The sequence below is a fragment of the Vigna unguiculata genome, chromosome 11 (genome assembly GCF_004118075.2).
Source record: "Vigna unguiculata cultivar IT97K-499-35 chromosome 11, ASM411807v1, whole genome shotgun sequence".
Lineage (NCBI taxonomy): Eukaryota > Viridiplantae > Streptophyta > Magnoliopsida > Fabales > Fabaceae > Vigna > Vigna unguiculata.
Window position 1 is genome coordinate 3,508,842 of NC_040289.1, and position 67,886 is coordinate 3,576,727.

Below are 67,886 nucleotides of genomic sequence, written 5' to 3' on the forward strand. Positions count from 1 at the left end.
AACAGTGATGGAAAAGTTACCTTTGATGAATTCAAAGCTGCCATGCAGATAGATAGCTCTCTTCAAGACCTTCTTCTCTCTTCTCTAAGACCACAATCTTAGTTCTTCAATTTTCCATTAATATATATATGCTACTGTTATCAACCATGCACTGCTATTTTTCTCCTTTTTTTCTTTTCCTTGATACAGTAGCAAAAAACACTATTCCAGGACTATATAGTGATGTTGTATCATCTAATTTTTGCTTAGACAGTTAATTAACTATCAACAATTCTGCTTTCTTATGTTATATATATCAGTCTCAAAGTTATGATCCCAAATTCAATAAGTTAATCAAGAAAACTATCATAAAATAATTATTCGGAGCAGGTAGTGAATTAGATTGAAATTTTTAGGAATTTTAACCTGTTTTATTTAATTGTAAAATTAATGAGTCAAAAGCATATGGAGAGGTGATCTGTACGAATTTTTAAAAAATTAAAATTAAAATAAAAAATAATTTAAAAGATTATTTTTTTTATATTATATTATTTTAAGAATACAAATATGTAGTATTATTATTATTATTTAAATTATTAACATTATAAATTACATTGTAATTATTCAATATAATAGAATAATTTAACTTGTAAATATAATAATTATTTTAATTTATCTAATTAAAAAATATTATTATATTTTAAATTATAATAGTTAGAAAAATATATAAATATAATTAAATATTTTAAGTAAAAAATGATTTGTTATTTACCATTTAAAAGATTTTACTTCATTTAAAAAAAATAAGAAGTAAGATTTACTCAATAATATTTCGGTTAAGAAAATATTAAAAAGATTTTTTAGAGATAATGAAATAGTTTAATGATTTGTATAGTTAAAGTAATATTCTAAAGATAATATGTATAATATATAGGACTGGGCAAAATAAACATAACTGCACTAAACTATGGATTATCTATACTATATTGTATTAAAAAAACTAAACTATTTCTAACAAAAACTGCATTGTATTGTTTGAAAGTTCAGTTAAAAAAAATTAAACCATTGTATTTGCAGTACAGTTAACTGTTTGAACCTCTTGTACTGTATTAAATTTAAGTTTGGAGTTGTCCAATTTTTGTATACTGTGTAAGTTATTATAGTAGTATAAAATGTTATATTATAAGCGTCCCATCACAATGAACAAAAGTAGGTAGAGTAATATTAATTTACGACAACTTACGCTACATATTTTTTCTATTCAAATCATTCAAGGTTTCAGTTTTTTAACTCAAATATAAAATTTACGGCAAATTTTGTTTAATACTTGAGATATTTTTACTGAGAATTAGAAATTATTTTGTTATAAAATATTAAAATCAATTTTAAAGGATAATTTTTTAATAGATATTTTTCACATATACAAATATCAAAATACCTATTAAGGAATACAAAAATTTATCGGTATTTAATTTTTGAAATATTTTTTTATGCAAGAATATTTATAATAACAATAAATATTTTTAATTTATGTTTAATAGTTTTATTTGTGATAAATTTGCTTATTACCTGGTAAATAGTATCTTTCAGAAATGTTAAAATTCAATTTTAAAATAAATGTAAAAGATAAAGTGGATAATATAAACTTGGTTAAAATATTCCCTTCGTCCATGTTTTTGTTGAAAAATCTCAAATAGATCCTAAGATTTTTTTTAGTCTCAATTAGGTCCATATTTTTGAAAATGTGTAACAATTAGGCCCATTCTGTTAGTATAGAGTTAACGGTGTTAAGGATATGTCACGTGTCAGCTTCTCATTTTTTTGAATTTTTATTTTTTTTTTAATTTTTTTTTAATTTTTTTTTAATTTTTTTAATTTTTTTTTGAAAATTATTCATGCCACGTGTCACATTAATATTGTGCCACGTGTCAAGTCAGTAAGGTGACACGTGTCAAGTCGTTGTTTGAATCTCAATTTGGTCCATATATTTGTTATTTTAATTATATTTTAGTCCATTTTTTTTTTAATTTTCAATTTCATCATTTCCAAATTGAGATCAAATTTAACTTTTATATAAATTTTATAATGATATTTTTATTAAAATTTTTAATAATATTAAGTTTATTTTATATTTTGTTTTAAAATTTTAAAATATTTATTTTAACTTGTTACAAAATTGTTTTAAATAATTTATATACAAATGTTAGAGTTGGTTTAAAATTAACAATTTTATAAATTTAAATATAAAATTTTTAAACAATTTTGTAAAAAGTTAAAATAAATATATTGAAAAAAATTTTAAAAAATGGACTGAAATGTAATAAAAATAACAAATATATGGACCAAATTGAGATTCAGACAATGATTTGACACGTGTCACCTTACTGACTTGACACGTGGCACAATACTGACGTGACACGTGACATGAATAATTTTCAAAAAAAAATTCAAAAAATTTTTAAAAAACATTTTTAAAAAAAATTCAAAAAAATTCAAAAAAATGTGGAGCTGACACGTGGCACATCTTTAACACCGTTAACTCTATACTAATGGAATGTGCCTAATTGTTACACATTTTAAAAAATATGGATCTAATTGAGACTAAAAAAAATCTTAGGACCTATTTGAGATTTTTCAACACAAACCTGGACCAAATAAGTATTTTAACCTATAAACTTTTAAGAAAATAAAATGCAGAAATAAATAAATAGAAGAGAGGTTTGAAATAATCAAGAAATAAAATAGAGGTTTAAAATAGATAAAGTGAATATTATAGTGCAGTTCAATGCAATTCAGTTTATTAGATAGAAAAACAGTTCAGTTCAGTTCGTCTGAACTGTTTTTCAGTTCAGTGCAGTTCATGCAAATTATTTTTGTAGTTCAGTGCAGTTTTTGGTAGTGCAATGCAGTTTGGTATATTTTGCCCAGCTCTAATAATATATTATGCTAATATAAATATGGTTTAATTACTCGGATGGTACCCACTTTGGTACATGTGTGTCAATCTGGTATCCGCTTTTAAAAAAGTGTCAATTACATCCCAACTTTTGAAAAAGTGCTTCAATTAGGTCTCTTTCAGACGGAGTTGACTAACCAACAAGCCACGTGTCAGTCTGTGGTTTTTTTAATTTTTTTTTAATTTTTTAAATTTTTTTTGAAAAAAATAATAAAAATGCCATGTGTCAGGTCCTTGTGTGTGACACATTGCATTGTCAGTGCCACATGACATTACTATCAGATGTCATTATGTTGATTTTGATTTAGTCTCCCATATGTCTTTTTGTTTCAATTTAGTACCTACTTATGTGTATATGATTCAATCTTGACCTAATTTTTTTTAATAATTAAAATTCATTTTTTATAAAATTAAAAGTAATTAAGTATAAATTTTTTATAAAAATTAAGTATTTGATATTTATATTAAAATTTAGAGGTAAAAGTCATTTTACTAAGTCATTTTTAATAAAAAAAAATTAGTATAACATTCATCAAATAGAAATTTTGGTTTAAAATTAGTAAAAGACAATATTGTTCTATTTTGGAAAAAGAATAATAATTAACAAAACATGAGTACTTGATAAAAAAATAATTAATAAAGTAATATGTTAAAAAGTCATTTTTAATAAAAAAAAATATTAGTAAAACATTTTATACAAATAATAAATTTAGTCTAAAAAATATTAGTAAAACAATATAAATATTAGTACTTAATTTTGCAAAAATATTTATACTTAATTATTTTTAATCTTAAAAAAATGGATTACAAAAATATTTTTCTTTTCAAAAAAATTGGGACAAAATTGAATCAGATACACATAAGTGGCTACCAAATTGAAATGAAAAGACATATATAGGAACTAAATTGAAATCAACACAATGGCACCTGACAGTGACACTGACACGTGGCATTAATGCCACGTGTCACACACAAGGATTTGACACGTGGCATTTTTAATTTATTTTCAAAAAGTTAAAAAAAATTAAAAAAAATATAAAAAAAAACACAGACTGACATGTGGCACGTTGACTAACAACATTAGTCAACTCCGTCTGAAAGGGATTGAAGCACTTTTTCAAGAGTTGGGATGCAATTGACACATTTTTAAAAGCGAGTACCAGATTGACACACCTGTACCAAAGTGGGTATCATCCGAGTAATTAAACCTATAAATATATATTATAAAGTTTTTGATTACTTATTTAGGTGAGATATCAGGTGAGAATTGTTATTAAAATCTTAATCAAGTTATCATATTACTTCGTGTCTTAAATCTTGTAGAAGATAAAAATGGTTTCCTAGGTTGATCGTTATTCATAAGTAAAGTAAATTGGGTGAGAGTTGTAGCATTCAAATAATTTAGTATTCAACTCTAGAAGTTTCAAGTGATTTTGAGGGTGAAATGTGATGATTTTTTTAAAGGGGGGACGAGAGTTAGTTTAAGATTAAAAAGGGATAGATTAAACTTTCTAGTATGTAGGTGAGAAGAGCTAATTGTTTTAGATTTCTTATCTATTTTAATTGTTTCAACATGTTTAAACTTGTTTTTTATATCTTATTTGTAAATTTGTGAATATATAACGAATTTTGGTTGTGTACTGATGTTGTGTGAGGAATCCTATATGGGTAGGAGATGATGGAAGACATGTTTGCGTATGTGGTGACTCAACGAAATGTAGATAAGAGTAACTTTACTTAGTTGTACTGAAAATGAACTTTGCCTTGGTTGCTCTCGAAGAGAGTGGTGGGAAGTGGAGTAGTTGCTGGTAAGTTATGTGCAAGAGCTACGACGTAGTTTCTTGACGTTTAGATCACTAGTGATTATACTATTGACATGACAATATTTATTTTTTAATTAATTTTTGTTTTCTCACACTTTTTACTAATTTAAACAATTATATTTTTCATGTTTTCTTTTTAATTTTTCACTCTTCCCTCGATCCAAATAAAACATTAATTTTCTAATATATGAATTGGAAAATACGATTAAGTTTGATATTCTATATCTTCCGTTTTCTTGGTTATCTTTTTTGAATGTTAAAAACCACAAAAGATATGTAGATAAAAGAATATGAAGAAAACATATAATATGATTAAATGTAAAATTTATATTTGTTCTTAAAGGATTTGATCGAGATATTTATGAGATGGTGCATGAGGATCTCAAGAGCCGAGTTATTACTTCTTTATAAGAAAGCTTCCAGTTTTGAAGAAGAAAAAAAGAAGATTCATTCACAAAAGACTCCCAAGTCAATATGAATTTAAATTATTTGTATAATACATGAGTAATAATGAATGAAATTTTTATAAGAATTTTATGTCAAGATTCACTTTAGTCTCCTCTCCCTCTATGGTAAGATAACCGTCTTTCTTGCGTGGTTGAAAAATGATGAATTTCTAAAATGAAATGCTCAAATTTAGTATATATTAATATTAATTAATGTAATTAATTAATGTAATTAATATTTAAGAAGAAAGTAAATAACACTTAACTAGGGAACACACAGATATTATCACGCTTATGTGTTCGCATTTTTTTAATTTTTATATAAATTTAAGTTAAGATGAATAAGAAATATATAACTAATTGTTAAAATAATTTTTAAATGTAAAATTTGGAAAATAAAATATGTACACAAAAGAAGTTTTGAACATAACGGTTAAAGACAAAAGATGTTTTAAAATAACGGTTAAGAGTAAACTTTTTATAAAATAATTAATTTTAAAAATAATAATTAAGAGTAAAACAAGAATATCAAAATATGGATACAAAAGAGCATATCTCCTCACATATTGTTAGAGATAAAAGAAAATCACTATAGAACAATTTATTCTTTCCTTATATTTTTTTAAGGTTAAATATGAGTTTGGTCCTTCAACATCTAATGAAAATTGAAATTAGTTTCTCTTAAAATTCTTGAACTAGTCTCTCATAAGTAGAGATGAGTGGATTTAATCACTTAAACCAAATTTTTTTAAATTTATTTGTTTTAGATGCGTTTCTCAGCTAATATTATAACGAACATGTGTAAGATGGTGTAAACAAACTAACATATTATAATGAAATGTGTTTGAACGTCAAATAAACTTAATAAAATCTGGTTAAAATAATTAAATTTACATATTTACACAGTTAAGAGACTAAATAAATTGATTCAAAGTTTTTAAGAAGAATTAATTCTAATCTTCACTATGAAAATGGAAGTACATCAAACATATTTAATCTTTTTACGCTGTGAGAAATTATTTATTATTTATATGTTTTTTGAATTTTTAATAGTTTAATAGATTCGTGGCAAGCTTCACTCAGTCTACCGTGAAAACTGCGAAACGTCGTGAGAAGGAATAAAAAGACTGAAGAAGCTGTGTCTGCGAAAACGCTGTGAAAAGAAAAAACGCAAAAGTTATCATCGTCATCGTCTTCTTCCCATACAAACCCCATTTTCACTCCAATTCCTCACACAAATCGAATCTCTTCACACTTTCTTTCTCTCTCACTTCCTTTCTCCCTTTTCCTAAATTTAGGGTTTGCCAAATTCCAATGGCGGAGGTCATGAATGTGCCTCCAGAATCCCTCGACAAATCCCCTTCCTCCGACGCTCCCCCTCCTCCGCCGCCGCCTGCACCTCCGACTGAGCCCTCCCCTGTCGCGGACGACCTCCCTCCCCCGCCCCCGCCGCCGCATTACCAGCCCCGGCGAAGAGACCGCAGAGACGACAGGGATTTCGATCGCCCTCCCAACCGACGTGGCGATTACTATGACCGCAACGCGTCGCCGCCGCGAGACAGAGACCGGGACAGGGACAGGGATTTCAAGCGCCGACGTAGCCCGAGCCCTCCCCACCGCGACCAGCGGTATTCTCCGGCATCGCGGCGTTCGCCTCCGCCGTACAAGCGGTCGCGTCGGGGGAGTCCTCGCGGCGGCTATGGACCTGATGATAGGTAGATTTTGTCCTGTTTGCGTGATTGTGAGAATTGAATTTCATTTGATTGACTTGCTTTAGCTACTTGTTGTGCCTTTAGAATTCCACATCTCCAGGAAACTCTAGGAAATGAAGTCAATCGTTCCTTTGTTAACTGCTATTTGGTGCAAAAATAACTTTTTGTGAAAAGTGTTACGAACCAATTTTTAACTAAGGACGGTGATAGCTGTATGATTGTCGTGAATATGGTTTTGAAGTGTGGTTGCAAAGATTCCAATAACCTTGATGTTTGGCTGAAATTGAGGTCGTCAAATGTTTCTTGAAACCTTGAATGTGAGAAAAGGGTATTTAAGAGAGAAATGTTTCTGAGAGAGCGAAATTTATATTTTCATGTATTTTACAAAACTGTTTTGCGCCGTTTTAATATGTTTCCTTCATGATGTTGCAATTTTTTTTCTTCTAATAGGCTGTGGACTGTATTTTTAAGGTAAAAAGATCTTCATAAGCTGATGTTTTTTTTAATGTTGTCTTAGTATCATTGGAATTTTTTGTATGAATGATATAATGGAAATTATTGTTATTGAGATAGAAGTATTGTTGTATCTTCTAATAATGCTAGCGAAGTTGACGGTATACTATCTGTGTCATAATTTCTTGTATGTCAACTGTTGAATAATATAATTTACACTATTCTTACGTGACTAGTTGAGAATGAATGGTTACGCATGAAGGGATTTAGTGTTGCATATGGTTTCTTGGCATACTTTCTTTCTCTGAGAAGTGTAAGACGTGGTAGGATATTGTTCTGTACTTCTCATGTTATGATGAAAATCTTTGTGATAACATGCTCGAAATGTTTTTGTGTTTCTTTGCTAACTTTACTTCTGCTTCATCCAATATGTTGCCCTGCATCTTTTTTGTGTCCTTTTTCTTTAACCACATCTTCTGATTGTGGCAGACATGGGTATAATTATTATGGTGCTTATGAACGGGGATTGGGTGGAAGAGGTGGTTATGCAGATGAGAAGTCCTATGGTAGGTTTGGACCACGTTCTGGTGGGGGGTATCAGAATGGGATTTCTGGTATGTCAGTGACTTCTCTTAAGTACAAGCATTTTTTTTATATCCCGTAAATCCCTTTTTATCTATTATTAGATTTCATGATTTCTTTATTGCATGTTATTTCCTATGGTGTTTGATGAATTGGCTTTTATGTTTTTGATCTTGTGTATTTCTTTTGATTTTTGCAGATGTAGAATCCAATCGTGGTTATGGAGACATGCCAAGCCAAAGGTCAGCTTTGTAATTTTTTCTGTTACCCAAATCTAGTTAATAGATATTTTTTGCCATTGGTGTGCTATTAAGGGGTTAACGAATGCTGGGGAACATGTTATCTTCATATTTGAAAGGGTGGCTGCATTTGAAACTATTTGACAAGGCCAAGATGAGATATCCCTGTTGAGATTATGGACCCTCTGCAATAGATTTGGTGTTACATATGTAAATGATGAAAAATAGAATAAAAACAAGGTGGCATTTTTCTAGTGGCAAAAACATACTGGAAATGATAATATGAAATAAACCAAACATCCCCTTTTATTTTGTGTCATTTTTAGTTACAACAGTTTCACTGTGGAATTCTTCATCTCTTTTTGGTTTAGCCTTGTCGTAGTAGGTATCTTAAGATTTTCTACTGCATCTCTCCATGGTTATATTAGCCTATGGCCTGAAACAGTGCATACTTCTGCATTGAAATTTGATAAAGCCACTTATAAGTTATAACCATCTTTTCTTGACAGTTTGCGCATCTCAATCAGTTGATATCCAATTTAAGTACTACTTTTCTGAACCTGCCCTGTAAATTAGTTGATATCCAATTTAAGCACTGATTTTCTTGACCGGCCCTGTAAATTAACAAAACTAAATTATTAACAGTTTGCACAGAAGTTTTCATAGCTCCTTTTACTTATAATTTGACGTTACCTACCAAGTCAAACTGAAGATCTGTACTATATGCAGCTATTGACATTGCATGCTCTTAGTCACATTGAAAAGTAGTATTTTATTTCCTTGGATAAAAGACTTTCTCATTATACCCTCTTTGAGCATGCTGCATCCAGTTTACCAGAGCCTTGTTATTGTTGTTAGAGGGTACTGAGAATCAGCTCTCTCCTTGATGATTAATATCTTTGTAGATATAGTTGGCTTTTGGTATAGCAACCGTAATTTTAAATTGCCTTCACAAATTGCGCTACTTATAGCTTCAGGTGACGGATCTTAGTTAGCATTCTTGTTGTCATCAGATAATGGTGCGTGAACTGTTGCTTCAGCTGTACAAATTGAGAATTATTGTCCATATTCCTTAATTTGCTGCCTTCTCGGTCCTTATTTAGAGTACTCAGCACATTAGCCTTGTCTTACATTATTTTTATGATCTGTTTTTTTAACTGTTTTTTCTTTCCACTTATTGGAGAGTTGTTTCCTGTGCTCATTACTGAACATCCACTTGTGTAGCATTTCTATACCCGAGTCTCTTCAACTTTGAGCTTTCTTAAATAGATAATATAACACACGATTATGCCATTGGTTGTTTAATGTCTGTATTGTCTTTATTTCACTCTGACAATAGAGTTTTTGGACAAAAATATGTTAACATTAAGATATTTGTGAGTCATGTCAGGGAGGGGCTGATGTCCTATAAGCAGTTCATTCAGGAGCTTGAGGATGATATACTACCTGCTGAAGCAGAGCGTAGGTAAGTTCTGGAGAATAATATCTTTTTGTATCATGTTTAAGTGTTCAAGTAATCAGCTTTTTTGGTGATGCTTGTTGACTAATGGCTTTTTGACTTTGATTTTCTAGGTATCAAGAATACAAGTCAGAGTATATTTCAACCCAAAAACGAGCTTATTTTAATGCTCATAAGGACGAGGAGTGGTATATTTGTTCTTCCTCCTTAAAATTTTACTTCAATCTTTGAAATGTTTACTGTGGAAAGCACAAGTGACCATATTTTCTGTTCAAGTGATATAATGTTCTTACCATTGATTTTTTACTTCAGGTTGAAGGATAAATATCATCCAACAAATTTGCTTACTGTCATTGAAAGGTGAGTTTCTTTATCAAACTTCTGTCTAATTAGGCATTGTATATATTGTAATATTAATATTTGGTGGGCCATTTGTTTTGTTTTTTTCATCTTGGGATGGTTGCTAGACTAGGCCGGTGGATTAATTATTTTTATCAAGACGTTTAAATTGGAATGAAAATTGTCTGGTTCATGATCTTATAGGAGGAATGAAAATGCTCGACAGCTAGCAAAGGAATTTTTGCTTGATTTACAGAGTGGAGCATTAGAACTGTATGTCCTTGTCCTCTCTCTTTTTCTTGGTCTCATATATGTCTGTCTTTCTCTCTTCCTTCCCACTTCATGCTTTCACTATTCGTATCAGTATCAATCAGTGATAGTTAATTTGTATCTTGTTCAATGCAGAAATCCTGGTTTGGAGGCCTCTGTATCCAACAAATCAGGGCAAGCTAGTGAGCCAAATTCAGAGGAGGAAGCAGACACTGGAGGCAAACGAAGAAGGCATGGAAGGGGACCTAATAAAGAAAATGATTTCTCAGCTGCTCCAAAGGCTCACCCAATCAGTTCTGAACCAAGAAGGATACAGGCAGATGTTCAACAGGCTCAGGTCCTTGTCCGTAAGCTTGATGCTGAAAAAGGGATTGAAGATAATATTTTGTGCAGCAGCAGCGATCACAATAAAAATGATGACAAGGCACACAGTGGATCTGTGGGCCCCATAGTAATTATTCGAGGCCTAACATCTGTTAAGGGTTTAGAAGGTGTCGAGCTTCTGGATACACTTATAACTTACCTTTGGCGGATCCATGGTGTAGATTATTATGGCATGATTGAGACTAATGAGGCCAAGGGCTTTAGGCATGTGAGACCAGAAGGGACGGGGCATGAAGAAACAGGTAAATCAGGGTCTGATTGGGAGAAGAAGCTTGATTTATTTTGGCAAGGAAGGCTGAATGGTTTGGATCCCTTGGAAATAATGACTGCTAAGGAGAAGATAGATGCTGCAGCAATGGAAGTATTGGATCCATATGTTAGAAAAATTAGGGATGAAAAGTATGGATGGAAGTATGGATGTGGAGCTAAGGGCTGCACAAAGCTTTTTCATGCTGCGGAATTTGTGCACAAACATCTGAAGCTCAAACACCCAGAGCTTGTTCTGGAGCAGACTACCAAAGTACGAGAGGATCTCTACTTTCAAAATTACATGAAGTAAGTAATAAAAATGGCTTCTTTTGTCCAGGATTACTTTTCGAGTTTTAGTGAAATATCACTTATAGTGGCCTTTTGTTGCAGTGATCCAGATGCTCCTGGCGGGACACCCATAATGCAGCAATCTCAGGTATACTGCTGATTTTGTTTATAACATAATCATATATCTAGAAAAAGGACTTGAAGAAAATTTGCATGATTTTAAAATATTTATGGTTGGGTTGTGAGCATCATAGACAATCACGTCTGATTGTGGGTTGCCAACGCGGAGCAACCCCTGCAGCCCTATGGCAATCGTTGCATAGCACCTGGCTCTCAGTATTGTGGTGCCATTCATGGAATATTGCAGTGGCTTGCAGGCTTCGCCGTCCCTCCATTTTTGCCTTTGCTGATAAGGCTCTGCTAGACTGCTTCCTTGGCCATCTCCAGACTGGCTCTTTCTTTCCATTTCTGATCGCTCACTTCCATCTGTCATCATCTTCCATAGAGACATTTCACTTCATAGATAGGGGTAGCGCTGATGACGGGCCTCAATTTGAGTCCAATAGTCTCTTTTTAAGTGTAAAACATAACATGTAATATATATATAATTGTATCGAAATATCTAAACTATTTAAAAGATAATATATAATAATATAATAAACTAAATAATATTAATAACATGATTTATCAATAACTTAATGTTAAGAAAAATATATAATAAGTTAAAAATAATTTTAAAATATATAATAATGATTAATAGATAATAGTATTAAAAAATATAGAAACCATTTAGAGCGTAATATCTAATATAATAATCTAAATTGTCATAGTATGTTATATAGTTGTAATAATATTGAAATATATATTAAAGAGAAGGCAGAAAAGCGGTCATCTTACTAATGGTATCCTGCTTGTCTTTTCCCCACTTCTATCTACTATTGACTACTGTAGTTGAGGGAACCTTTTGGCATTTAGGTTCTTGTAGTCATTTATGCCTGATTGGCAAGCATTGTGGATAAATTCTGCACAGCATGTCAAATAGTTAAGTTTTCAAAATTTCCTATAATATATTATGCATGCTTGAGTGTAAATAATACAGTGATTCAAACTTTAGGATTTATGAGTTAGGGGGTTGAGTTTCAGATTCTCATGTTTCTTTAATTTTTCTTTTCAAATTTTAGAAGGACAGGCCCTTAAAGCGAAGATTAGCTATTGAGGGTCGATTGAGAGATGATCGTGGTAATAGACGAGACCATGATCGGAATGACAGAATGAATGGAGATAGGCCTGATAATTCCCCATCCAGTGAAAGACAGTCACTTGAGATGGGAAACCGTGATGAAGCAATGTATGCAGGGCCAGCCGTACCTCCATTTGCCTCAGATATACCTCCTCCACCAGTGTTGATGCCTGTTCCTGGTGCTGGGTAGGTTTCTGTTTCTCATTTTCTTTCCACTTTACCATCTATAAGCCTTGGTTAGTGATGGATTGATTAAATAATTTATAACCCACAGGCCTTTGGGACCGTTCGTTCCTGCTCCCCCAGAAGTTGCAATGCAGATGTTAAGAGATCAAGGAGGACCAACATCATATGATGCCTCTGGAAGAAAGATGCGGGGTGGCCCTCATTTGGGTGGTGCAGCACCAATTATTGCTGTTCCTCCAAACTTTCGACCAGATCCTCGGCGGATGCGAAGGTTAATGTTCTGCCTAAACCCTTGTTTAGATATTGTAGTATGGTATTTCATTTATTTGATCTTTCATCTGGGACTTCTCTCAAATAGCATTAGTTTTTATATATACATAGTATCACTTACGTGCTCATCTGATTAGTTCATGATTTGATATTTTACTTTTGTTTGTGAAAAATATATTCGTTTTCTAGAGAAAAATTATTTTTCTTCTTTAATTATATTTACTAAGATTTTTAAAATGTATCCGGTAAACTAGCGACATTTTGAAACATATCCAGTAAACAGGAAACATTTTTTTTTTTATTTATGATCAATTCTTTTTTGTTTGTCAGTTATTAACCTTTTATGATTACTTGTTTTTTTCTGGAACAGTTATCAAGATCTGGATGCCCCCGAGGACGAGGTCACTGTTATCGACTATCGGAGTTTGTAGGCGATTTTTGGTGGACACTGATACACATTTTACTGAGGCTCTGTCTTTGATGATTCGTTGGAGAAATTTGTGTTACGAGGGATAGACTTTGACTTGTACTACATTTTACATTTTAGATTTTGATATGTATATTTCTTAAACTAAATTTCCTTCTAATATAATTTTTTGGGTTGACAATTTTCTTTTAATGCAGAATTGATTTTGTTTAAAATCTATTTTCAAGTGAAAATAATCTATAACGAACCAAAAAAAAAATACGATTTATCATTCTTACTTATTTTTGGATGAGGTAAAATTAGGAATGACAATGAGTCAAGTTGGTCAAAAATTTCAATGTTCAATCTGCTAATTTGACAAGCTGTTAGGAATTGGATTTTTAGTGATTCAATTTATATTCATTTTAGATTCAAATAATTGGATTGGATTTTTTATTCAAATATATTTTCTTTAGCAAAAGTAATTTGGATTTTTTAAAATTCAGATCCAATATTTGGATCAAGATTTAAATTTAATTCAAATATTTGGATTAAGGTTAAAATTCAGAATCCATTTTTTATAAAAGAAATTTAAATTGAATTTTTTAAAATTTATGTCATTAAGGCCAACATGACTCAATTCATATAGGTCGTTGGGCATGACCTGTCTGAGTCGTCAGGCCAACCCATCCTAGTCTATCTATGTCTTCGGGTTTGCTAACCCATCCTAGTCCATTTATGTCTTCGGGTTTGCTGTGCCTGTTAGGGTAATCGGGCCTGTCAGGCCTGTTAGGGTAATCGGGCCTGTCAGGCTTGTTTGGGTCATCGGATCCGCCTAGCTCATTCCGTTCTTCGGGCTCGCTTGACCCATTCGGTTCTTTGTGCCCACCTGGCCAGTTCGGGTGTTTGGGCTTGCTTGACCCATTTGGGTCTTCGGGCCCGCCTGACCTATTTTGGTCATCGAGTCTGCTTAACTCGTTCGGGTCTTCAGGTTCGTCTGACCCATTCGGGTCTTCGGGCCCGCTTGACCCATTTGATTATTCGAGCCTGCCTGACCTATTCGGGTCTTCAGGCCCGCCTGGCCCGTTTGAGTCTTTGAGCCTGCTTAACGTGTTTGGATCTTCGAACCTACCTGACACGTTCGAGTCTTCAGGTCCGTTTGGCCCGTTTGGGTCTTCGGGCCCACCTGTTCGTCGGGTCATCAGGTCCGTCTGGCCCGTTCTGGTCATCGGGCTCACCCGAATTTTTCGGATCGTTGGGCCCGATCAACTTGTCCGGTTTGTCGGGCCCACCTAGCCCATTCATATCTTTAGGCCCGCCCAACCTCTTATGGTTGTCGGGCCTGCCCAATCCATATAGGTCGTCGAGCAAGGCCTGTCCGAGTCTGAATTTAGCCTAGTTCATCTCAACCTTTAGCCTAACCCAACTAAAAATTTAAATTGAAAATTTGGATTGGAGTTTTTGGATTATCCATATTTGAAAATCTTGATTTATAAAATGGATATCCAATTCATAAAATATATAAAATATAGATTAGATTGAAATCCATATCCATTAAATGGATTGAATTTTTGATAAAATGGATTTTAAATGGATTGGTTTAGAGCAAAAGTAGATTGAATTAAAAAAATTAGATTTTTTGCCCACCCTTACAAGCAGCAAATCAAATCTTGCAACTCTTACTCTAAAAGAAATGACATGTTGAGTTGTCATGCTTTAGGTTAATGTTGTGTTGTTTGCAACCCCTACTTTAAAAGAAAGGACATGTTGAGTTGTCTTGCTTTAGGTTAATGTTGTGTTCTCTTATCCCATTTTGCACAAACATAGTCATGAACGAGAGAACAAAGCCAAAACATGAGTCATGTACTAAAAGACAAAGGCAAAACGAGAAATCACCATCATCACGCACAATCATGACCATGCACCACTAGCACTCCTCCACCCATAAGCGCACACTCTTCCTCCTACGAGCACACATTCTTCCTCACCTCGTCATTAGCGTTAGAGTCAGACGTGATCGCCAGTGTTGATGCATCTTTTCAAGGTGCATCATTGGCCAAGAGATCCATTGGTGTTATCATCGATCTTCTCTACTACATTGTTCAACCTTCTTCCTCTTTTAATGTTTTTTTCTTTTTGTGGGTCTTTGAGGTGAAGGAGAAAACATGATCAGGTGATGGTTGTTGGGATTTTGAGGATTGAAGATTTTGGTTGAGATGAATGATTTTAGTGAACTATGAATTTTTTTTGTTTTTGGTTTATGATTTTATTGGAGATGATTATGAATTGGGTTTCTGGTTGTAGTTAATCTTTAACATTGATTCTTTTTTTCTTTTACATCTATCATTTTTTCAGGTCCAGAAAACATATTAATTCTTTCACTCAAGAAGCATGTGTTAAAAAAAAGGGAGCGGTCTGGCCAACCTGCCAACCTAGCAGTCCGCCCAGTGTGGGTTGGTTTCAAATTTTTAACCCCTTTTCAAAAGTTGGGTTGACCCAACTCAGCTTGATTTTAACGGGTTAGAAATGGGTCGTTTAACGGATCAGATTTATCCATTTTGAGACCTCTGGGTAAAATTAGTTTGCTTGACAAGATTCACATATATATTTTTATTAAATTAAGATGAGTCGATCATCCACTTGAAACTCATATCACTATTATTGAGATTTCAATTTACGCATTGAAAATAGTTTACAGTAAAAAACACACGTGTGTATGTGTTATGATACTCTAGATTAACCAGTTTTATATGAACTAACCATATATTTAAAATAACTCATCTTTCCTATCTAAAAATGTCTATGTCAATCTTTATAGTGATATAAAAGCAAAGTCGTTGCATTTCAATTCTAATTGTGAATTGAAAATTAAAAAACAAAAATAATTATAAAAAAATGAAGAATTCAAAGAATAATGATTTCAAAATTAAGGTAAGAGAAGAACAAAATCATAATAAATTCTTGTTAAACTTTTTGACTGTTATTACGTTCTTTGTTTTTTTTTTCTCATAATGTTTTCTTTAAATCCCAGTATCATTCTTTTATACTTCTTGGTAAGTTGTAATATGATTAGAATTATAAGTAACATCCTTCATAACATATGAGCACTACGCAGGCCCAAACATCCATTTTGCTATCCGTTGTCTTCTCTGCCTAATGTTGTTGGGTAATAAGTGCATAATGTTCATTATAATGTTCATTGGAATGTTTATGGATTTATTATCATATCGATGAATTAATTTCAAAACATAGGTCTTTTCAATAGCATTAATTTTATCGAAGCTTCATGTTCATATCTCTTCTCAAATAAATGGTGTTATTCGAAAATGTATATCTAACATATTAGTAGAATGTATGAGGCACATTCTGACACATGTTAATGTTATTCGATGGATAAGTAAAGGTTTCATGACTTGATGCTCACCAACCTATCTCGCTCTGAAACTACTTTTACGTTTTTAGGCTTAAGAAAAATAGACTTAAGTCGTTTCAACCCAATTTACTGTCACGTATTCTCTCAAAATTACAAAATTTTAAACGATTGTTATTGATAAAAAAAATTGAATTAATAAATATAATTTTATATATTAATATTGTTTTACATTTAAGATTTATCTTACGTGTAGCTCCATATATTTTCATATATACAGTATTAAGATTAATGTATTATATCAAGTTGATCTTGTTATGTCTTAAATATTGTCGTCGGGTTTTAACCATAACAGGTTTGAGTTCATAAAATTGATCAAAGAAAAAAAGGTCAAATAAAGATGAAGAAGATAATCCTATTTCAATTAGGGACACTTATTCCTGCACCCCTATTTTCTCTTCCTACACACCCTATAAAATTTCATATTACAATTTTACCCTTAATAAATAGTAAAAACCCTAACCTTGTGTTCTTGCACCTCCCTCCCCCATCGTGCACCTCCATTTGTTTCTTCCTACACCGAGTTCTTGTTGCATCGCACCTCCCCCTAGACCTTGCTTGAGCCTGGTTTTCGTGGAAGAAAGAACCTGCATGCAAGAGCGTGCACCTCCTTCAAAGTTCGTGGAAGAAAGAACCGCAGTCAAATCTCAAAGACATTACTAGATTCGGAAACATCTTCTACAATGGCTTTTCAAAAGTTATTAAGCAATTATTTTTCAAAAAACCCATTACAAAAAATGTTTTTTGACCTCATAATACCTTCTGGATTTGAAATTCCATAATTGATTTTTTATTGTGTATTTTGTGCTCTTTAATTTGAAAAATATTCATTACATGCAGATATACAATGAGGACCAGAGGTGGTGTGCAAGCCAAGATGGTGCAAGACAAAACCAATTGCTTCGGTGTGTAGAAGAATTTATGATGAAGTTGGAGGTTCTATTGCACCAAATGTAGATCTTGTAGTTGCAACTATAGGGGTTGCTGAGGAGTAAGAAGAATTTCTTGGAGAATCGTTTGATGCTTCTTTGCTAGTGAATTATTTTGATATAGATAGCGACGCAATGAAGGGATTATCCGGATATAAAGATTTTTGAATATCGTTTCAACTCATGAGATTTGAGGGTGATACGTATGAAAATACATTTTTACTCTCGTTAAATAACCCTTTCTTTCAATCAAGACTGTGAGACAGAGAGAGTGGTGGTATAGCGACACAAACATTTTTCATCTCCTTATTATGGGGTAGTTTTGTTCATTTGTGCCTTTGAAGTTTGTTGTTGTTGTGCCAATTTTGGCTGAGTTGTTAGGAGTAGAACAGTGAAATACCACCTTAGAACTGAGGCATTGTTGTGGGTCAAATGTTAGACTTAGTTAGTTGAGAGAGGTATATTAGGAGTTATGTGTCCAACAACTTTGGAAGTTTGCAGCACAAGCCTTCTTGTTGCATCTTGTGGGGTATACTATATTTGCAAACAAGAGTGACTTTTATCAATGTCTCTTACCTATAGTTGCTCATGGATCTGAAGTCTTATGGCAAATATTCATAGGGAGTCACCACATTTACACATATGAATGAATAGTTAGGTGATGCATGCTTTGCCCAAAGCAATTAGCTAGTTATGCAATACTTTTCCAAGTAAATGGTATATAATTTGAATATAAATTTAATTTTTTTCTTTCTAAATACATGATATAATAAATTGTCTTTAAATTGTTATAGGGTTGGATATATGAGCATTCCCTAGAATGGGAAGGAGGGAGGTTATATAGTCACATGACAAGGTTATGCCTTGGGCTACATGGGCAAAAAGAAGTTGATAAGCTTAAGGAAATACAGTGTTTATAACATTTATCAAAGTGATGTCTTTATCACTAACAATGACTTTAGGTTATGCCTTAGTCTTTCAATAGCCTGAAGAAGTTGATAAGCTTAGGTTATGCCTTAGTCTTTCAATAGCCTGAAGAAGTTATTATTTCGTTCACTTTATAACAAGATGAAAGCTATAGAGAAATTCAACTAGTGTCACACCAATTCTCAAGCAACAACAACCTATGTTTCTTGGTTTTGTAGGTGTTTTCCATAAAAAACTGATGCTAAATACATTCAACAATTTAATTGCATCAGGATGTGACAAAAAAGTGTTGCTTACCACATGTGAAGACTATATATATCTTCTCTAGTGAATGTATTTATCATGCTCTAACAACATCATTATATGTGGTATTTGAATTTTGGACCTCCTATAGATCTTTTTAAACATATCTTGTATTATACAATTGTTTTATTATTGTGACATTGTCTTCATTGTTTTCTTCCAATGTAAGTAATATGTTTGTCGACTTCACTACACTTAGTTATGTCAACAACCATAGAATGATCATGCGATTTTAATCTATCAGCAAAAGGGTGACCAACTAAACTCTTTGACAAATGATGGTTATAAGGGCCACATATTACCTTCAATTGCCTCCCTTCTCCATTGCCAATTGGTTTACCTCATAATAGTATCCACCAACCATTTCATCTACACTTATAAACATTTCAAACACTTCCACACATAATCTCTAATCAACTTCATATGATACACTAGTCAAATAATAAGATCCCACTCTAAGATGAAAAATCCAACATCTGATAAAAAATAAAAAGAAACTTTTTATCAATAAACTTGTTGGAGTGTGCAGCCTACATAATTAGTTGTTTTCTGCATAATTGCACTACATATTGATACAAAACATGTATTTCAAATTGAGCAATCTGAAATTCACTTCCATATCTGGTGACACATTTCGTATTGGACATTCTAAAATGTAAAAATATTTTTTGGAATGTCTACTAAGGAGAATGTATCATTGAATCTAGAAGTTTATTGCAAATTGTTCAGTTGGGGAAACATTTTGGTATTCTGAAATACACTTTTGAATTTAGAAACACATTCTGAATTACACAATTTTGAACATAAAAATGATTTTTAGATTGAGCAATCTAGACCATACTTTTAGGTTTGGGGGCACATTCAGGATTAGACATTCTGAAAAATATGTTCATGTTCCAAAATATCCAATTCAGAATGTCTCACCGAATCCACAAGTGTATTCTGAATTGCTCAACCAAAATAAATTCATTTCAGTCATACTTTTTCTTCAATCCACAACCATGCACATTACAAAAAATCTTACCCTTTATTCAATCCACACCCATAGACATCGAAAAAACAACTAAACACACAATAATGATATTAAAAACAAAAAATAGTAAATATACTTCATGAAAACAAAAGGTTTAAGCTTTTCTTCAAAACAATAAAAAACAAAAGGCTTAAGCTTTTCTTCAAAACAATGAAAAAAGAAGAAGTAGAAAATAAAAGTAGAAGAAGACCGTGAAGGAGGAGAAAGAAAACTCAAGGTACTGACTTTAATCAACTATTAAAACGTACTAATCCAGAGGACATCATCTTCATCACAAAAAGCCTCAAAAAAATTAAACATTTCATGAAAAAAAGAAGAAGGAACACATACGAATTAAAAGAAAAATAAATAACACCATAAAAAACAACAGAGAAATCTGAACATGGCTTTCAATAAATACTAACCACTACTACAACATGTTTAACAGAAAAAAATTACAAAAACATAACCTTTTATGAAGAAGAAGGACCAGAAAAGAAGTAAAAAAAATAACACAATGAAGAACAACAAACAAATCTCAACAACAAACCACAAATACACGAAAAAAAGAAAAGAAAAAAAGACCACCAACAAAAACATCATCATGCTCACTCATTCTTTTTGTTCAAAAATACCTTCTAAAAATGAAAACTTGAACCTTTTCTTCAACCCACAGTAATAGATGTATCGAGTATAAAAAAATAAATACAACAACACCATCAACAACAACAAAACATGTTAAAGATTTTGTTAAAAAATACCTTCTAAAAATAAAAACATCAACGTTTTCTTTAAGACGAAAAACATTGCAAAAATTAAATCTTTCACGAAGTAAAAAAAAAAAATAACAGAGTAAGAAGAAGAAAGAAAAAAGATCCTTGAAGAAAAAAGAATAAAATTAAGAAACAGAAGAAAAAATTATCTACACCAACCAAAACTTCTGTCAACCTTCAACAATAACAAACAGAATAAAAAAAAAACTTAAGTTGGTATGAGGAAGAAGAAAGAAGAAGGATTGAAGAAGAAGAAGGAATACGGAAGAAGAAAAAATAAATAAATTACCTCGACAAAGTTGATTGCCTTGGAGAAGAAGATCCCATCGATTGTCTTGGAAAAATTAAATCTTTCACAAAGTAAAAAAAATAACAGAGTAAGAAGAAGAAAGAAAAAAGATCCTCGAAGAAAAAAGAATAAATTAAGAAATAGAAGAAAAAATTACCTACAAACCAAAATTTCTGTCGACCTTTACCAACAATAAATAGAAAAAAAAAACTTAAGTTGGTATGAGGAAGAAGGAAGAAGAAGGATTGAAGAAGAAGAAGGAAAACGAAAGAAGAAAAAAATAAATTACCTTGACGAAGTTGATTGCCTGGGAAAAGAATATCCTACCGTCAACATTCAACAACAACAAACCAAAAATAAAAAAAAAACGAAAACCTAACTTGGTATGAAGAAGAAGGAAGAAGGATTGAAGAAGAAGAAGAAAATAAAAACGGAAGAAGAAAATAAAAGCTAACCTCGAGAAAGCTGATTGTCTTGGAGAAGAAGGATGTTGCTGTCAGACAACGTCAATCAGCATTTAAAAAAGACTTTCGAACTGTAAAAACACAACAACATCAAAAAGACAAAAATACCCTCAATTTTAAACACGTGTCAATAAATTAAAATGTCTATTTCAGTAATTTACCTATACTACGAATTTCTTAGATATATAGTAGACTATCTTACTTGACCTTTTTTTATATTACTCATAATAGGCTTTTACTTACCATTGAACTAATTACGACCCAAACATGTCTTAATGTTGTTTATTTAGTTGATTTATGTTGTGTCTTTACTAAGTCACATTTAAATTGTTTAATTGTATTGAATTGCCAAACTTGTCTAATTGATTGGACATCCCCAGCATGGATGACTAAACTACCCGATTGACATCAAATTGATCAAATACCTTTTAATATTTGACTGAAAAGGTCATACTATATAATTTAGGGTTAAATATGTTTTTGGTCCCTTAACTTTCAGTAAATTTTGGAATTAGTCCATTTCGAAACTTTTGACCAATTTAGTCCTTGATCTTTCAAAATAGGTGAATTTAGTCATTTTAATCAAATTTTGGTAGGTTTATTTGAGGTTTCGTATGCATTTCAGGATATTATTTAAGTTGTTTATACTGTTTGACACATTTTTGCTTTAATATTAAGTTAAATACTATTATGAAATGCGCTTGAAATATCAAAGAAACTTAACAAAATTTGATTAAAATGACTAAATCCACATATTTCGAAAGATGAATGACTAAATTGGTCAAAAATTTTAAAATGGACTAATTCCAAAATTCACTAAAAGTTAAGAAAGAAAAAACATATTTAACCCTATAATTTATTTAACTTTCTTGATATATAAAATACATTATCTTCATGTCTATTTATAATTTACATATGTCAAAATTTTAATAATTAGTTTATTCTTTTCTTTTCTATAGTTATTATGTATAGTTTACAAAATATATTGTGCTCAATACATAAAATATAACAAAGAAATGGTAAGATGTACAATTCATGCTAATAATTTTATACCTTTTTCTTTATCAAAATTCAATGATATTATTCTTAAAAAATAACATGTACTATTAAAAACACAATCTATTTTATATTCCCATGATTTAATTTAAATTACATAAAAATCAATATTTAAAAATAATAATATTATTTTAAAAGAAATATATTATTTTGTAAATTATAAATTCCTAAACACTGATCACTAATATTTTACATTTTATTTCTTACTATTTACGGATCTATATAAAATCATAAGCAATTACTAATTACTCCTAATAATAAGCAATGATGACAGTAACAAAACTTATTCCTACAGTTAACATGTATTAATAATAATAAATAAATACATAAATAATCCAAGTCAGCTCTGATCTTAGTGTCGACTTCTTATTGGTTCATCGTCAAAGCCACGGATCACAATCACAACCGTACTTTTTAATAAATCAACGACTCAGATTTAACCTATCAGCAACCTAAATTTCAACTTTCCCGCTACATTCTCGTGCTCTCTACAAACCTTATAAATTCTGGCCCAAATTCTCCAAAATTTCGCATTCCCTCTCTCACACACTTTTCAGAGCAATTCAATTCTCAGTGAATCAAACTCTTTTTCTCTCTCTGCCATGGCACGAACCAAACAAACAGCTCGCAAATCCACCGGAGGTAAGGCTCCGAGAAAGCAACTGGCCACAAAAGCTGCCAGGAAGTCTGCTCCGGCAACCGGTGGTGTGAAGAAGCCTCATCGTTTCCGGCCAGGTACAGTGGCGCTGAGGGAGATCAGAAAGTATCAGAAGAGTACGGAGCTTCTGATCCGAAAACTTCCTTTCCAGCGTCTTGTTCGTGAGATCGCACAGGATTTCAAGACCGATCTTCGGTTCCAGAGCAGCGCTGTGTCCGCTTTGCAAGAAGCAGCTGAGGCTTATTTGGTTGGACTCTTCGAAGACACTAATCTCTGTGCCATTCACGCTAAGCGCGTCACCATTATGCCAAAGGATATTCAGCTTGCACGCAGAATCAGAGGCGAAAGGGCTTGATTGATATTGAATCTTTGTGACCACTATGGTATTGATTAATTGCGCATCTACTCTAACAGTTATATAAGATTGTTACTTGTCTTTGAGCTCTGAGAGATTCTGAGACATTTGTTCAGTGTAGTTATCATAGTTCGAGCTGTGAATGGAAGAAAGAGTGAATGAATTTGGTTTTAGTTTTCTTAAATTTTATTTTATTAATTTTAATTGAGTTTTAAATAACTTCATCATTTTATATTCTTATTTTATTTTCATGATTTTAGGTTAGTAATTATTATTTTTTATTAACAATTATATATATATATATATATTTTATTTCTAATATCTTAAAATAATAATATATTCATTCATTTTGGCATTGAATATAACCAAAATTAAATTGTAACCTTCCAAATATGGAGGATGTAATCGATTTCACAATATCATTTCTAGGTTGAGAATAGAAAATGATGTAGAAGGAAAACTTAATAATTTAGAATGCAAGTCTTGTCTGAAATTATGTTATGTTATATTCAAATATATCAATAAGAAATTTAAAATGTATAAATGTGTTTTGTAACCGTTTATTAATTCCAATTAATTTAATGTTATCTATTGTCTGCAATGATAATTTTAATTATGCTATATAACTCAGCATTGATAATACCAAATAAATTCAAAATCATTATAAGAATTTTTAATTTAATAAAAATAAAATGTGTGAATGTCAAATAAAAGGTATAAAATGCTAAAAATAGTACTTTGTTTTCATAAAGTTAACCAAAATCTAGATGTCCTTAGAGAAAAAGGGAACAAAATGTCTTATTTATGTAGATAAACTATCATAAAATATGTGTAAATTAGTAAAGAAGACAAGTGAAGTGTGTTTTCATTACTAAGTTTAAAACTTTAAATAGACAAACTTTTTGAAGACAAACAAAAATGGGATGTTAAGATTTAATGCAAAACAAATGATTTGACACCATTATATGTTTTAAAGATAGATATACACAGGATTGAACCATCAAACAATCTTCAATTATCACACGGTTTATAACATTCGATGATATAGGAATTACCAAGAAAATCCTTACAAATTCTCCATATTGGTTCAACACAATTATTTTGAGCAAGAATCATCACACACCTATGAAAGATCTTTCGATTTCCAAACACCTAGCATCTTTGGCATATCTTTAGCTCCACTATAAACTAAAAATCTTCTAGTTGATCCTTCAAATAATAAAGAATCCATTTAAGAACTTATTAACAAGGTTGTCTAGGCTCACAACATCCATAGAGTTCCATTCTTCCACCATTTTGGAATATTTTTATTATTTAACTTATAGTGAGAAGCAAGAGGTGTGGACACAAATTTCAATTTTATCATTCCAAACTCTCAAGGATTTTTTTTGAAATAAGCCTCTTTAGACACGTAGTAAAGCTTTAAATCTCATTGATTAATCATTTCAATTCCTAAAAAGACAGTGATATTTTGACTCTTAGAAATTGACTCCCATTTTGTACTTCTTGATATGGCTTAGTATTACACATTGATTCTTTCAAAAGAAAATATAGTGATACATTAATAATACTCGACACTAAGCTACATCAGAGAATACAAAATGGGTATCAAATTGTAAGAGTCAACATATAATTTTTACTCCTAAAATCTTCCTAAAAGCTCGAATATTCTTCATATTAAATTCTCAAATTCCTTATTTGGCTTAGCTTTTACTTTCTTAAGATCAGACTTACTATTGCTAGTTATTAGAATGTCATTAACATACAACAAGAAAACTACAAAATGACATAATTTTGAAGTAGATATCGTTGCACATGATTGTTGCACTATAATGTGTTAACCAAAATGAAATATTATTTTTCATTATAATCATTACTACGTTTAACTTTTATAGGAAAAAAGAATTAGTAATTAAGAGTTTGATTTAATTAAAGTGGCAATTATGCCAAACTCCTTTGGTTATACATATATCCAAACATGCCTATCTCATTGAAAAATGATTTTTTGACTATTAAATTTTGACAACTTTCTCTTACAACTTTATATGATATTTTTTAAGTGGTTTTTTATTTTTTTCATTTTCTCATTCTCAATATTTCAAAACCATTTAGAAAATGTCATCTCATGTTGTAAGAAAAAGTGTCAAAATTTAGTAATTAAAATATGGTTAAAATACCTTTTTGGTTCAAATTTTTGTCAACTTTTTTCAAATAGGTCCCTATTTTCGGGGAGTGCTCAAATAGGTCATATTTTGTGTCAATTTGATTCAATTAGGTCCTAATTGTATAGCACCGTTTAAATTGATAACGTTTCACTGTACAATTGGCTTTTCTTTGCTACGTGTTCCATTACTAATCCTACGTGGCAGTGTTTTCTTTATAATCAGATGGTTAATTAGAGACTTAAACATATTACATTTTAAATTAAATGCAAAGAAGGAAAATAATAAAAAAAAGTAAAAGGTTTAAAAAGTGTTAGGGTTTATAAAAAGTCGATGAAGCCATGTTCTTTCTCGTGTGTGACCTTGCTCATGCTTGGAACGTTTAAGCTTTAATGCAGCTTTGTCTCGGACCCAATCTTCTTCTTCATATTGTAATAACTGCATGCAGTGTAGTGTTCCCGCTTCTCGCACCCAAGGTTTAAGACTTATTTGTGATTGTGGAGAAGCTGCAGTTCTCAGGACAACAAGAGCTCCGAGAAATGTGAGTAGAAAGTTCTGGGGTTGTGCTAACTACAAGGTAAGATTGATTTAATTGCTATTCTTTTGGGTATGTCAAATTTGATGAATCTTTTATTTATTTTTTGTTCATCAACAACACTAGAGTGAATCTGGTGGTGTTTGCTGCAATTTTTTCAAATGGTGGTATGAAGACGATGAAGAAAAAGATGCTATTATCGTCAACCAAAACATGAAGATAGAAGATCTCGAGAATGTAGTTAGGGCTCTGAAGAAATGGTTTAATGTATTAGCAATAGTGGTTTGTATTGTTGGGTTGATAAACGTGGTGATGTTGGCCCTAATGCTGAAAAATTGACAGAAAAGGGTTGTAATTGTGAAGCCAATGATGTATGAACCTTTCCAAAATTATGAATAAATTAAGTAATTTATGTTCAATCAGGTTCTTACTTTTGTTATTTATGTTCAATTAGGTCCCAAAATTTAAAAATGATGTTTAATTAGGTTCTATACTGGATAAATTTTTCCTATTTAATAATGTTCCCAATAGACCAGATGACATTGTAATTCAAATCAAACAAAATCCTGATCACATTGATAAATAACAAAATCCTGATAATTCAAATTAAACAAAATCCTGATAATTCAAATTAAAGTTGTTCTCCTTCACCATAATCCTGATTTATCCTACTTACAAAATGAAATAGTCTGTGATCCAAATGATCCAAAAATGGCTAATCAATCGCACAAAATAACAGCCATGAAAGTACAAAATTAAACACCAAATTACATGTACATTAAAAGCTATCTTAAACTGGGTTTTCATACTGAACAATTGGTGGTTCTTGAGATGGTTGGGTTGGTTGTGGAGGAGCAGAAGTTGGTTCTTGAGATGTCTGGGTTGCTTGTGGAGGAGCATCAGTTGGTTGTGAGGACTGTACTTGTGCAGGCACTTGTGGGCAATGTTTTCTATTGTGCCCCAGTTCACGACAAACTCTGCATCTTTTTCTATGGCCACCTTTTCGTAATTGCGTGTCATCTTTCCTCAACTCCCATTGTTCCAACCTTCTCTTTTTCTTGGGTCTCCCAGGCATAATCCTTTTATGTGGAGGCATGACATCTGGAAATCAGTGGTGGGCCACATGTTTTGTCCATTGATACGGAAGGTAATGGAGTTGTCCATCTCTTCATAACTTGATTTCCTGAAACATAAAGGGATATAATCTTCTTCATTGAAGTTCAAGAACCTGATGGCAGCACGAGATGCCAGTTATCATCCACTTTCTGCAGCTGCAATCTTGGGTGTCTAGGTTGACAACATACTTGTCACCTACCACTGAAAGGTGTGCAACTTCAAATACTTTCCCCCTTGCACAACTACATCAGAATTCATATACACAGATCAGGTTTTACATCAACACTGAAATGGTTATACATCAGCAGCACATAAATAAGTCATACCTTGGGATTTAATATCTAGTTTTTTGGATTCTTCTTGTAGGCTGTTATTTATTTTAGGACAGATCTGCCCCTCCATTTTTTCCACCTTCTGTCTTTTAGATTGCCACCTCTTCATCATGTATAGTCGTATGTCTTCCAACATTGAGATAACATGTTTGCTCCTAGCATCAACAAGGACACTATTAAATGCCTCTATCATGTTGTTTACAATTGTGTCAGTGGCAGCATTCCTGGTGAATCTTGATCTGGACCAAAATCTGTGTATTCACAAACATTAATTATGATAAGTCAGTTTTTATATAAAACAGTATAAAAAAATGAGATATGAATACAAACCTAGGTGGTATAGCAATGAGGTACTTGAAAGCATCCTCATTCTCCTTTTTTATATCTCTTATTGCCCTTTCCCATGCCACAGGGTGTGTCACAATCGTTGCCTTCCACATTAAGTTCTTCAACTTCTGACCAGCAAAGCGTTTTCTGAAATTGGAGTACAGATGCCTCATACAAAATCGTTGCTCTGCACCAGGTAATAACTCCTGAATCGCAGGCAACATACCCTGTTTACAAAGCAAAAATATGAAGAAAAATGAATACAACAGATGCCTAAAAAATGTTGAATATGAAGAAAAATAATACAATGAACAGAACATGCAGACCTTTTGTTGATCGGACATAAATGTACATGCCACACATACTTCAGTTCTGCCTAGATCATCCACTAGGATTTTCAGAAACCATTTCCAAGTCTCTTTGTTCTTTACCTCCACAATGGCATATGCTAGAGGGAGCATCTGGTCGTTAGCATCCCTCGCCACTGCAGTTAGCAACTCGCCCCCATATTTCCCTTTCAGGAAGCAACCATCTAACCCAATAAAGGGGCGACAAACCACAAAAGCATCTTTGCATGCTTTAAAACATGTGTAAAACCTACCAAATATTGATTCACCTTGCATTTCATCCACTTTCACTTTCAGTGTGCTACCAGGATTGCATCTCAAAATTTCATATGCATAGTCATGTATTCTTCGAAATTGTTCTTTGAATGACCCTTCCACTTGGTATGAAGCTAAGGACTTTGCCCTACGAGCCATAGCCACTAAAATACTTGTATTCCACTTCCTCAACCCCTTCTCTCGCACATCCTTAATCTTGAATTTAGGATTTTCAATTAAAGACTTTTCTACCTTCTTACTAAGCCATTTTGCGCTCATAATCTTAAGTTTGAACTCCCTAGAACAAATATGCCTATCAACCACTTTTCTTAATTGCCATGTCTTGCGTAAAGGAATATATGCAGCATATGCAGACCATTCACATTTTCCTTGTGCCCCCATACATTTCACTCTCACTCTTTGTTTATCATTTTTAACCCACCTTATATTTCTACCAGAATGAACGACATAAGTTATTATGGCTTGTTGCAAATGTTCCTTATCTATGAAATTTGTGCCCACATCCCACTTATAGTCAGCCATGGAATTTGGCATGACAAATGTCCCAAAAGGACCACAACTACCCCCTTCATCACTTGAACTGTCATCAACACAACCTTCATCATCACTTTCGTTAAGGCTAATCAGCTCATCTGATTGCCATTCATCTCCTGTTGTCTCTCTATCCGAAATTTGATAACTACAATCTTCCTCACTGTCGCTATATTCCTCTTCCTCACTTTCTCTTTTTCAGTATGCTCCACTTGGTCAGACTCTTGCTCATTATGCACCTGACATTGCACCTCCACACCTTCAAACAAATTGTGATCACCATTGTCCAAACTGATCTGGACATCAACAAGTCCCTCAACCTCATCTTGAACTCCTTCCTCACCCCTCACATCAGTTTCCTTAACTTGAGGCAAATGATTCCTCAAGTGAGATTGCACCTCACATTCACTTAAACCATCACCCCCCATCTGCACTTCAACCTCAACCTCAAGAACCTGCTCATTAACCTCTTCCACAACTTGGACATGAACCTCCTCATTAACCTCCTCTTGAACCTCCTACCGAACCTCCTCATTAAGCTTCTCATTAACCTTGTCCACATCATCATTTTCCATAACTTCTACTTCAGAAATACCATGCACAATAAACATGTGAATTTGGCCATAGTGCTTGGCAACAAGCATCATGTTTATTGCACCTTTGTCATCAACCAACATATACATGACATTCTTAATTGCATACCATAATTCCTTAACATTAACATAGCCCATTTCCCTTATTTCCCCTGTCACCTCAAAATAACTACACCTGTCTGGGTCACAGGCCCAAACAGTGGTTTCCCCACCTATGCAATTAACATGACCATGTTGTTTAAAAAGTCCACCATGGTGGACCACAACTTCGAAACTTTCATCGTACATCTCACACCACTATTCAAATAAGTGACAAACCTATCTGGTAGATATAAAAAAAATTGTAAAGCAGGGTCCACGAAAACATTTAATATGGCATAAAATATTTGAAAGAAACACACAGGGTCCACGAACACAAAGGGACCACAACTTTGAAAGAAACAAAACCGACACCGACAAAGCATGCACACAACCCCAATCCACTGACAAAGATGTTCACTAAAATAGGGAAAAGGAGTGGGACACTCCAACGAAAACGACAATGGCATACAATAGCAGACAATGGCAACACAAACGCACAATCAAACAAACATAACAGCTTTCGAAAATCACACCAACCCAATCGCAAACCAGAAAAAACCCAATTGCAAAAACGAAAAACGCAAATGCAAACGAAAACCTAACCTGCCTTTGATGTCTTCGATGAATTGATGATGATCTCGATAGCAATGGCAGAGAAGCTACCTTCCTTTCTTTCTTTCCCCCAAATTCGAGTAAACCTAACCTAAATCCCCAATTTTCTCAGCACAAACCTAAATACGTTTTAACCCCTTTTACTTTTAATCTGCATTGCATTTTTTTTTTAATTTTCCTTTCTTTTTTTAATTTTCATTTTTTGCATTTAATTTAAAACGTAATATGTTTAACCCTCTAACTAATCATCTGATTATAAAGAAAACATTGTCACGTAAGATTAGTAAATGGAACACGTAGCAAAGAAAAGCCAACTGTACAATGAAACGTTATCGATTTAAACGGCGTTACCCAATTAGGACCTATTTGAACACCCCCAAAAATTGAGACCTATTTGAAAAAAGTTGATGAAAATTAGAACAAAAAGATATTTTAACCAAAATATCATTGTCCTATCTCATTCTCATTGACTTTTAAAATTAATGTTTTCTCAATCATTTTGTTTTTGGAAGAAAAGTTGTACATAAAGAATCTATAAATTAAGAACAAATTTGATGGATAAAACATATTGTTTGGTGCTGATAGTCAATATAAGCACTATAGTCTTAAATGATTACCAACTTAATTTTTTTGTACAACAATTAATTGAAAATAGAAATATTTTCTCGAAATGAGACAACAATGCCTTGCATATATTTTTACATAAGGCTTCAATTATTCCATAACCATGAGCATTAGATACCTCTTTCTAGGTTAAATACCAATTAATGAAGTTACAATGTCTTTTTCTCTTGATTTCAAATGAAACAATTCGTGATAATTGTGTAGTTAGGACTTGTAAGAGTCAACATTTTAACAATTCCATCTTTTGTTTTGCAGTCTAAGCATCCCTAACAACGCAGAAAAATTTAGGCATGAAAACTTTTTGTTTGGTTACAAATAATCGACTCATTGGGTTTTTTATGCTTTTTGAAAATTTGTCATCTTTTAGTTAGTCTTTAAAAATGTTTAAAAAAAACTAGTACCTTAAGGTAAGCACCATCTTTCATTTTTTTTATTATTTGTATGATTGGTATTGTTAAATAAATTTCATTTTCAATTACCTTCTCTACCTTGAACTCTTACTCTTTTCCTTCCTTCTAAGATTTACTAATATATTGATTTAATCTCAATGCTTCTCCATCTTGAACCTCACTAACTCAATGAAAGTGAGAATATTCAAATAAAAAAAATCTACCACTCCCTACCTACTTCAACTATTGAAACAAGCAATTTAAGAGTTTTGTTTCAAAATCCAAACAAATCTTCAGGTACAAGAAAGATTTTTTTTTTTTTCTAGAGTTCAAAGAAAATGAAGAAATTCCAGTTCCTCAAGGGATGAAAAATTAGGATGGTGTGTTTTGTGTGTGGGATAAAACAAATTGAAATGGTGAGAACTCTGAAAAGGTTGAGTTGAATGGAAGAAACTATAAGCACAGGCTATAAAAGGTAGGGGGAAGATAGAAACAAAGGAAAATACAATGAAAGAGGATTTAAATGATTTTGAAGGTGTCATATATCTACCATAGAAAAAAACTCATCTCAGAAACACACTTAAATGTTCTTGTCCATATGCACACATATTTACCTGTAATTAAATATTACTGCCATTATTTGCCATAGGAACCAAATGCAAGAAAAACTTTTATCTTGCAGAAATTCTTCCTTCAAGTTGAAGCATGGTACAACATCTAGGTTTTCTAACCACCTCACTTACTGCAAATTCGAAGGGAAAAGAAAAACACTGAATGAGAATTCTTCTCGAGAGATCTAGAGTAATAAAAAATCAATAGATCAATATATTAATGTTCCTCTATTGAACCTTCAAAATATATTAATGTTGGTATATTAAAAAGGTTTTTAATATATTTTAAAGCATCAAAATCAATATCCATTAATTTATTATGAGGGCTCAACATAGGGGCAATACCAAAAACCCAAGAATCCAAATTTGAGAGAATAATTTATGATGGTTTAGACATGCCCTAATAATATAGGTATAGTAGTAGTAGTAGACAACTACAATCAATAAAATAGTATAGAGTAATAAATAAATAAATAAAAAGAATATGGTTGCAATTTGCAAAATCTTGAAGAATATTGTTGGATATACTAAAAGACAAGAATATTCGGGTTGTTTTGTTTACATGATCAAGGATCAGGGAAAACCATCTTTCTCTAAATCTTTTTTTAATGTTTGGGCATAAAAATGTACATTTAACCATGTTCTTAATAATGCGTACGATATTTCTTTGTTCCAATTACCTTCTCCTTGCATCAAGGGAGATATGGTTTCGATACAAATAGTTGAAGAAGTTTATCTTACTGGTCTGGAGGAGTGCAAAAATCATTTGCATGGATGTGTCTTGTTATCGAAAATGGATAAACTGCTTACACACTTGGATCTTTGTAAAAGAAGCTTGACGTGGCTTGGAAGCATTTGGGTCAATGGAAGACTATTCCACTTGGCAAAGGGTTCTATGAATTTGTTTTTTCTTCTTTAAAAGACATGAGAAGGGGTTTGGCTATTGGAACTTGGAATTTATCTCCTGACATTCTTCGTGTTTTTTCTTGAGCTAAAGATTTTGTCCCTGCTTCTATGAAGCTGACGAAAACCCAATGTTGGGTATGTATACATCGCCTTCCTTTAAAGTATTGCCACTTGAAGGTTATATTCTCAATTGCATGTGGTATTGACACACGTTTATCTTAGATGACTACACTAACAATAAGCCCCAATGTTTCTTTGCACGTGTCTTGGTTGATGTTGATTTGTTATCTGATTTGCCTAATCAAATTTTGGTGGAAGACTACAATTTGCATTTATTGTTGAGGTGGAGTATGAGAAATTGCCTCTATTTTGTTCAAATTGTCAAATGATATGATTGGTCATGATCTACCTAATTGTAGACGATTACAAGATGCGGATGTTATTTTTGGTAGGGAGAAAACAATTGGAGGAAAAAATACAACAACATTACCGTCCTAAGGAAGTTGGTGCCCAGGATGGGAATAAGGGCTCTCTAGGTTCGATTTCAGTGTTTCATCCGGTGGTACAACCCGTGGAGCATGTTGAGGAACCTGTGAAGTCCCTGGAGGAGTCTGTGAATCCTGTGGTGAAGCTCGTGGTAAAACCTGGTGAAGCCTAATGTGGAGCCTCAAGTTCATCCTATCATGGTGCAATCTTTTGTGGTATTGCCTGCTGCTCAGTCACATTCTGAGCTAGTGATGGTTAATCATGATAATATATGAGTTATGAATCAATATTCTCTTGTTAAGAATCTAGATGTTTCTACTAGTGGTGTGCCAGTAGAGCCTAATTCCTTGGTTGGTATGTCTTCTTTGGATGATGTCACTCCCATCAATAGTTTGCAGGGTTTACAACATAGGGTTTACAACATCTAGATTCATCTCATAGCGGTTCTGAGGTCGTTCCTAATTCTTTGACGTTTAAGGAAGCTTTGTTTTGCGAAAGAATTGAACTTAACTTCTAAACGAGCTAATATGTATGATGAGAGGGAATTTTCTAATACTGAAAAGAATGATAAGCCGGTTCAAACTACAAGAAAACCTAGTAAAAATAGACCAAAGAAAGTTAATACTAAATCTTTTAAAACAAGGACTTCTAAAAAGTTTTAGAAGTCTTTCTTGGAAAGTGGGAGGGTTACGTAATGATAAACCTCTTAATATGCTAAGGAATTTCCATTCATGTACTTACTCAGTTGTTTCTTCATAATAGATTTTTCTTGCCTATGTATGTGATGTAATTTTATCATGGGTCTGGCCCATGTTTTTATGTTCTTTTTCTTTTCTTTAATAAAATTTTCATGTTATGGCATTGATGCCTGACATGAGCTTTATTTGGAACTAAAAGACAAGAAAGGAAAGTTATGTAATAATTTTTTTATAATTTTTATATGATGAAATGTTGAATATGTTGTTTCATAATTATTTATGTAAGAAATGAAAACTGGGTATGTGAATGGACCGGCTTGTATCTACATAAACCCGTATTATAAAATAACTTGTTTGTATACCTTATATTTTAACAAGTCTTGGTTTTTATAACTGCACCTGCAAAATTTATATTAAAATAATATAGATATACTTCTTAAACACTATAAGCATTTCAAGTATCTCACGTAAATTCCCAAATTTAAATAAAAAAATTAAATTAAAATATAAAGTATATTAAACATTAAATTACAACAAGATATAAAATAATATCAAATATCTTCACTAATTATGTTCGGTTTCTTCCATAATATGAACAAAATATAAAATACTTTCAAAATAAAATAAAATTGCATCAAATATCTTCACTAATTATGTTTAATTTCATCTTTAATATACATAGTGAGTAGCTTGCAGCAATAATGCAAGCTGGGTATAAAAAACCAGGCAAAAAATTTAGTAAAAAAATGCATAAAACACTCCAGAGGCACTAAGAAAGACGCCAAAAAACATGAATTTCAGACTCATTTATGTGTAAAGGATCAATTTATCCTATATTTTAACAAAATTAATTTAGATGAAATAAAATCATATTGACAATTAGTATTAAAAATGCAAGTGTGCCTCTGTGTATCTCATCACCAGGCTGAAAATGGTGAGTGATTTGCATTGTAAAACTAGCATCTTTCCTTAACTTTTTTCGGTGCCCCTAGGGAGGAAGAAGAATAAGCAACAACTCATGGTTTTTATAGACTATTCATATAAGGCTATTTCTTCCTCGATAGAGAACATTTTGAATTGGTTGGAATGTACAATACAGAATAATATTACAGATTTTTGGATTACACAATGCTGAATACATTTCTGGATATTGAAATTTAGGATCTGTTTTTGTATTCTAAATTATAAAATCCAAAAATATATTTCAAGTAGCACAATCCAAAAATGTATTCTAGATTGCACAATTCGAAAATGCATTTTGGACAGTATATCAACCTTCAAGTGTTCAACAAACTAAAAACATTCATTTCAATAAGAAAAGGTTCATTTTCAACCAAGTATAAAGAAGAAATAAAGTTTAAAGATGACTAAATAATTAAAAGTATAATCCTGAGTAAGTTGCAATGGCAACCAACACAAAACCACAGATAGTTTGGAATTCTATAGAAAACTACAACAAATAGAACTTTGAAGAGAATAAGCATAATAGGAGCAGATTATGATCAATAAAAACTAAGCTGTTTTTTTTTTTTGCTCAGCAATAAAAACTAAGCTGTATTTGTGCAATTACTGTAATAAGGAGGACCGATGTAGTGAAATTGGTAACAAGACTTTTTTTGAAGAAAAACAAAATTCACCCATGGATAAAAAAGTTTAGTGCCTTAGTTTGTTTATAAAAATAGAAATATATAAAAACCTATAATCCTAACAATGCAGAGAAAACTCAATAGTCACTTGATTATAAAATTACTGGACATATAAGAAATATAAAAGTGAAAGGATTTTTTCATGCACAGCTCACCATATGCCTCTGAAGCTGTTCTTTGTGCTTCATGAAATTGTGTTAAAACTCACAAAAGAACACCTTAAAAAGGTCATTCTATTATTGTTGGAATGGGGAAAAGTACCTTGTCTCAATCTCATATCTTCCAACCTCAATAGTAGCTATCTTTTCACTTTTGTAAATTCCTCATATTCTCGCACATGTCCCTATAATTTAACAATACGCATATAAATTTAAAATACAATGAACAAATTGAGAGTTGGAGCAGGAATAATCTGACCAGCCAGTAGAATATACTAGTTTCAACTTTTACGTACAAGAAAACAATGATTGGCATCCAGCTCCAACAAAGCAAATCACAAATTCACAATTACATGTTTCATGCAATTTCAATCTTACTATTAAAGCTACTTACGATACCCTATTCATATCTATACTAAACCAGAACAAAAGAGAAAAAAAGAAGAAACTAAGACAGTACTCTTCACACTTGTCTCTCTTTCCTTCTCTATCCTTTATAACAATGATAACAATAACAAAGATGGTGATATGTTACTAGTTACATTGACATTGAATTTTATTCAACCACATATAACTGTAAAAAATGACACATGATGGTGATGAATCTGAAATTAATAACCAAAATAGAAACCAAGATGACACATGACAGATGAGTCTGAAAAAAAAGGAAAACAAGGAGTTTGTTGAAAATTCACAGACAAGGGAGGTTAAGGAAATTAGTACATATTTGCCACTGCTGTTGAGACTATCACTGCTAATATACAAATGAGAAAAAGAGAAAGAACTCCGAAATGATATATTATGATACTGATAATATAATGATGAGATACGAAATCCGTATGTGCCTATTCATATCGCTGTTATTGTCTAAGTACAAGCACAGTCAAATAAAACAGGTCCAGCCTAATAAAATTCTTACACTCACAATAAAAATATATTCAGATAATCATTATTATTGTTATCATTTAAGTTGAATATCCAGAAAAAGCAATGAAGAGTATAGAATTTTATACCTTTAATCCAATACTTCCAATAAAAGATGAAATCAAAAAGCTGGAAATAGAATGCTTACAACTCCTAGAGCTGCTCCCGGATGTAGGCCATAGATCTCAGCATGGAGCCGAGAGTATCTCTAGAAACTTGGAATTTCACCTCAGTTTGCCCAGTAGTTGTCTTCGTATCCTGGAGCTGGATGATGTAGAACTATAAAATTAGACAAAATATCTTGGACATAACACAATCTTATAGAACACAACGAAACTTTTTTCTTAGACTGCATATGTTGCATACTTAATCATGTCTGTACAAGAAATATGGAATCTATTGGAAATCTCATATTAACTACAGATGGTCAAATTATAGTATAAATGGGTACAAATCTCAATTGATTTTGTAAAGTTGGAAATCTTAAAGTTTACTATCTAAAATAATCAAAATAACGTGATCAATATCAAGTCTAAGAATAATTTAAATACTGCTGGACTATCTAAAATCACTAACATGGTGAATTTATAATCAAAAGTATCTTTTTAGTAGAAGTTGCATAAAAATAATTGTTCATGCAACTCAAGGGGTGGTAGTTAGGTAAATTTCTCCCAGAAGATACGATTCTGGGATTCAAACCCGTGACATGGTAAAAGAAAACATTTTATTTTGCATTTCAAGATATCATATGCTCCGGAATTAACTGCTGGATGTTCTCAATTCAGATAATATCATACAAAAGAAAATAACCATGTAGCTATCAGATTGTCTGGATTAATATAGTCTTATAACTCTAATTTCCAATAAATTAGTCATCCAAAAGCTCCCGCTTTACACCCATATCCTTTAAGACTGAATGAAAATTAATAAATTTATTAATTATCCACCATACAAGAAGTTATTTGAGCTTCTATAAAAATTGGACTTATTAGTATATTTTGTACCATTGATACAATGATGGAACATTAAATATGCTACAGAATCTACTTCAGTTCCATATAATACCGAGACTTCAACATCCAGTTTAATTAAATTTTACAAATTCTCTAAAGCATTACAATGATTCACAAATACTTTTGCTTAGGAGCATTCACTTCTAGAGACCGTGCAACTGACCTCCTCCTTATCATATCGACATCAAGTGTTCTCTCAATGTACTTCTCCAATCAGCTTAAGCTAACAAATGGCTTGTGATTGAATTTGCATCTAACACATTCCCACAAAAAAACACTGGACTTGTAGGCATGTTCAATACAAAGACCAGCTCCACCATGTACAAATATTCAACTTAAGAAAGAATGAAAGTCACACAGATTGAACTCTTAACCAATTAATCATAAAATCTATAATACCACTTGTTGAGGTTTGGGGAACCCAATTGCCAGAAAGACTTGGCCCACCTTTTTCATGTATTTTCCAACTTGTTACAACTATTAACCAAACCAAGCCATCTCACTGCTCATCACTGGACTATAACACCTACTCATACTGCTGTTTCCCCAATATTTGTCCCAGCCAAAACAATGGCTCTTATATTATAAGAAGAAACAGCTACTCTAAGAGTTTAAGCTATTAGGTCAAAGCTCGTGATTGATTTCTTTATCTAGCAATATACATTAGCTAGTTAATTCTTATTACAATGTTTGAGTCCCAGATTTTGTAGAATAAATAGCTTAACATTGTACATAAGCCATAACACATTTATAACAAAATGATAGCCGGATTCTAAGAATGACATTAACTCTCACGAGCAATGTTATGATAAGAACTTAGGTATTAGGGAGTGCCTTTATAGATGGTTATTTATACCAAATAGTGGTAAAGAATTTCAATTGAAGGGTTAAACAGTTCAGTAATAAATACTTCAGCATACTATTAGTGTAACCACAGTGAAAACGAAAGGAAAATAAAATCATCAGTGGAACTTCTCAAACTTTAAAGATTGTAACCCTCATATTTGGAGGTTTCACTTATATGAAATGAGAGCATTCGAAGTGGATATGTACATCGACAAAAAGATTATACTTGATTGATTGTGAAATATTTAGGATCTAGTAAGAGTATATGATCATGATCTGAGTTTACATACCCTCAGATTGATGACGGCAACTCTATTGACTGGTGCATTTAGCTGATGACTAATGTAAGTCATTGATCTCAACATAGGCTCCAAAGTTACCCTTGTCACCCTGAATTGCACTTCTGTCTCTCCTAAAGGGCTCTTTCCATAATCTTGCAGCTGCAAGAGGAAGAGAAAAATAATTAACAGCGAGGAAAGAATATTTCAGCACGTTATAACTGTTATCTACACATGGAAAACAATATGATAAGTGAAATAACCTAGATTGTTAGTATTTTAAACAGATAGCATGAGTGTTAAATAGATATCTGGAAGAAGTTGATCTCTTACTACAACTACAGAGAATATTGAAGCCACATTATATTAATCAAAGTATGCGACACGGGATATTGAGATATCTGTTTCTCGGTTAAAAAAGATAATTGTAAAGAGAACATAGGTTATACATACCTTCATGTTAATAACTGCAATTTTACTAGATTGGCTTGAATTCTTATTTTCGATGATCCAAGTCATAGACTTGAAACACATGAGGACAACCTGCATAGATAAATAACAGTCAAGTAAAGCAGTTATCAGCATAAGTAGATGAAATGACTAATAATTGCGAGGGTGATTCCAATCAATACAGAATTATCTGGAGGGCCACCATCCTGGTGAATAGAAACAGGAGCCATACTAGGATGATTCAGATCAGTAACAGGAAGCCCAAGGCCGCTATGATTCAAGTGATTTGACACTGAATCTAGCCAAGGCCACAGTGATGGGATGACATCTGAAATTGATGAAGGGCTCTTCTTGCTATTGTCTTCCTGACAGCATCCATTACCCTGAGTGTTTGGAGGTTTGACTTTTGCAATATTTTTCTTCATAACACCTACCCTTTTAGCACCCTCTCTCAGAGCATTCATTGCAACATTATAAGTCTCAACGGCAATTGCCCCTTCTTCAGCAAGCTTAATGGCTTCTCGACATAAACTATTAAAACGTATAGTGAGATTTTCAATGTTAAGTGGACCTGTTGTTTTTTCATCAGTTCCAATACCAGATTTTGCATTCTTTGTCCATCGCTTTAAAATGTAGTGTGATGGAAGGGTAAGGACATTTGTTACAGTGAAAACAGTCAATACATGTCGACAAAGAATGCCAGAGTATTCAAACATCTGACAGCTGCAGTTTGCCTTCATTTCAGACATATTTAATGTGACCATGTATGCCTTGTGATCATGTTCATATTTTGCAACCCTGTATTTACTGATAACACCATCATTTTCAACATTATTTGCAGTATATGCAAAAGTTTCCACCAGTTCCTCCTGAAACTTTGCAAAAATCTTGTTAGTGTACATATTTGCTGCCTGTTGTTCCATTGGTGATGGAGTCCTCAGTACTGGCGTGTTACAAATAGTCTCATAATCTGCTTCTACTTCTCTTTCCAATGAATGTTCAAGTGATATTTCATACTGCCTAAAGAATAAAGGTATGGTTGTCTGTTGATTTACATAGCCATCAAAAAAGGAGTTTACCCCGTGGTTTGAAGTAATAGCACCAAAGAAAGTATCACGAAAGTAAACAGGGGCCCATTGTTTACGAGCATTATATACTGCCTGAAGCCAATCATTTTTCTGGAGATCATATTTATCAAGAAGAGACTTCCATGTTGATTCAAAATCCTCAGTAGTCTCAGAAAAATTGATACAGCCATATAGATCACCATAGAACGAAGGATGAGCAAGGTAAATATGAGTCAATCTTTCTTGACCTTCTCTTAAAATGTGCCACTTACAAATACAATGGCGAGTTTCTGGGAACACATGAGAAACGGCTGCTTGTATGGCTCTATCTTGGTCTGTGGTTATGGAAACAGGTGGTCGATCATTCATAGCAGATAGCCATGTCTTGAATAGCCATGTAAAGGAAGACTCTGATTCGTCTAGCAGTAATGAACAACCAAATAAAACCATCTGGCCGTGGTGATTGAATCCTGTAAATGGAGCAAATGGGATTTGGTATTGATTTGGTCTATACATTGTGTCAAAAATCACAGCATCACCAAAGTAATTATAAGCTGTTCTTGACCTTGCATCCGCCCAGAATGCATTGGTCATGCGGTTTTCATCATCTAGTTGTATTGCATAATAGAAGCCAGGGTTTTCACCCTGCATCTTCTTAAAATAATTCAGAAGATTTTGAGCATCTCTTCCAAGAGTCCTCTTTTGAGAAGATCTTGCATAGGTAAGCGACCCAATGTTTCTCATTGGATGACATTTTTCTGCTGGAAAGGAGTTCCTAACTGAACTAATGGGATCTAAATGATTTCCATTCAAGGCACAAGATTCATTCCGGGCATCAAATGTCGCTATAACATTCCTTGCAGCACCTACATAATGTCTACTGGGTTGACGGTTCTGCACCTTTCTAGAGGAAGCAAGGGAATGGTTATGGTCCTCAACAAATTTCGTCACTATCCAGTTTGCATCTTTTCTCTCTACCCTAAGCATTGCATTGCAACTTACTATGTTCTTCCTTTTAAATACCTCTCTGGAACAAGCAAAGTCCCAAGTTATAATTGGACCATCAGGCTTAGCACGGTAGAATTGACCAACATGTGTGCTAAATCCTACATCTCTTGCATATGCATCATAAAATGATTTTGCAAAATCTTCAGATTCAAACAGCATGCCCACAAGTGGTTTCCTATAAGCATCACCATCCTGGCTATTTACTTCTCTTTCAGCCAAGTTTACTTTCATATTTTGTTCCTCATCTTTTTCAGTTTCAACATTTTCAGAAGCTGGTCTATCACTGTTTTCCCCTTCATCTACTGCCTCAACGTTCATGATAGCTTAGCAAATGATACAAAGGCTTCATTTGTTCTCCTTGAAAGGACTGGAAAACATGACTTGTGCTAATCCTTTAGAAGCAATGATGGAAATTTCCTGCATTATCTCTACCTACATAATGCATTGAACAAATACATCAGTCTGAAAGAGTTCATAGAATACATACAATTATGCACTTAGGAAGTAAGTTTCAAATTCTATAACCTAGAAGGTTGAAGGAATGTCCAAAAGTTTAAAATGTTAAAATGACAAATACTGACAACCAATTAGAGATATTAAAGATCCTACTGCATGATAATGCTACTTTATTCTAAACAAGAAAGCAAGGTTTTTGGCAGATTGGGTGATTTAATTAAAAGAAAAAAAGTGTCACAATTTTGACTAACTTCGGAGAAAGATTATATCTATGTGTTCCGGAAAACCCTTAATTGAAACTAGGGAATCATTTTCAGGGAAGATCAAATTGAAATTGGTATAAAAAGAAACTAAATTTAATTTTCATGTGAAAAGATAAATGCACTTAAAATAATTCACATGTTAATGTTAGAGGTTTCTACAAATGTAAACTTGTTCTATATAAAGAACAGGCATCAAGTTGAGATGTTGAATGTTAAAGAATACAATAATATAAAAGTCTAGCAAATGAAAATTTTAAACTAAATTTAAAAAATTCACAACATAAAGCCAGAAAAAAAAAGATTACTGTAGAATTATTGAACCTTAAATTAACAAACTGCAAGATCCTTTGGAAATTTGCCATGATAGTAATTTTATTAAACCATGAGGGACTATCTGCTTCAGTGTTGAAATTGGGCTAGAAAATAAGCTAGACCACCTTTGCCTGGTCTAAAGAAATATAAATAACATAAAATAAAAACCTAAATTTGCAAAGGAAATACTCAAACATTATTAGAGATAGTTTTCAGAACACCAATCCATTATTCCTCCAAAAAAATACACAAACTCTTCAATCCAATAACTTTTTATTCCTCACCTCAGACAACCATTGAATCACATTAAAATTAAAAATGTGCAAAGAAAATACTCCCAAATATGATAAAAATAATTTTCCTGATCACCTACTCAATTTTGCTTCAAAATTTTTACATAAACCATTCAATTCAATAACATATTTTCTCTCTTTCTTCAAAAAAAAAAAAAAAAAACTACACATTGAGAATACAACATCATCTCCAACAAATACAATAAATTTCACTACAATTGCTGACCCAAAATAATCTTACGCTTTTACAGTTCTCAAAGAGCATGTCATAAAAACCCATTCATAATTATTTGATTCTTGTCACTTCAAAACGAGCAATGGTTAAAAAAACATTATGTTTCTTAATTACCATAAACATAGATAAATAAATTCATTTAAAAAATCTAAACTTGTTGGCATTATATGTTGTAAATGAACAAGAAAGCAGAATTCACTCACCTGAGGACCAAAAGAAGGAACTGGGTTGAGGCAGAGATTGTGAGTGAAATGAAAACGCAGCGTTTATGCCCACAAACCCTTGTCGTTGGATATTAGCGATTATGAGAAGAGGAAGAAGAGCTTGAGTCACACCGTGGAAGAGTGGGATGGGAGTGTCCAAAAACCAGAAACAAACGTTAGTAATTCCACATTTCAATGTACTTTCACACTTCATTCATACTCACATTTCCCCATTTGTTTTAAAATTTAAATCATATTTTACTATATATATTATATATTACATATTATACAAATAAAGGTGAATGAAGTCTTCAACTCACCACATAAAGATATTATATTACAGGGAATTCTGAAAGAACATTTAATCAAATAAGAAAATAAATTATATTATAGAAAAGTGAGTAAATTATTTTGTAAGTTAGAAATATTGTATATGTTATTAGTAATTAAATTCTGAAATGGATTTTTACAAATTAACTTATAACTACATTTAACAAAATTTAATTATTCTAATATAAATTTCATAACAATATTCCTTAAAACATAGATTATTTTAATATATGATCGAATTTAGTCTCGGTCATAAAAACATATTTAAAATATAATTAAATGTATAAATTGATATATAGGGAGTGAAAATAATATTTTGTATATTTTGTATTTTTGAGGAAGAAGTGTACATTTTAAATATAAAAAAAAAACATAAGAAAGTAAGCTTAATTGGTATTTTGATTCCATGTTTATAGGATTGTTTAGTATGATTTCTTCTTCTTCTTTTTTTCAATTTAGTCTTCATTTTATTTAAAATAGTCAACATTGTCTCTCATGTTGAATTAGTGTTAACATCAGGTGACCAGGTGACCACATGTCAATACAAACCACTATTTGGAAACAATCATGTATCCTCCCTCCACCTTATTTTCTTACTCGTCGCCCTGACTCACCGCCACTTAACTATTATGGTCATCTCTATCCATTGTCTGGCTGATCACGTTCCGTATTTCATTGCTAGCGACTTAGGGACACACTCATCACATGTATCGTAGTCAATGTGTTTTTAAGGTTCACTCAATCCAATTTCACCAGTAATTGAAATGCATCATATGTTTGTTTGATTTTGTGTTTTTATTTTGACAATGAAATTGTTGCTAGTGTAGGCCCTTAAAAGGAGCAGAGCTACTGAGGTGTCCTTTGCATTTGGATGGTGATGATGAAGAACGAGAACACCTTTAACAATTATCTCATCGCTAAAGTCAAGTTCTCCTTCGTAGTAATCTTTTCCTCTTACGCCTTTAACAATTAACCACCACAATTTTCCCACCTTCTCCTTCTTCTTCAACTCTTGCACTGAAGACTATAAAGACTACCACAAACGTATTTAGAAAGGAATGAATGATTCCATTCACATAATTCATGAGTAGGGTTGGGGGCATTTGTTACACCAAACAACATCTCATATACTCATAGTGCTTGTACCTTGATTTGAAAGTTGTCTTTTGTACATCTTTATCCTAAACTAAAATCTAATAATACCTTAACCTCAAATCTATCTTAAAGAATATTGTTGTTCCCTACAATTGGTCCATCACATAATCAACTTTAGGCAACAAATATTTGTTGTTGATTGTGAATTTATTTAGTTGTTTGTAATCCATACATATATAATTTATAATTCTCATTTTCTTCTTCATTAGTAACTTTGGTGCTAAAGGAGACACACTTAGCAGTATGATACATTGTTTCTCAAGCAAATCCTTTATTTGTTTCTTCAATTCCATTAACTTAGTTGAAGTCATTCTATAAAGGGCTACTAATACTGGCCTAAAACTTGGTACCGAGTCAATAGAAAATTTTACTTCTCTTTTTAAGAGATAATCCAAGCACTTTATCTGAAAATACATCCATATACGCCCTTGCAACAAGTGTTTGGTCTTCTTCTCTTCACAATTGTCATTCATCTGAGTTAGGAAAACAAAGCATTGAGTTCCATCTTTCACTTCATTCGACACCTATTGTGCAAACACTAACTCCAAACCCCTAGAGTCTAAAAACATCACTCTTTGTTGCTCACAATCTATTAGAATGTGATTGATAAATAGTCAATCCATACCCAATATCACATCTAACTCCTTTAGAGGTAAGCAAATCAAATTGACTTTGAACTTGCATCCCTTTACTACCATTGGGCACTCAACACAAAATGTGGAAGTTGATACATGCCCAAATGCTGGTGTTGAATCTAGAGGCTCAAAAGATAACTCTTTCATTGGCGGACTCAACTCCTCTATACAAGAATTGACACAAAAGAGTGTATAGCTCCAAAATCAAACAACACTATTAAGCCTCTACTTGCTATAAAACAAACAACGATCACAAGGTTACCTGGTCTTGTAGTTTCAGCTCCTGACAATGCAAACACCCTACCAGTTGCATATAGTTTGACACCCTTTACTCTTTTCCACTACGCTCCCCTAAAAGTCGTTGTCCCTCTCATGGTAGGATAGCCTCTAGCAAGATGTCCTTCCTTCCAACAAGTATATAACTTTCTCTTTTGTTGAGGATATGGATAATTTGTTTGCATGTGTGGCCTACCACATCAAAAGCAGTTGATTCTCATGGACTGAGACTGTTGAGAATGGAAACCAATAGTCTCAGTTTGTTGATGTTGAGGTCTAAAGTATGGCATTTATAGTTTTGCCTTTTCCTTCCTACAAAAAGACCATGCACCATGTGATCTAATAACTCTGTATGTCAAGGTTGGGAACTTCTTAATACACATTTGGACCATTTCCCTATTCAACTAATGTCTCAAGCCTTCCTACATCTTCATGCCTCAAAGGTGGTCCAAGTGTAGAATTTAGCCAGGTATTCAAACCTATAAGCATACTCATATACTAAAATCTCTCATTCTTCCAACTTGAAAAATTATGTTTCCTTAACAAACTTGGCACTATAAGGAAAATACATATCTAAAAATCTCAACTTGAAGCTCTTTAATCAATCACCTCTACTTTAGGTTCCATCATTTGTTGGGCTCTCATCCACCAAAACTTAGCCTCCTTAGATAACAAGTAGACAACAAACATTATTTTTTTATACTTATGGCAAAAGGTTGCCTTGAAGATCTGTAGAAGGTGGCCGATTATGCTTCATGAACTTAGATAAACCCATTGACCAACTAAGGGACCCACAACAGTTGTGGCAGCTTCTCTAGTAGCCTCCCTCAACTACATGTTTGTGTGATGAGCATGAGTAATCGTCATGCTTTACTGTTGCATGGCATTAGCCATACTCTTAATAGTTTATGTTAGTTGGCTAAACTTAGAAGGGGGTTAAGGAAGGATAGGTAGTTTATGAGGCATTATGTTGCAACACAAAACAAAGGCTCAACAACATATCATAACTCTTAAACAATTATGAACAAGCTAAACACAAAACTAACACAACAAAAACACAACACTTTACATCCCATAAATCTCCTAAGATTCAACTCGCTATGATACAAAAAATGTAACGACCCTATTTAGTAGTTACATTACTAGAAAACATGCAATTTAACAAAACCTAAGCATATAATAAAATATGTATAAGATTAATTTCCATTCCTCCAATGAAATATTTTTTTTTTCAAAACAAGATCATTCAAAGGAATATAACTTTTAGACCTGTATACATATACAAAATTATCTACACTATACTAATCCCTCTCACTTGGTCACTATTGAGAACTCTTACTTGTAATATCTTCTGCTCCCGTGTAATACACAATCATAGCAGATAGAAACAAAAACCACAAAACGAGGGTAAGTTGGTATATTTAGAAGTTTTAAGTACTGACAAAATATTTAATAAGTTACCATGCATATCAATATTAAATAATATCATACAATTCATCCATTATATACATAAGTTAACAAACAATGAATTACTACTTATGGAAGACTCGTGGGTTGAATTAGACTGAGAGATTTAGCACCTATTCCATGGTCAATCAGTAAATTTTGGCAATTTTTTCTTGGGCTCTACTTTGCCCCAAATACTAGAACATATGTCCTCCTCATATGAAAAGATTAATTCACTATAGCCCGTCGGATGGATTCTCTTTCACACCAATCCTACTATGGGAACCTCAATCGACTCTTACCACCAAAATATCTTTATATGAGTTAGAATATCTAGTAGAGTTTAGGTAATCTATATTAAATACACATCCTAAACCACACAACAGAGCATTTCCTCCTTAGAAATACCTAATAATCATCATATACATAAACATTCAATATCTCACTCCTATCACATTTTTCTTATTCTAAAATAACTCATTTCCTTTCTCAAAACTCCTCTCACTCACCTAGCGAGTTATCTAACTCGCCCAACAAGCTATATCTTGCCCAATGAGCCATATAACTCGCCCAACGATTACTTCCTAAAAGCTCATTTTTACTAGGCTCATCCAACGAGCTCTGACTCGCTTTGCGAGTGGAGCGTTTCAAGCTATTGAATTTTAGACTTTCATTTTCGCCTAATAGTGGTTTTGAGTCGCCCAACAATTCTTCATGAAAAAGGAATTATGCAAAATAAACCTTCTTTGCACAAAAGACTCCTATAATGTTTTTATTTTGTTTCCAAAAAAAAAAAAAGCTATATTAGTTCAAAATTAGTCCCATTAGTTTATTCAATTCAAATTGGTATATCTATTCCTCACATGATTCCTTAATCACAAATAAGTCATATCCCAAAACAACAACTTATCACAACAATAACACAACTAACAATACTACTTCTTTCATCTCATCACAAATATCATAATTTGACAATCCCACCAATTATAGCAAAATAGTGCAATCAATTTTAAATATCTAGATTCCTTTACTTGGATATGAGTCACTAACACAAAAGCTCTATTGTCTCTAGAGATCCCTATTCACACATGAAGTAGCATCCGCACAAAGAAAACTATATAGAAAGATCTTCACCTTAACAATCTTAACTAAACATAGATTCATCTTTAGTCTTTAGACATCACAAGCAAACCCAACCATATCCGCATGCAAGAGATTTCTAAAGAGGCTCAAAAGATGAACTTCTCAGATTGAGATTATAATGATTATAATCAGATAGAAATGTATTGCTCTTCACACGGATGCCTATGTCAAACTCTGATCTTCAATTCAAATAGGTAGATAGAAGGTCATAAACTTGAAAAGAGTTAGAAGAAGAGAGAAGTTTACTTTCTAGAGAAAAAATAGTTTTTTACAAAATAAAATTTTATTAACTAATTTCTATTTATAACTTAACATTCTTGATAATAAAATAATTAAATGACTTTTATTTAAAATTATTTCTACTCTAAATATTTTTCGGTCTTTATCGAAGTGAATATGTTGATAATGAGATAATTGAAAATTAATGGATTTTTTTTATTAAAATTTAATTTCATAACTTTTTATTTTTGAAAAAAATAAAAAATTGTATTTGAAATTGACTATAAAATTATATCAACTTCCTTTTTATCCGATGTGTTTTGTTTTTAAATTTTGGATTTGGAAACCAAAAACAAAAATTTATAATCACCTAAATGAAAATATTAATTATCATACTGACATATTTTACAATCTAAAAATTTATAGAAATCATTTCTATAGCAAAATTTTTACAACAAAAACACTAACTGAAAGTTATAAATTGACTGAATTAAAATTTAAAATTTATCTTATTTTACGTACACGAAAACGTCAAAATAAATTATTTATCAGCCTATTTCCCTGACTATATACATATTTAGATCAAATTAGCAAAGATAAACTTTTATTAAAGCACTTAAGAAAAGTGCTAAATATTTAACAAGAAATAAAAAAAACTGTACATGATCACGACATGTTTCCTTATAAACCATGATTTCCATGAATTAGTCTAAGAAAACTTTTTCTTTACGCCATGAAACTTCTAAGAAAAAGTTATTGTAAGGAAAATGCTAAATATTTGACATGAAAAATAGAAATAAAGTTTACATTTTTTTAATTTAAATTTAAGCTTTACTTTTTAATAAATGAGACTAAGCTAGGGAAACAATTTGTACCTATGAAAATAATTTCTATTTAGATTTTATCCCGTTATTTATTTATTCAATTTAATCTATTTATTTATAAAAGTTTCAATCAAGTCTTCCCATCGTGCAATAATTGTGAGTTTTAAAGTTTAATCCATTTTTTTTTTTAAATTGTAGAATATAACTATTTGTATGAATATGAGAAATGTTATGATTTTACTTGATTTGTTATAAATGTAATATGTGTAAATCGAAAGTATTAATTTACTTTTTAAGATTAACTGTGTTTGTTTTTCTCAAATTATTATAGAAAATTGGTATTTCGTTATAAAACTAAATTATAAAAGATGTAATCTTTGTACTTTATAAAAATAATGTAAAACATTTTTTAAGAAATGGTATGAAAAATGTTTGGCATGTTCAATTAAAATATAATCTTCCCATATATATTGATGAATATATTTTATATTAACTTTTATAAAATAAAGAAAGAAAATACTTTATAATTTAATTTAAAAATAAAATACAATTTTTTATAATAGCTTAAAACAATATATTTAACTATTTTATTGCTAATTGATGCAAAGTTAATATATGATTTTAATTTAATAATGGAGAAGTTAACTGAAATGAAACTTTGTAAAATAAATAAATGAATAATATAATTCAAACTATTGTGAAACTTTTTATTACCGTGAAAAAAAATTGAATGAAATAAACAAATAATATAATAATTAAAAACATTTATTTTTACAGTTTACAAAACAAAAGTGATGTTTAATAAGGGCTACCGGAAATAAAAAACAAAAGGGTTCATCCTGTTGGTACATTTGTGCCGTAATTGGAGACAAATAGAGTCTCGGTGACTTACACAGCTCAGAACTTCAGTATCATTATCCTTCACAATTTAACATTCTTGCTCCAAAATCCACTTCAGATCTTTCTTTTCACTGGGTAATGCTTTTTTGCGCTTCTTTCTTCTTTTTTGTCATTAACTTATCTGCTTCAAGTTTGGACTCTTTCTTTGAATGAGGAGTTTTTGTGTGCACCATCTGTTTGATCATTTGCCCAAAGGAGTTACATGCTGAAATATGTACTTTTGGTTTATGTTTTGCATGCACCTTATTGTCTGGGCTTTGACTAGGCTTGTGGGGTTCCTATTTTATGAGCTGAGTCGTCGATAGCAGCTTTGGAATTGGTGGAGGGTTTATTTAGTTTGTCTCTTTGGCGGGTTCAAAAAGAGGGTTTGTAGTCGGAAGCTAGGTAGTGTATGTACTTTATGTTGGATAAAACTTAGATACAGTTCCTTAAGTACTTTGGTTTTTGTTTTCCATTTGAAATTGTTTTGTCTCACTAATCTGTTTTGACTTTTAATGCAAGCCTTTATTACGTGAATTTACAAGATGAAACTACAATTTTGACTGGAAAACATTACCCATAACATCTAAAGAACTGCTTATAATTTTTTTTTTCTTTTTATGTTTTGACGGTGGTTTGTGGTTTGTTGGTAATGTGTTTTTGGTGTTTATACTGTTGTTTGGAGAATGAATAGGGTTAGATTTTAATGCTGTTGAGGTTGCTGGATGAATTGCAGAAGGAGAGCACTGAAGATACTATGAGTGTGTTTGTTGCCATTGCATCTCGCCTGTGTGTTGGATCCCTGTTTACATCAACGGGTAATTGTTGCTGTCATTGTGATTCCTGAGTAACTCACCGTGTCAAAGGATATGGGACTGCTTTCATCCAGTGCATCCTTGGTTTTGTGATATTTGTGTAATTTTCTCACAAGTTGATTATTATTTTCCCGCAAACAATAATGGAAGCAGCAAAGGTTCTTTCACACTCCAAAACTGCCCCCTTTGGTTTCTCTATTGTGAGCAACAAAGTGTCTCTGAGACCTTTCAACAAACATTTTCGTGCCGGTGTACTTGCTAACCGACCCAAGAGCATTAGTTTTCAATTGAATTGTACCTATAGAAACCCTTTTTCCTCTGTGCCTAAACCAGCAAGAAAAAGGGCTGATTTGTTGCCTCCTCTCAGTTGCTCGATTTCCAGTAATGCCAGCACTGAATCTCAAAATCCAGTCATAGATTTCTTCAGAAGTCTGTCATTTGATTCAATAAAAGCTACTCTTCTGCAGTTGACTCCAATTAAAATTGTGAAGTGGTCTGGGTTATTGTGCATCATAATTGCAGCCACAAAATGGACTATGAATATGCTTTTCAGTCCCTTCTTTTGGATGTATTTTAGCTGGACTTGGTTGTTCTGGCCATGGTTGGTGGCCATAGCGCTTGCAGTTTATGGGTTATATTGTTTTCGGAGACATCTGCTCGGTGAGGCAAACATATTTGAGCAATTGGCAATTGTTACATCTGTTTTTACATGGCTCACTCTTGTTCCACCTGGTCACTTCAATGGCTACCTTGAAGGCTGGCCTTTTGTTTTCTTTTTTGTGTATCATTATTTCTTTTTCTTCAATGTTAGCGTTAGAAAGCGGTTATATGGAGATTTATATCCTCGGCCTCATGACCCTAAATGGAACATTAATGTGCCAACCCTGTCTCGCCTACTGTTCAGTGCAGGGGTCATGGTTGGCCATTGGCTTGCAGCATTTGAGGGGCCGGAGCTTCACCTCATTCCCGGTGGGTGGAACAATCTTGGGATCTGGGTTTTAATCTTTACAACCTTACTAATGCAATATAATGCAACGTTGTATCTTGCCAAGTACTCAGAAAATGTGGTGGAGCCAAGTGCTGTGGTGCAATTTGGACCTTATCGTTGGGTCCGTCATCCGATATATTCATCAACAATGCTTTTGTTTGTAACATACTGCATTGCGCTACGAGCACCTCTTAGTCTGCTATTTATTGTAGCAGTATGCTTGTTGTATTATAAACAGAAGGCAGAGATGGAAGAGGCTTTGATGGTTGAGACTTTTGGCCAGAGTTACACAGACTATGCAAGCAAAGTAAAGTTCAAGCTCATTCCTTTTATTTATTAGTTGATCTCTCGAAGTTTAGTCAGTCATCAAAATTTGATTATAGTGGCAGGTTTAGGCAAAAGAGAGTGTCAATTCTCAAAATCCAAGTGTATGTTTTTGTCTCCTCTTTTCTCTACTATCTTAGTGTGTTTAACTTGTCTTAGGTTTCCATTGATGTTATGTTCAGCACGTTGCAAACTTTAAACTTTGGCTATATAATTGTCTATCTTGAGCTATTTGCCTTGATTGGTGCTAAATTATACGTTGCCTATTTTTAGAAGCTAAGGTTTCGACCATACAGCTCCTTCCTGCCTCTGGTTTTTACTTGAAATGAAAGGATTTTCTCGTGAATTTTGCTGTTGCAATCATGTTTTAAAGTCTCATTCAAATATTTTATACTTGGCATGCAGATATTGGGGGTTTTCAGTACAGGTGTTGGCACATTGCCTTCCACCAATCTGTGTTGGTTAATTTTGATGAGTTTTAGTTTTAAAGATTAGTTATGATGTATTTTGAGAATGATTTCAGGTTATATGGAGTTATCTTAGTCTATAGCCTAATTCTCTTGTATCCTTTCAAATTTGAACTTTTTTCTGACAATTCTGTATTTCTCGACTTAATAACTTTTTATATAACGTCATGTTATATCTATATTACTAATATCTATTTACAAATATATATTATAAAGTAGCAATTTTGATTCTATACTTATTTAATTTTATGATTCTTATTTTCAACCATTACTTTTTTACTTAATGCTATAATTCTTTATCTTTACTCTACTGTCAATCAACACACAACTCAACCGCTTACAGAATCTAAATATCATCATCACCTACCACAATACGCTTTTCTTGTTGGGCTGTATATTAGATACTTCCATTACAAATGAGCGGTTACTTACTGCACCCTATCAAATTTGCACTCCATCATTCTGAATTTTATTTTCCGGTGAATACGATAAAACAATTCTGGAAATTTAGTTTCAGAAAACCCACTCCTACATATACAAAACATTTTGAAACATTTCGAAAGCTAATAAAGAGAGATTTTTATTTTTAATTATAGCGGTGATCAAAAGGTGTCACTACTATTTCAACAAAATGATATAAAAATAATTTGTATTTACTTTAAAAAAATACATAAATTAATTAATCTTTGATTATACATATATATAAAATCATTTTTTACTTAGACAAATATTTTAATACCTACTAGGGTTAGGCGACATGTAGAACAAACCAAACCAGAGGTGAGATTTCAGATCTCAACACCAACTACTATGCCAAAATAAAATAAGAAGGCAAAGGAAAAGAAAGCCAAATTATTAATTAAAACAAAGGAAACTTTGCTTTGCATCTTGCACCCCAAATGCTAGAAAAGTTTTGATCTTAACCTATACTGCATTTTCTCCTCAGAAGAGGATCAGTTTAATTTCCCTTCTCCATTTACTCCCCCACACAAAGAAAAAAATAATTTGCACCCAAATCAGATTTTTTGTTTTTACTCCTTTTATACTAAAATCCTTTCTAAGATGAAAAGATAAGAGAGTGTTTGGAGAAAGTAAATTCTAAAACCAAGACAAGAGAGTGTTTGGAGAAAGTAAATTCTAAACCCAATGAACACTTTCACAAGTCATGTATTGTTCACACCCATCCACCACCTATCACAACAAATCCCAACAACACACATAACAAACCCAATAATCTAAGCATAGTTACAAGAAAGTGAAGTTGTTGTAGACGATGGAGAAGAAGATTCAAAAGATAGTATCTCCTTCTGCTTGTTATCCCCATGCACCATGTTTCCACCACCCTCATCCGTCTCACGATTAGGCTTTGTGCTAAACAGAGAATCAATGTCTTCCTCAAACTCTGAATCATCACAAAACATGGCTGCCAAATCCTCAGCTTTGCTGAAAGCAAAGTCTGGATCTTGAAACTTAGACACCCCAGTGTACATGAAGCTCCATGGCAGATCCTGTTCAAGCACATGGTCCATGATATTCACCACTGATGATGACTCTTCCCTGGGATACACAAAGGGTGTGTGTGGAACTTGGTTGTATTGCTGCAGTGGTGGCATGTGCAGATTCTCAATAGGGGGTGGTGTAGTTGTGTTCAGTTGTTGTTGTTCTACTTCTGCTTCTTCTAAGTATGAGGAGTTGGGAACTGCTGTTTCTGTTTGTACTGTTTGTACTACTGTTTCTTGAGTTTGGTCCTTTTTCTCTTTGTCAATGTAGTTGTTTATGTCAAAATTGGTCACTGCATTCACTCCTCTGTACTCTATTGCTGCTAAGTCATATGCCACAGCTGCCTCCTCCTGAGTTTCTTTGGAGTTCAATCAAGCAAAAGAAAAAAAAATCACCCCAAAAATGATTAGCACTTAATAAAGAAGAAATGATTCATACACATGTAAATATTTTAATACATCGAATAATCTCACATCATTTAAGAGTTAAAATTTAAGAGTTAAAATTGAAAGTAGTTTAAACATTCTTTTCTCCTTAATGATCTAATAATCTGATATGTTTTGTAAGAACAAAATTCTACCAGAAGTTTTAGATTCTAAAATGGACAAATCTCAAATGTCATTATTGATCCTATAATATTCTTTTTATTTTATCAACAAATATTAGTTGGTAGTATTTTTTTAATGGGGAGAGTTGAATCAATATGTTCACTAATCATCGTTTCCAAATCCATCAAACCAACCTTATAACTTTCAAGTATTAATGAGAAAAGTTAAACTCGCAATCTCTCTCGGTATTCCTTGCGACTTTACCACTGTCATCCTTCTTTCTAACTTTACCGGTAAATATTAACTAAGTCTCGTTATCGACAATTCTCTATCAGGACAGCTTATTTCATGACATTGTGAGATTCAGAATCTGATGACTGGATTAAAAGACAATCAAAATTGTTAAGAAACACAAGAGTGATAACTAAAAGTGGTTGGTGATTATTAAATTAAGAAAGAATAAGGTTTGAAAAAGGACAACTTTATGACATACATAGAATCTCACAAAGTTAAAAGCTTTTGAAGTATGAGGACAGGATTAGCATTCACGTGCTCACTGAATTTACTTCTCTTTTTAATTTATAGCATTTCTTTTCAGCTATCCATACAACTATTGAAACAAGGCTTTTATTTTATTCTTCCCTCAAGATCGACAATTTTTATATTCATACTTTTGACCGACATGTTGGCAAGAGATTGTGGACACTGCATATGAACAAAGTACAAAGTCAAGCATATGCTGTACCCTCCAACATGCTTGTCTATTGTCAAATGTTAGATTCAACTTGGCCAACTAAATTTTCTTCAAACATACCTAATTATCACAAATTACATTGCTTAAACATCTTAAGAGTTTTAAGAATTTAAGTACGAGTTAAAAGTTAACTATAGTATATAAGAACATCAAGATTCATAAATATTATAAGAAAACAAGACTTGTAAACTTTAAGCTTCATGCACCGACCGTTGTCAAAATAGACTTACACAACAATTTTTAAAAAGATACCAAATGTATAAAATATTTTATTTGGGTTGTTAAAACTCCCCTCGTTACTAACAAATAAACTCCACCATTGGTCTTAATATTTTATGTTGGGAATGGTATCACGTTTCTTATATATAAGCAATTCATACCTCAAAAATGATGAATTTCTATAATTATATCATAACCTAATTTGTCTCACTATCCGTTTAAGAGACAACTATCTCTTATTAGTAAGACACAACTATACTTAGGGTCACTAAAAGTGTGCTAAGATCAATGAATCAGACCAATATTTTTTATTATGTAAAGACTCGTAATCAAATCTAACTTACACTTCTAAGAAAAATGGTTAAAAATCCAATTATGAACTAAAAGTTTCAAATTAGATTAAAATGAAAAAGTTAACTAATATACATAAAAATTAGGACACTGGTACTTTGACATCAAATTTTTTTTTACTATCATTTAATACTATTCTTTTTTACTATTTACTTCCTGTTCTTTTAAAAAATACAAAAATTAACTTTTAGACTATTTTATCTTTATAAAAGTTATCAATTGGTATTAAATAATCTTTTTTACCTAAAAACTAAGACTTATAATTATTAAATCAAACTTTTAAATTAAAAATAACCTCAATTTATATCTCAAAAATGGATTGATCTTCTTTAGATATATAAAATTTCTGAGGAATTATGGTTATGATAACTCCATAGAGAAGAAGGTTGTGATGGAGAGTTGGAATAAAGTGGACCCATTTGAAAGGGGGAGAGGGGAATGCACGTGCGATGTTGGTGAGTGATTTTGATGTGATCCACAGCCACATATTGTGCTGTCAGACCAGAAATTGATGCATACTGCAACTACTGGACAACACCACTGTAGCTACAGTTCAAGCAATCACCACAACTCACACACCTCACTCAACCTTTTCCCTTCTTTTTTTTTTCACTCTCATTAATTATCAGAATCGCAGGTTTACAACCTGTATGTATGTACTTCTCAAATGTTTTCTTAAAAATTAAGGAAACATTTTCACCTTTCATCTTAAAAAAAATACCATGTTGTTTACATGTCACACAGAAGAAGAGATTTTATGTCAAACACCCCTTTTCTTCATCTTAATCAAGATTTATCCTTTTGAAACTATTCTTTCCTTCAGAATAAAAATGAGAATACTAGAGTTAAAACAATTCTTGAGGTATTTTTACTGGTGTGTTATTTCTTGAACAATTTTTTTTTTGTCAAAATTATTTTTCTTATTACAAAATGGGTAGAGTCAGACAAAGAGAATAGGAAATTTTTGAATCAGCCGTGACATGCGCTTGGAACTTGTGAGAGGATTTTTGTCTTATATCACATAAAAACGTGATTTTTAAGAAAAACTAGATCTAAATATTATTTTGTTTAACTAGAGGGGATGAGTATAAAGAGGAGATTTTGAAATCTGAATTGAAAATTAAAAGTAAGAAAAATAAAATTTTGTAAATTTTCTCTCTCTCTCTCTCTTGTATATTTACACATCTTTTCTTCGGCTATCTTATCATTCAATTATTATCATTGTTTTTGTGAATGTTGTCTTTAAATAAAAAAGAAGGGTATCATCTAATTGAAAGTTTGACTTTTTTTTTATTCAACATAAAAGACGGCAAAGAAAGAAGGTGAAAAATAGCAAGCTTCTAAATTGTGACCTATTTATGGTTTTTGATGAGTTTTCATAGCTTCGGGCCTACAAAGTGTACTTTTTTTCTCACTTTATGAATATTCTTTGTATTTGTTTTTACCCTTTGGAACTAAAAGAAATATTTATGTTTAACAACAACACATCCTAGAAAAAAAAAAATCGAAACAAATTTAATGATTGAAAAAATAGATAAATAGATGTGACTACTTACTATATGTTCCCAAGTAAAGGTACTTGTTTCCGCACACTCTCCCAATGCGTGCTTCCCACCGCCCATTATGATGATGCCTTTGCAGATATAAAAAACATAAGTATATTAATATCAAAATAACAATATTTACTGAAAAAACAAAATTGTAATTTTACCCTTCATTTTATTAGGAAAATTACAACTGTAAAATATAGTTAGAAAGAAAAAAAAAATTGAGAATGATGAAATTGAAGTAACCTAGCAACCCCACGATACTTAGAAATGCCTCTAGAAAAACCACTGCTTTGGCGCCGCAAAGAAGCTAAATATTCTTCTTTTGAGACTTTGTCCATTTCCTCAAGATCCTTTGCATAATTTTCTATCTGAACAAAACAAAATCATGAGTTGCTACAGAGAAACAAAACCAAGAAGAAATTTTTTTAATCATATGATTATATGTTTTTTTAGGTTAATTTTTTTTTTCTAAACTATTGTTAAAAATATTATATTTTCTCTCCAAATTCAATTATAAAAAATTTAGTCTCAGTATTTTATAAAAATAATATAAAACATCAATTATAATGAACGGTGTCTGAAATATTTTTTTATATTAGAAACTAAGTTGTACAAGGAACTGCAATGTGTTATTTGTGAAAAAAGATTATTTACTTTATTTATTTTTATAAGGAGTTAAGATTAACTATTATATAATTTCATTTAAAATAAAATACAATTTTTTTTTTTGGATAAACTTCGGAAAAGATGACATTTTTATGTGTGGGATAAAACGAAAAAATTGATGTACCGGAAAATTCAGAACTGCTTCTTTTCCCCAGTACTTCAGGGCTGCGAGATCATAGGTACGTGCTGCAGCTTCTTCAGTATCGTATGCTCCTGAAAAAAAAAAAAAAGTGAAAAAAATATAAAAAAATCAGAGAATTGGGTCCAAACAACAGCATCATGATCAGAATCTTTCTTGACATTAAAAAAAAACAATAATAATCCAGAAAAAGAAATACTGCAGTTCAACTAATAATTAACAATCCAGACCAAAAATAAAATGAAAAAGTTGACTAGGATTTTGTGAGATCCAAGTGCATGAGAAAATGACTTACCCAAATAAACTAAACCAGCCCCAAAAGTGTTTGTGAACGTTGCAATCAGAAAAGATTAAGAGAAACAAAACATGGTCAGAAACAGATAATAATAATAATAATATTAATTAAAAAAACAAAAGGAAAAAGTGATAGATTAGATCTCCTTGATTTTCTCTCTTTGTTAATTGAAGAGAAATATAAAAAAAACAAAAAAAAAATTACCTTGTTTACCCTTCTTGCTCTGAATGTTGTTCCATGAGCTCTTATCCCATAGGTGAGCTTCAAACCTACCTGTCCACCTATGTCTGATGATGAAAGAAGAATAAATGAGAGACATGCAAATGCAGAAGATGAATTTCAAAATCATCGAAACTTGAAAATTGAAAATTGAAAAGTGAAATTCATGAACCTTGTAACTCCTCTATAGACAGAGCTTCTTCTGCAAGTGGTTTGGTTCTGCTTGCATTTCTGTGACTTCAAGTTGTTCTTCTTTTCATAATTAGGTCTTTTCTTTTCTTGCTCAGCAATGGAAGCTTCAGAAGATGATGAACAAGAAGATGATGGAGACCTCTTCATTGTTGGGCCCTCAATCTGAACACCCTTTTGCCCCAAAAGAACAAAAATGGAAGAAAAACTCAAATGGGGTGCGTGAAAGGAGATAAAAAATGGATTTTTAAATCCAAGTTTCTCTCTTTTTCCCTTCTCCCATGGTGTTCTATGATGCCATATTTATATGAGTAGCTGTGGGAGCATTCTGGTTACCTAAAGTGGTTCACCAAAACAGAGAGAAAGAAAGAAAGAAAGAAAAAAAAAAGGAAGAAATTTGAGTGTGTGTAAAATGAAGGGGAAAATAGTTATATAGAGAATTGAATCTGCAATTGGGAAAAGAAAAGGAAGTGAAAGTAATGGAAGAAGAGAGAAGAAAGAAGAGAGTGATGATGGTTGGTTTCACCTTGGGTTGGAATTTAACTTGAAGAATTAACCATGGCTAATTATGTGGCTTCAACTTCAGAAACACTTGGCAGGGTGGTGCAGCCATGCTACCAATGGGGTTATGTATTCTAAGCTGGCTTTTTTTTGTTTAGGAATCTCAATCTCATTTTTTTCACCATTTTTAAACATTTTTAAATCGGTTTTCAGGGATTAAAATAATCAAAAACACGAAAAAGAAGAGAACTTTACCTGGTTTATGTGGGTGGTATCAAGGGTCCACGTCAGATACTGTGATTTTAGACTGTGTTTTTTTTTTTTTTCTTTTTTTTGTGTAATATTTGTTGCTGGCAGAGACATGTGAGAGAATGTACCTTAATCAGAAATTAGTTGAGAATGTTATGTGCAAGAAACAAAGAAATTCAGAGGTTTATGAAGGGATGGCAACATCCTCAACGTTTCTTCTGTTTGTTTGTTATGTTTTATGTTTTAATTCTTTTATTTCATTTTCATCATAATAAAAGTTTTGTCATTCTTATATGTGTAATTTAAAGACAATGAATAGTGCCACTTTGAAAGTTGGATCACATTAAGCAATGCTTCATTCAAGTTGTTTTTTCATATATAAATTTAGATTCTCTATTTTTTTTTTTTTGAAAAAAATGGTTTTTTAACACTTAAAAATTGAAAATTCACTTTTAGAGATATTTTGATTTAATTTTTGTATCAATATCATAACACAAGAAAAACAGCACAAAAAAAATCAATAAAAAGAAATCAATTTTTGATATATAGACTCGCTCAAACAATGCCAATCCGATTTGCTTGATCATTTTCACTCATTTATTATTTTGACTCATCGTCTCAATTTGAACAGGGTTATGAATGTTTGAAACAATCTTGTGTTATAGACCAAACATAAATGTGGTACTTTTAATATTTTTGTGGTGTTTTTGAAGATGAACTCATTTAGTCTTAATTATGCATGCATCACGTTTTCTCTCTTATTAATCACCACTTTGCAGTGATTCTATTAACAGCTCAGAAATCGATATACTGAACAAATAAATAACGTATAAAATTGTCTATAAAAGAATATTGAAACACCCAAATTCATTAATTAAAAAACATTTAACACATTGTTGTCTGAAACAATGCATATTTAATAGTTACATTTAATATTTACCATTTAAATTATTTGATCACACATCAATTCATACCATTTCAAATACCAACTCTGATGTTATTATTCATGAATCAAAATTCATCATCTTTTAACTCTTACAATTATGATTTTCAATTAAAAAATTGGCTTGAAATTTGTCATTTTGAAGCACAATTTCATAATCTTTATGTTCTAAATTTATTGTTAAGATATCTCATTCTTTTAATAAACTAGGGTAGTACCGTATTCAACTTCTAAAATTTAATTTGGTTAACGAATAACGTTAGGCAATGAGTTTGAATTTTTTGTCACTCAATATATTATATTAGTCTTACAACTTTTTAATCAAATATAAATAATAATATTTAGTTTACACTAAAAATATGTTCAAACTTAGATATGAAAATATTTTTAAAATAATAACATCAAACATATTTAAATTAGTAAGAATTTACTTATAATTAAGTCCACTAATTAAGCATGATTTGTTATGGTTAACTTCAGATAAAGTATCCTAAAAAAAACAAATGAATAATGATAAGGTTATTTTTATAAAATAAGTGTTCTCTTATAATTATTTTTTAATTTTTTTTTATGTATGAAAAAATGGACAACTATATGAGAGAAGTTTTCCATTGACAACTTTTAGATATTGATACTTTAGAAATTAAATATTTACTTTTTAAAGTTCCTATTAAGGCATGTGACAAAGTAGCATAATAAAATTATTTTAGGGATTGATACTTTAGTAATTAAATATTTACTTTTTAAAGTTCCTATTAATGCGCGTCATAGCATACATATAAAATTATTTATGCCGTGACTTAGAATTAATGATTTACATAACTTATAAATTAAATTTTAGTGGTCAATTATTATTATTATTTATTATTATTATTATTATATATAGAGAGAGAGTCTTTGATTTTGGCCAAATAGTTTGAATTTGTCTCTCTAAATTAATTGTTGATAGTAATGAGTAGCACGTTTCATAGCCATTATGAACATTGAACATCTTATTTTAGAAACCAAATTAATCTTATTGAAAAATGAAAAATAAAAAAAATATTAATCTATTAAACACAGTAATATATTTAATGGTTTTCATTCATTTATGATATGACACATATATGATAGTAACTCACTCAACTCAAATTTGAATAGAGTTTCTCCTAATCATGTATCACATTTTCCCTCTTATTTATTACTTTGTAATGATTTAAAACCCCAATTTTTGATTAAACAATGTGTAGGAGTTTTTCATTACTTCATAGTAGTGATTTAAATTATTATTTTTCATCAAAATTAAGATTTTTTTTATGTAATTTTGAGAGCTATCTACTATATTCTTTATGTTATATATATATTAGTTCTATAATTATGTGTCAACAAATCAAATAAGTTAATACAGTTATGAATTTGTATTCAAAATTTGAGTTCTATATTTCTCATATTAAATGAGAATGTGATAATATTTTATGTTTAAGTTTCAAGGTGGCATGTCTAGTATTATTAGTACAACCTAAACAAGAAAAGTGGCCTTTTTAAAACTCTTCTAAAAACAAACTTAGTTCATAAGGACTTTGATTTTTTGTACTATTAAGACATTTTCTTTATGATATAATAACTCATACAAGTATAAATAGCTGTTTTTTTTTTGTTGGTTTTGATTGTAATATTAATTATTTTTTATTTATACTAATAATAGACAAAAAAAACTAAAACTGAATGGATAATCATATAAATAATTTTATAAATCTTCTAACCTATTATATATATATATATATATATATATATATATATATATATATATATATATATATTGAAACACACTTAATTATATAACTATTTTCTATGTTTTTAACTGATTAATTAATTAATACACCTAAATAATTTTTAATGACTCTATTTTTGTACATTAAATTAAATTTTAATTGATGAATAGTTTATTTTCATAGGTTAAATTACTTGATTTAAATTAATAACTAAATATTAATTTATAAGTGTTAATTATTTAAGTTATATTATTATTCTTATTATATATTTATATTTATAAAAAATATAATAAAAAAGTTATTATCTTCTAAATTATAATTTATTTTAATTATTCAAATTTAATTTTAATTAGTAGGTTAAAAATATCAATAAGTCAATATACTTTACTGAGTTACCCTATTTGACTAAATTAGTTTCACTTGACTGACAAGATGAAAATATCAGCATACTTTCATTAAAGTCCTATTGAGTTAGTCTGTCTCTTTCAGCTAACTCATTTGCTCAGACTGACAAGTTGAAAATACCAATATACTTTCATTAAATTAATGACAGACTGACATACAATAAATTATGTTAGTCTGATAATGACAAAATGTCACATTGAAGTTATATTATAATATAATAAAAAAGTTATTATTTTTTATTTTAATAATATAATTTTAATTTTAATTAATAGGTTAAAAATATCAATAAGTCAATATATTTTACTGAGTTACCCTAAGCTAGTTCACTTTATTTACAAAATGAGCAATACCATTATATTTTCATTAAAATCTCATTGAGTTAGTTTGTCAATCGGTTGATCATTTTATCATATTGACATGTTAAAAATGCCAATATATTTTTATTAAATTAATATTAGATCGAATTATGTTATCCTGATAATGACAAAATGTCACATAGAAATTATATTATAATAATGAAAAAGTTATTATTTTTTATTTTAATTGTATAAATTAATAGGTTAAAAATATCCATAAGTTAATATATTTTACAGAGTTACCCTATTTTATTAAGTTAGTTCAATTTAGTCATAATATCAGAATACTAATATATTTTCAATAAAGTCCTATTGAGTCAGTCTGTCTCCCTCACCTGATTCATTTTTCCAGACTGACAAGTTGAAAATACCAATGTACTTCCATTAAATTAATGACAGACTGACACCCAATGAATTATGTTATTCTAATAATGACAAAATGTCACATAGTAAATTATATTATAATATAATAAAAAAATTATTATTATCTAAAATATAATTTTTATTTTTATTATATAAATTTAATTTTATTAATAGGTTAAAATACCAACAAGTTAATATAATTTACTGAGTTACTCTATTTTATTAAGGTAGTTCACATGACAGACAGAATGAAAATACCAATATATTTTTATTCAAATCTTATTGAGTTAGTCTGTCATTAATTTAATTCATGTTGAGACTGACAAATTGAAAATACCAATATACTTTTATTAAATTAATGATACACTGACTTGTGTTTTTACATGTTAGAATTAGAAGTGTCTATGATTTGTTCAACCTAGTTAAAGGGTAGTTACTCTACTTCTTTTACTTGGTAATCCACTTTTTATTTGATAAACTTAATGCATTGTTATCAATTTTAGTACTTCTTCTTTTGTATTATCTCCATTTCAGTACAAACTTGTCATAACTTTTTTTTTCTTGGTTCATTGATTCTCTTTGAGATGTCTATCCTTACTTTCACACCACACCATGGTACCTGTCTAAAAGAATATCTATATTAATGTCACAGTTATATTATTCTATTTAGAACACAAAAATAAAGTAGGTTATCATTTGAACAAATTTGAATATTTTTAAAAGAAACAATTTTTTCAACTATACATACTAAAGATACTAGAGGATCAATTTTAGAATAGAGGATAAAATCAAATTTACACCAAGCCTAAAGTTGTAACTATTTAGTATTTTTCATATTTATTTTTTTTTTACTTAAATGTGTGTAGAAAATATAAATAAAGGAGTAATAATCAAAATACACCATTTAAATTTAAAGTATTAACATTTTAGGAATTAAACTTAAAATTTTCAAATATTCTTATTATCTGAGATATATGATGATCTATGATCTAGCATAGTTGTAGAAAGAATATGAATAATAATTGAGTTCTGGCTAACGGATTTATATGTGTATTTGGGATATTTTGATTTTGGCAAAAATTTGGAGTCACGTCATTCAAATTAATTGTCACTGTGCAATGATTTGCACGTTTCGAAGTCATTTATTTTAAGAACACGTCAACTCCCACACTTTCATTGGCGCGGGTTTCTTGATGCAAAGCCACGTCGTTTTTCATGAGCTTTACTTATTTTTTCTTCTGTTTTTTCTGCAAAATTTCACACCAATAATTTAAAAAAGTCTTTTTTCTTTCTGACAATAGATTCCCCCTCTATTCTTCTCAAAAATATTTTTTTTTATTAAATCTTTAAGGCTAACATAGTTTTGATTAAAAGAAAAAATATTGTAAAAACCTCTTTATTTTAAAATAATATTTCAATTACTTTTCAAAAATATTACTATCAAATTAAATTGTATTAAGTTTGTTGAGATTCACTTCCGTGCGGTTTTAAAAATTATTATTACTCGATATAAATAAAAAGAAGGATGATATAAACTTAATTAAAGAATTAAGAACAATTTCAGTGAAGTTTATCTTAATTGAGTATTCCTTGACAAGTTTATCATTACTCTTTTGGTTATGTATATTTTAATGTGTATTTAATAAAACTTTAGAAATAATGCATGCTATACATGTGAATGAACATTCTTGTGATTTGTGTGCATGTTGAGTGCAACAACGTGTGCGTTATTGTGTTGAACAGCAGAAACGATTCATTGAAATGTGTATTCCTTATTTTACTCTTTAGAATAATGATTTGATATATTGTAATTACTTTAAAAAAATGTTCTACCCATACAAATACATACATGATGTTAATCTCAACTTATGTAAGTTTAGTAATACAATACTTCAACAAGCTTCCTAATAAGTGTATTTCTAACATAAATTGATTAAGTATAATATTTATTTATTTTATTTTTTAAAACACTTTCTAACATGTTTTTTATAAATATCAAAAAGAAATATTTATTATTTTTTTAATATATAAAACTCCAATTGTTAATAAGTTGTCCCTGACCTCATTATTTTTATTTTGAAATGTATCCTATGACCTGAATAAGATATTCTTGATTTTACTTTATATCTGATGTGACCTATTTTGGTAAGTGTGAATTTAAATTATGTGTAGTTGGATATTTGGCTTTGAAGATTGAAATGGGATGTATTTGCACCACATGAAATAGTTTCATTCAAGTTTATTTATCTTGACTAACAACTGCAACATAATTTAAATCCATATCAAAATGGATCAATGTGTTAGACTCTCTCTCCCTCTCACTCTCTCTCTATATATATAGATGAATAGAAATACTTTAAAATGCTGGTATATAAAAAAATATTAATTTTAATCATCTAACATACAAAATTCACTTACATGTCTAAATAAAAAATAAATAAAAATCCATGTTTATAATACGAAAGATCTAAATAAAGTTGCTCACATTCTGCTCTACTCATCGAATAAAGTTATAAATGACATTTTTTACTTCTTATCTGATCAAATTATTATATATTTTAATTAAACAAAATAAAAAAAATCTTGAGTGTGACATAAAGGTGTTAAAATGGATAATCCGGCCATTTTGACCCGTCCTGCCTTTGGTCTGTTAAAAACGGGTTGGGTCGAGTTGGTCCGCCATAACAAAACGGGTTGAATTCTGTAACTCGTCCCACCTCAAGGCAGGCTGGCGGGCTGACCCACCACTTTTTTTTTTTTAATTTTCTTGTAACTTTTTAAATTTTTTGTTTATATATATATATATATATATATATATATATATATATATATACTGGACCACGACAAGTTGGAAACTCCAATCCGACCCGTCCTTTGCTTGACGAGCTGGCAACCCAAACCCACTTTAACATGCCTAGTGTGAAATGACAAATTATAATTCAACAAAACTTGTATTTATTAACTATATTTTTCAAAATAAATGTGGCAATTAACCATTAAAATCTAAATTTCCATCATAAGTTTTTTGTTAAAAACAGAGATTACTTTAAAGACAAACAATATTAGTTCAAAAAATAATATTTAATTTAATTATTAAATACTTTTTCTCTAAATTTATTAATATGCATTATAAAGTTATTGGATTTGTTAATTTTGTAAACACTACATAATTTTTATTTTATATCACACTCAACTAACTCACATGTATAAAAATTGTTGCTTCAACATAGAAAATGACACAAATATATAAGTGTAGCTTAAAATTGCTAAAGGCCACATTTTATAAATTGATGATTATTTCGACAATATTTTTTTAAATGTTGTCCATAGAAAATGTAGGCGAAACAATAAAATTGTGGTCTTTTATTGTGATGTTTCCTTTTTTGTTATATTATACACTATAAATCTTCTTCGTACATGTAGATTAGACAACATTCACATGACAACAACGAAAAAAACATTGCATAAAATAATAATAAGTGACAATTTTGTATTGTTGGCTATATTGAGTTTTATTGCCTTAAACCTAGACAAGATATAAAAAAGTTTGCATAGTTATTTTAAGCAAAAAGGTAAAAAATGTTGATAGTTATAGACAACACTTGTTAAAATGTGGATAGTTTAGATCACATTTCTAAAATTATGGTAATTTAACTTTAAATATTTATAAATTATCATCATGTAACCCAATAATAATTAAATTGTTGTAAAGTACATCAATTGTCTCCTGGTGTAGTGAGATATATTAAGAAATGAGCTTTAAAACATAACTAAATAGTATAAACATATACATTTCGAATGTGGAATTAGATATTAGTGAGAGGTCGTTAGTAACTTGATAACGAGTGAAATTATAGACCCAACAAATAATAAATTTTGATAGAATAAACTTCAATTCATAACTTTAAACCATTTTTTTTAGACAAATGTTTGATGTTAATATTTTTTTGAGCGGAGAAGTTGAGCCCAAAATCTCTCTCAACCTTTCTTCCAAACTCTTCAAACTAACCTTGTAGGTCTCAAATGTTAGTGTAGATACTCTACTACTATATTAAGTAATGACTCAATATTACAAAACAATCTTATAAAATAGAGTTTGCAATATATATATATATATATATATATATATATA

The 67,886-nt window shown here is 31.2% G+C and overlaps 6 protein-coding genes across 7 annotated transcripts in view; 4 read left to right on the top strand and 2 right to left on the bottom strand.

Annotated features, from left to right (window-relative positions):
- Positions 1–265, top strand: part of LOC114168588 (calcium and calcium/calmodulin-dependent serine/threonine-protein kinase) — a 5,794-nt gene extending 5,529 nt beyond the window's left edge. The window contains exon 8 of the mRNA XM_028053476.1: positions 1–265. This exon is cut by the window's left edge and continues 78 nt beyond it. Coding sequence (XP_027909277.1) covers positions 1–102 — 102 coding nt within the window. The 3' untranslated portion in view covers positions 103–265.
- A 6,020-nt stretch (positions 266–6,285) lies between these two features.
- On the top strand, positions 6,286–13,494 carry LOC114169710 (serrate RNA effector molecule-like). Its single transcript, XM_028054976.1, has 12 exons — positions 6,286–6,919; positions 7,859–7,983; positions 8,151–8,193; positions 9,581–9,655; positions 9,763–9,837; positions 9,962–10,009; positions 10,193–10,261; positions 10,394–11,197; positions 11,282–11,327; positions 12,361–12,605; positions 12,694–12,876; positions 13,246–13,494. Exons 1-12 carry the CDS (start codon positions 6,519–6,521, stop codon positions 13,304–13,306), a joined length of 2,175 nt encoding a protein of 724 aa, XP_027910777.1. The 5' UTR covers positions 6,286–6,518; the 3' UTR covers positions 13,307–13,494.
- A 9,485-nt stretch (positions 13,495–22,979) lies between these two features.
- LOC114168327 (histone H3.2) lies at positions 22,980–23,696 on the top strand. Its single transcript, XM_028053102.1, has one exon. It carries the CDS (start codon positions 23,067–23,069, stop codon positions 23,475–23,477), a length of 411 nt encoding a protein of 136 aa, XP_027908903.1. The 5' UTR covers positions 22,980–23,066; the 3' UTR covers positions 23,478–23,696.
- Positions 23,697–31,900: 8,204 nt separating this feature from the next.
- LOC114169611 (protein FAR1-RELATED SEQUENCE 3-like) lies at positions 31,901–43,475 on the bottom strand. Its single transcript, XM_028054848.1, has 7 exons — positions 43,256–43,475; positions 39,601–41,925; positions 39,422–39,511; positions 38,981–39,130; positions 36,980–37,095; positions 36,011–36,092; positions 31,901–32,144 (listed from the first exon to the last, which is right to left on the bottom strand). Exons 2-5 carry the CDS (start codon positions 41,809–41,811, stop codon positions 36,985–36,987), a joined length of 2,562 nt encoding a protein of 853 aa, XP_027910649.1. The 5' UTR covers positions 41,812–41,925; positions 43,256–43,475; the 3' UTR covers positions 31,901–32,144; positions 36,011–36,092; positions 36,980–36,984.
- A 6,634-nt stretch (positions 43,476–50,109) lies between these two features.
- Positions 50,110–52,569, top strand: LOC114168290. Of its 2 annotated transcripts, none has more exons than XM_028053042.1 (2): positions 50,110–50,258; positions 50,899–52,569. In XM_028053042.1, exon 2 carries the CDS (start codon positions 51,121–51,123, stop codon positions 52,303–52,305), a length of 1,185 nt encoding a protein of 394 aa, XP_027908843.1. In that variant the 5' UTR covers positions 50,110–50,258; positions 50,899–51,120; the 3' UTR covers positions 52,306–52,569. The 2 variants fall into 2 exon arrangements, with proteins under 2 accessions (XP_027908843.1, XP_027908844.1); XM_028053043.1 differs by lacking the exon at positions 50,110–50,258 and adding an exon at positions 50,309–50,567.
- Positions 52,570–53,876: 1,307 nt separating this feature from the next.
- Positions 53,877–59,789, bottom strand: LOC114168616 (AP2-like ethylene-responsive transcription factor At1g79700). Its single transcript, XM_028053502.1, has 8 exons — positions 59,713–59,789; positions 59,170–59,522; positions 58,983–59,065; positions 58,779–58,787; positions 58,469–58,557; positions 57,922–58,046; positions 57,685–57,761; positions 53,877–54,614 (listed from the first exon to the last, which is right to left on the bottom strand). Exons 2-8 carry the CDS (start codon positions 59,334–59,336, stop codon positions 53,992–53,994), a joined length of 1,173 nt encoding a protein of 390 aa, XP_027909303.1. The 5' UTR covers positions 59,337–59,522; positions 59,713–59,789; the 3' UTR covers positions 53,877–53,991.
- Between the last annotated feature and the right edge of the window lie 8,097 nt (positions 59,790–67,886).

Coding starts and splice junctions, on each gene's coding strand:
- LOC114168290 (XM_028053042.1), top strand. CDS start 51,121: ATGGAAGCAGCAAAGGTTCTTTCACACTCCAAAACTGCCCCCTTTGGT.
- LOC114168616 (XM_028053502.1), bottom strand. CDS start 59,336: ATGAAGAGGTCTCCATCATCTTCTTGTTCATCATCTTCTGAAGCTTCC. Junction 58,047..58,468: donor AAGCAGTTCTGAATTTTCCG/GTACATCAATTT, acceptor TGTTTTGTTCAG/ATAGAAAATTATGCAAAGGA. Junction 54,615..57,684: donor CCTTTACTTGGGAACATATA/GTAAGTAGTCAC, acceptor TGAACTCCAAAG/AAACTCAGGAGGAGGCAGCT.
- LOC114168327 (XM_028053102.1), top strand. CDS start 23,067: ATGGCACGAACCAAACAAACAGCTCGCAAATCCACCGGAGGTAAGGCT.
- LOC114169710 (XM_028054976.1), top strand. CDS start 6,519: ATGGCGGAGGTCATGAATGTGCCTCCAGAATCCCTCGACAAATCCCCT. Junction 7,984..8,150: donor GTATCAGAATGGGATTTCTG/GTATGTCAGTGA, acceptor TGATTTTTGCAG/ATGTAGAATCCAATCGTGGT. Junction 8,194..9,580: donor GGAGACATGCCAAGCCAAAG/GTCAGCTTTGTA, acceptor GAGTCATGTCAG/GGAGGGGCTGATGTCCTATA.
- LOC114169611 (XM_028054848.1), bottom strand. CDS start 41,811: ATGAACGTTGAGGCAGTAGATGAAGGGGAAAACAGTGATAGACCAGCT. Junction 39,131..39,421: donor TTGCAGTTATTAACATGAAG/GTATGTATAACC, acceptor TTCCTCTTGCAG/CTGCAAGATTATGGAAAGAG. Junction 37,096..38,980: donor TTGCCGTCATCAATCTGAGG/GTATGTAAACTC, acceptor TACATCATCCAG/CTCCAGGATACGAAGACAAC.